At 44.4% G+C, this 72,089-nt stretch overlaps 1 protein-coding gene across 6 annotated transcripts; it reads left to right on the top strand.

The window, feature by feature from the left end:
- The first annotated feature begins 13,157 nt into the window (after window positions 1-13,157).
- iqsec1b (IQ motif and Sec7 domain ArfGEF 1b) lies at window positions 13,158-71,870 on the top strand. Of its 6 annotated transcripts, none has more exons than XM_041946847.1 (14): window positions 13,158-13,183; window positions 52,154-52,433; window positions 55,532-56,793; window positions 57,376-57,537; window positions 59,008-59,130; window positions 60,631-60,797; window positions 61,287-61,426; window positions 62,123-62,152; window positions 62,343-62,468; window positions 62,565-62,664; window positions 63,153-63,314; window positions 63,445-63,621; window positions 65,072-65,121; window positions 67,132-71,870. In XM_041946847.1, exons 3-14 carry the CDS (start codon window positions 55,538-55,540, stop codon window positions 67,663-67,665), a joined length of 3,027 nt encoding a protein of 1,008 aa, XP_041802781.1. In that variant the 5' UTR covers window positions 13,158-13,183; window positions 52,154-52,433; window positions 55,532-55,537; the 3' UTR covers window positions 67,666-71,870. The 6 variants fall into 6 exon arrangements, with proteins under 6 accessions (XP_041802781.1, XP_041802772.1, XP_041802754.1 ...); XM_041946838.1 differs by lacking the exon at window positions 13,158-13,183 and adding an exon at window positions 16,795-16,837; XM_041946820.1 differs by lacking the exon at window positions 13,158-13,183 and adding an exon at window positions 28,383-28,584.
- The last annotated feature ends 219 nt before the right edge of the window (window positions 71,871-72,089 follow it).

Here is a 72,089-nt window from a genome sequence, read left to right as displayed (position 1 = left end):
GATTTGGGTTTGATCCGGTGCTGAAGCAAAAGCTACAAAGTTTGATTTTAGTTTTGAGTGTACAATGATATGAAAAAAGCTTCTCTTTAGGTCAGCCAGTACTGGACTTTTGAGGTCGGTATTTGATTTTGTTCTGTTTTGTTTTTTTACAGAAACGCATGACATTTAACTTTACCAAATGATGATTTATGTATTGCTGCAATTTACTGCACTGCAATTTGTTTTTACGTATCTGCCAAAATCTGCTTATCGACATGCTGATATGATGCACTCAAATGCATAATTTACTGCAATAATTAATGGCATCATTAATTTGAAGAGCATTCTAAACACTGTCTGCCGCTGATATTTATCATCGACGTCTCAGACGGGCTTATGTGAGGTGAAGCACGCTGGCAAGTGTGACCCCACCTCTGCTGAAGTGTTTCCTCACCAGAGCCTTTAGGCCAGGAGACCACTAGAGGGAGCACAGCTGCCAGGCTTTATCAGCGTGGCCCTCAGAGCAGATTAATCCTCATCCAGAGGACTGGGAAGCTGCAGTGGTAGATGGAGATAAGAGATTGGACTTTTAGAGGGACAAAACCAGATAATTTAATCATATAATTAATCTATTAATTGTGAAAACAATCAGTAGATTAATCAGTCATGAAAGTAATCCTTGGTTGTTGGTTGGAGCCCAAGTTAAAATGGAGTTTTTGTTGCAGGCAGGCGATGCTGAATTGAGCTGCTGGCTGCTCCTGCGTGAATGCTTTTTCACCTGCCAGTATGTGACGACTCTTCCTTGACCCACAGTGTTAAGATGGGCTAAAAAGAGCTCAGGTATCACCTGAAGCTTTGTAGTGAGCTTCAGCCTTCAGGTCTTGAGGGAAAGATCAATCCTCTGGGCAGAGCCCGAGCTGGGGCTGATACTGAGGGAGATAGCCATCAATCAGTGTCTAATGTGAGCCATGTGAGGACATAATGTACAAGACCTCCTCCGCTTTCCACTCATCACTCCTGCTCAGACCTCAGCTGGCTCCCCGTGGCCTCACAATGGCTGCAATTACACAGGCTAAGGTCCCCCGGGTGGCGGCGGGCTCATGGGGGCTGTTAAGGTTGAGCGTCGATGCCGCGGGCCATCTTTATTGGTTCCCTGAGCTCGAAATGTAGAGGTGATGATAAGACATGCGCTGGCAGTTTATCACTGGCTGCCATCTTTGTAGGGAATTAACGCAGCATCCAGCACAGCAGGTGAGGAGGGAACACACCCCGCATCCGACAGGAAACACCGTCTGATGCAGGAGAGCGAGGCCTTTAATGAACTCTGAGCAGAGCAGGTCAGGGTGAGGTGCCCTGATGTGTCTCCCACACTCATACTCTCCCTGCCATGCCTGTAAAGCCTTGCCTCGGGTCCAGAGGGAGCAAGGCGTCAAACTCTTATCTTGATCGCATCATGCAAATTTGTGACTCCCTCTCGACTCACCAGCAAGCTGTTTCTTCAGCGCCTGCCTGAGACCTGAATCTGCTGAGAAAATGTAGGTCACATGGTAAACTGTTAAATTTCCATGAGGATAAACAAGATAATGGGATCTGTTCTGCCAACTGAATCAGCAGAACAGTGTGGCTGCTGGCGGAGGTTTGTTGCTTCAGCTAGTTTTCTCGAGGAAATACAAACCACTGTATTTTTCCAATAATCACTTCCCGCTTGAGAGGGAAGGAAACTACAAACACAACCAACATGTAAGTGCATGATGTATGGGAAGAATAACATTACGTCTGCTACGTCCTTATTTTCTGTCCCTGGATGAAATTGGAAAAGGCTCAAATGTGAGGGAACCTTTTATGATCAAAGTAAACGGAACAAATAATTCCAGCTTTCTGACATTTCCTTGAAGTAAGCTCCTCCCTAACATTGACATCTCTACAAATGTGCCCTCTCGAGGGAACTCTCTCAAACTGCTCTCAAACCACCATTTCATTGGCCCAGCAGGGGTTTGAATAAAATGTTGGTGCGTGACTAGTGTTTGGGCCTCATGTGGTTGTGTGTGGTTGTCAGGTTCAACTAAAGCTGGAGTGCTTTCTGTTTTGCATACATACAACAGGTCCTTGAGTGTGCAGTTTACATCAGTCCCATGGCTCAATCATTCTGTTTGTCGTGTTTGATTAGACGCAAAATAGCTTTGGATGCGCTTCAGTTTGTAGCGAGATGGTAGCAGCAGGATGGACCGTCAGTCTTTTCCTCGTGCTGTAGAGGTTTAGCATATCTGGACTCCAGCAAGAGCAGCGATGCTTGGGTAAAAAAATACAAAACAAAACGCTTCAACAAAGACCACCTCAAACTTAACTGCTTCGTCCTCTCAGCGCTTTTCCTGCTGTGTGAACTGAACTTTCAAGCTGTGCTTCTTCTCTGTGGTTTGTCCTCTTTGGAGGCGTCAGTGATACAGAGGAGGTTGAAGGGACAAGGCCCTGCCAGCTCCTGGCAGCACCTGGAGTTGATCAAAATCTGACTTTTGTTTGCCCGACCAAAGTTTGCACATCATATCACAGACCATATTTTGTTCTTTTATTGGACCCATGACTTTTCCCGCGCCTCAACCAAATGCTTTAGTTGTTTAATCCTGCCATGCACATACATTTTAGACAGAAATCATTTTGAGAATATTATGTCATGGAACACAATCTGGGATTTTGCGAAATTGATAGGGTTGACCTTGGACACTGTGTATCCTCAGACCCCTTAATTTCTGATAAGAAAAGCACGAGAAGACATCGAGCAGCTTCCTGTTCGCACCTCGACCACATAACCTGTTCTGTACTACAGAGACCTGGACAGAGGACAGACCACTCACACACAGAAGATCGTGAATACTGCAAAATTCAAGTTATTTGAAAAGCTGTAAGAGGCTCATGCTCCTTACCCAAAATGCCATAGTTGTTGCTGCAGCCTGAAATTCCTAAATCTCAGCAAAAGAGGTGGTGAGTGCAATGGTATCATAAGCAAACAACCATAACAAACACAATTTGTTAGAAAGACCCAGACTCAGGTTGACGAAAACATGAATTTCCCTTCAGCTCGACACAGATTGGCCACATTGCACTGCCCACTGAACATGTTTTATGTCTTTATTGCAACGTGAATAGTACAGTCACAGTGCTGGTTGTTGGTTTGTGGTTACCAGTCGTACCATCGGGTGTGTTGATTCCCACACCACCACATTACAGCCAAGCTCAGCTGGAGTGGAGGGTCTGTCCCTCCTCAGGTCCCAAATGGATTCTGCAGCTATTACCATAACGTTTTCCTCCAGCTCATTTAGCTCCAGCCCACAGCTGGGTGCAGGAAGCGCTGCACCTGCTACAACCAACAAAACCGCTCTCTCCATCCTTGACTCCTGTAGCTTGATGGCTATTTGAAGATGTCAGTCTGTAGGATGTCAGGTCAAAAATCAGGGATTTTATCTTTGTCTGTCTGTGATCATTTCTGATTTGGGACTGTCTTTGTCTGCCCTGGGTAAAGGGGTGATCAGGCATGGAAGACGTCTCACTCGAGCTGCATGCAGGCCTCAGCCTCTAGACTATCACATGATCGATGGTCTACCATTTGGCTCCACCTTATGCTCAATAATGTGCCCCCCACAGTAGGATGCCCCCGGGCCCCCAGACTTTCACCAACACAAAGGACAGTGTTTTCACTGATCCTCGATAAGGCGAGAGGAACATGTGTGGCCAGGTCATAACCTGCCCTCCTGAGACACTAAATGAATGAAAAGGAAATGGCTTTAGCTGCACCCTCTTTAGCTGCTGTGAAAATACAAACAGCACATTTACAACATTACATCTCAGCAATCAGTGTTGAGAGAGCTCACCCATTTTAAAGGGACACTTATTTTACCTACCAACTTTAGTTTACTGTCAGAGAGCAAGTTGTATCATTCAGCCTGTGAGAACCAATAGCTGATTAAACCCATGATTTAATAAAAACTGGAACACACAACACGGTGAAAGTGGAATTTCGGCCAGGAAACCAACTACAAAGCTGGCAAGAGATATGCAGTGTGGTGGCTCGCCATCAGCCCGGTGTAACTGGCTTTCCTGGTTCTTTGCGGTCCCTGGTTGGTCCTTCATTGGCATGCTGGTCAGAAGGAGGTCGAAACATGAGAATTTGATGGGGAGTCTTAAAAGTAAAATTGATTCCATGGGGAAACGCTTGTGGCTTTTACTTTGGTTTTTTTATTATTTATTTATTTATTAATTGTTGGAGCAGCTGAAGAAAAGTTAACCTGCTGTCTGAGCCAGACTAAATTTGACTTACACGTTTTGTAAGTCAGTTTTGATTATAACCTTCATTTTAATGCCATTTGATGACTATATTTTCAACATGCATACATATAGCCAGTTCTACAGCAGATCACTGACAGATTTCTTGGCAAAAGCACATGAAAACTCAAATCCTTTCTATACATTACAATTATTTGCAGGTTAATAAGAAGCAAATGCAGGCGGCTTGTCTTTCATCTTAATTTAGATTAAAATTATATCTGCCCGAGCTGCTGTGATTTTGATGGTTCTGTTTCAGTCTTTCTCTTGTTAATCCCTCAACTTTATGGAAGTGAAGCACTAAATCACTGCACAGCCCCTTAACTTTCCCAGCGAGCTATGCAGTCTGTATTCATTAATTGAAGGATCCCATTCTAGTGTTGTGTTGACTTTAATTACTGGAGCACTATATTGCCTTAGATTCATTAGTCTAGGCCTTCCATCAGCTGCTCCAGCCATATCACATATAGAATGAGATGCTGGTCTGCAGCATCATCGCACATCGTGTTCTGTTCAATTCTGTAAACTTTCCTCTGCTGTTTTTATGATTCACTGCCTTTTACAAAATGCTGTCTGTTCTCACTTCAAAGCTGCGTGCCAGGCTGAATAATTGCCGTATCGCTTCACACAGCTCCCCGCCCGGCCTGCTCCGTGGCACCGCGAGCTGACGGAGCCAGAGCTGAAAGCTGTAGCAGTGCTGGTATCGCGTCCAGACTCTGTTTCAACATCTCTGCCAGGTTGTTACTGACAGCTGAATCATCATGGTGGAGAGCGACGACACCCATCCAGCTGTGACTTCTGTATTAAACAGAGAGTGACCATGGCACTCTGTTGTGGTAGGGTTTGCTTCACACTGATCTGAACATATCAGCTGAATGGACTTTTTTGATATCACCCACTCCACATAAGAATTCTATTGTTGTTTTGCCAACTATTCTAGATCCTGAGGTTTAGTTTCTTTTCTTTTTTTCATGTAAAACCTGTGGAAAAGCTACAGGATACTCAAACGCTCTGATTTGTTGCACAGATTCGTACTTTGGGGGACATGTGTAGTTATAAAGTATTGATGACCTGTGTGTTCTATATTCATCATTAATTCATTCATGCATCTGTACTTGTCTGTTCCGCTTTATGCAGGATTGTGTGTATAAGTTTCACGATGAGTGTCTGTTGTGCATGGTTTTTCCTTCATCCCAGGCATCAAACTAAAATGTGAATTCATTCAATGATTTAAACATGAAGAGGACTTCTGAATAGAAATGTTTTGCAAGTGGTTGCTCTGCACCAAATTTCAGATAACAGACCCTGACCCTGAGCTCTCGTCTTCAACCAATCAGCAAGAGTCACATCAAGGGTCCATCAGTGTCTTTTATTGCTGTGTTTAGTGTTGTCTTGGCAACCAGCCTAGGCTTTATGTGCACGTGTGTGTGTGTGAGGCTGGCCCTCATGGGTGCCGGCTTCGCCCCTCTGTGCACCATGTGCCGCTGCTGATTAGCTCGTCTCTGAGCAGCCCGGGCTGGCAGGAGCTGTGCAGCATCTGATAAAGCCTAATTGATACGGCCACCGAGGGAGGCCTTTGTGTGCTTTGTTGGCCCGGCGAGGCGCAGCAGAGTCAGACCTTGTCAGTGTGGCTGCTCAGACAATAGGAGCAGCTGTAACTCAACTCTGAGGAGCAGCGATGATGGAGACAGGAACCTCCTCTGCTATTGACTGACTGGGACAGAGTGAGCGTGGAGAGAAGGGGTAGGAAGGAGCTTTTGTACGACGGTTGTGTTGGGACAAACCTTTTGCCCACCAGCTCCAGGAGAAGCCATGGTGTCCAGTGGCTGACATCTCTATCAGGACACTAGAAGCTTATACCTGGACATACAGGGAGGGCAGGACAGGAGAGGACTGCTTAACAAAGGGAGCAGAGGGATGCAGGTTCAGCCCCCTCCATGTGGCCCAGATACACACAGGCAGATGCCGAGATGGGACTGTACCATGTGGGGTGTCAGTGTTGTTGCCACACAGCCTAAACGGTGCAGGATTGGCTTTGTTCTTCTGAATGTAATCTGTTCTCTTTAAACAAGATTTTTTTCTATGGACTCCGTGCACAGTAACGTTTTTAATCTACAGCACTGTAACTGGCTGACAAAATGTTGAAGTTCAAAGCTTTTTGTTTGGATTACTGGCAGTTCCTCTGTCTCCAGCCTCTGCACGGTTTCTACAAAAGGTAAGGTGCTGTGTGCAGTGTGTAGTGTCTTAATTGTAAAGCTGTCCTTGAATTGTTCTGTGGTAACAATGTAACCAGCACAGCCTTCCTCTGCTCTCTCTGTCGTAAAGTGTCATGTTTGATTCAGACATGGATGATAGACAGTCACTACGTTCCAGCCCCCGTAGCTGTGAAGCTCCTGCATTGAGAGGGGCTGAAATGGGGCACGAGGCCCACATGTCAGCGAGGTCAATTGGTCTGAATGGAAGCTCTATTGTTGTGGTTTGCCCCTGACAAGCTCCAGTGCAGCATTCAGTCCATTGTGTGTGTGGTCCCACTCATAGTTATTGGCTCGGCAGCATGAGGCGACACGTGCTCTGTTGTCCACGGCTCCCATCAGTGTTGTTCATCCGGCACTGGAGCGTCCGCAGTCTGTGTTCGGCTCGACATCTGATCATGTGATACATGCGTGCGTGTGCAAGGGGACGTGTTTGTAACAATACAGTGACGATTACCTGCAGTTTAAAGAGGCACTTCACAGAGTTCACAGTCAGTTCAGTCAACATGGGAAGTGCCGCTCAGCCGCATCATGTCATGATTAAGCAAAAGATGCGACTGAGCTGCATTATGGGAAGTATAGGAGCCAGCTCTTTTGGAGCTTGCACAGTGAAACCAAAAGTATTATTGTTTTGTTGCCGAAACCTAAATGAAGTGCGACCAACATTAACCACACGTTTTTTATTGTTTTTGGCAGTCTTTATTTTGAAAGTGTAACCCAACCAGAGCCCTGCACGTTGAAAAATGCAGCTACAAGGATACCAGATGTATTAAAAAGTCTTGACAAAGCGCCCACATGTGACGAGTGAGAATGTGTTGACAAGAGTTAACTGAAGCATTAACACACGGCCATGTGATGAGAACATACAAATGCTTTTTTTTATTCCACCATATCTTTAAACTTACAAAACAGATGATTAGGATATCATTAATTTCCTGCGTCAACTTAAACTACAACTATGTTCACTGAAGCCTGTTAAGCCATTGTTGGTCAAGAGCTGTGGGACACAAAATGGTCCATTACGTCAACTGAAAGCCATTTATTAGAGTTTTCTGTAAAAAGCATTCAAATTGGTTTCACAGTGTAGGACGGTGCAGCCAAAATAAGTCATACTCAGCTTGAAAGCTAATTTTAGCAGGTTTTCCTGGCCTCTGTTTTGTCTCATTTTCTCTGTGTAATGAGAAAGACACCCGTGGGGTCATTTGAAGTGAGCAAACTTGGTCTGGTTCACAGAGTGGTAATCAAAAAGAGGAGTATGCGACGTGGAGAGGAGCATCTCCGAGCGTGAACTGTCACACACCACAAGGCCATATTTATTCATGAGTCCACCCATCCCCCACCCTCTTCACCACGCAGCCGTGTCTCTGGGGGGTGAAAAAAACCCACCCCCCACAACACGATTTAATGCTTATGTGTTTTCCATTCTAATACCAGTCAGCGATTGGATGGTGAAGACCCATTTCATTAAGCGTGAGGATGAGACAGACAGTGGAACTGGAAGGTGTATATTTGCTGGGGGGCTCTGAGTTGTTTTGGGAGCCAGACGGTAATCAGCTTCAGTTCTCTGCTTGGTCAGGATGAGGTTGTACACAAAGGACAGACCTGCTCTTAGTGGTGTTGAGTGGCACTGTAGTGGCATGGCTCTAGAGATGGAAATGTTCTCTCCATCGAAAGAGCTTAACAAATAACTAATTGGTTGCCATGAAATTTTGTGCAGACATTCGTGATACCAAGAGGATTAATCCTACAAACTCAGGTGGTCCTGACATTTCCTCTATTGCCACAAGCAGTTTGACATTCATGGCTTGTACTGAAATATCTCAAGCATTTGATGGATTACGACCACATTTTATAGAAGTGTCCATGGTGCCGAGGTGATATCCCACTCACTCTGACCATCACCGCCACCATGAGGTCCATGTTTGTGGTTTTTAACATGACATTTCTTGACAATGGGATAGACTGCCATGAAAGTTTGCAGGGAGAAAATAGGATGTCTGTAAAGTTTGCAGTGTAACTATGGTGATATATCGATCACATGACAGATCAAAGAATTGCATGTAAGGAAACCAGAATTAGCCTCAGGCACCACCCTGACAGGCAAGAAGCTGAAAACACTAAGTGAGTAACGTATGGTGTGCTCACAAGATGTGAAACATTACCTTCCTAAGATCAGCATGGTTTCATTGTCTTTGTAAGCATGTTAGCATGCTGCGGTAAGCATTTAGCTCAAAGCTCCCCTGTGACCGAGTACTGTACAACCATACAGAGCAGCTCCGTGGCTGTAGACTCTTTTTTGTTTCATCATAGGCACTTCAGGCCAACTTCATTTTCATTTGAGCTTCCTCATATAAAAAAAAAAAACATGCAGCTTTGCCTAATGCAGTTTTGACTTACATTATCCCACTGTGTTAAACCTCCTGCTTCATTTCCACCGTTAATAACTACTCAACTTTATTTAGACTTTTTTCATATTTTTGGCTGCATGAATAAAGCACAAATCATGCTTTAAATATTCCTAATTATATTTTGTAAGCAGCTTAACTTGTACGTATAAGCATGAAACCAAGAAATGGCAGTAGAAAATAACTCAGCACAAGAAATGAAGCAGTCAAGAGGATTTCTGACAACCTTCGGTACCCACATGATATAAGTCTGAGTGCAGACATTTTTGTGACATAAAGTTTGGCTTTACACCTGTGGTATTTAACCATGCAGCTTTTAGAATCTGTCCAGGTTTAAGAGTAGAGGTGAATGGGAATGGCTGTTCATTGGAAGTACCCTCTACTGAAGCAGTAAGTACCTGTGGTAGCTGATGATAGTGAGGTCTCATCCACAGGCACGATGAGTCAATTTAGTAGAAAGGATGTTGCTGTGGGATGATTTTAAATGTCATCTCTCAATGCCGAAATCAGCACAAATAACATTCCATTCACCTGCATTACATCGGGGTAGAGGCACACTTACAAGAAACCGTCTCCAAATCCAAGCCAATTAGGCCAGATCAGTCGTATCTTAATGATGCTAGATGCTAGATAGAAGGCTAGATACCGCCAGAGGTAAGAGACAGTGTCTTGCTTTATTTGTAATTTTGGTGATCTGACCCTGTAATGGCTTTATGGGTTTTCTGTAGTAACACATCTCCGTTTTCCTTGCGACTCCAGTAGATCAATGACCCCATCGGTAATCTGTCACCCCCCACTGTTTGTCTGCTAATGGATTTACCTGTGTGGTACCAGCTGGGGCAGACAGTAACTGCCATTGTGTTGATGAGGCGTGAGGAGAACCTGTGATTGTGCCGTACGTAAGCCTGGAGTTAAGGCAGCGAGTTGAAAAACTCTTTGATAGAGCTCTACCCTCTCTGCTGTTGTGGGTCACTGGCCCACATCAAACTGTCCAAACACGACAGTTCATCAGTGCCGAAGACACCACCCCACCTCCACCTCCACACGCCTTCATCATTCACACCCACTTACTCCATTCTGCCTCGCATTTCCTTCTCATCCACTTTTCCCCGGGTAGACGTGACCTGAGCCCCTCAGTGTACCGCCAGATCTAACTCTCGACAGAATAATTGCACATAAAAGTGGCTTCTTATGCATTTCAATTCCCCGCACAAAGATCTGGGTTTTGTCCTTTTTCCCCAAAGGATTCATCTGATTACAGTGTTTTTATCTGAAGTTAACAGACAGAGCCGTGGCCTTTAATATTCCACACTCATTGTGGACCGGAGGGAGCGGTCTCCGCTGAGGACCAAATTCAGGACATCAAAAGGCTTTCTAAAGGCATGAAGCAGGTCCCTGGTCTTTCTCTGCCTGGTCCCAGTGGTCCTTACAAATGCAGATGAATCTCATCTAAATCTCGAGAGGCTTTCAGGCTTCACACCAGCTCACCCAAATAATGAGAATGACCAAATATATATATATATTTTTTTTTTTTCTTTACTCACTGCTCAAATAAGCTGGAATATAATGTACAGTAGTATCTTGCTGTATTGAGTTGTTTAATGTGAAATGCTTCGTTAAAAGGACTCTGGCACCTTTAATGGAGTGATAATTGCATTCGTTCACCGGCCAAGCCAAGAGCAGGCCTGTGAATGTGTTGCTCCTCAGAGCACACACTGACACTGAGCGCTGCCATATTCTGCCAGCAGCTCGTTCACACCGACCGCTGCAGGGTGCTCAGCCATGCCAGCCCGTTCTCCGCTACCCAGTCGCAGATATGCCTTGTAGCGGTCAGTTTGATATCAGCCGCTCCCTCTGTGATTTTCTTCATGCCGTGAAATGGAATCATCAAAGTCTGAAGCCCCTGTCAAATCGATCTGCTGCGTGAATGTGTACAGGCGTGGCAGTGCAACTCAGAGCTGCAGTCACTGTAAATCAGAGCATGTGTCAGTGCAGAGTGATACTGATGCTCCCTTTGCTGATTACTTTGTATTAAGCAGTAATAGTATCTGCTATATCTCACTCTCTCTTTTTTCCTCACAGTACGTGGGATATTCAGAGAAGGGACAAACAGACACTTCAGCTCTCTGATATTTCACCACATTCCTGACTGTAATCTTCCTATCTGCTAATAGCTGACCCTGCCATGAGAGTGGGAGTCAGGGAGACAGACAGGCAGACGAATGGAGAGACTGACACAGAGAGAAATGTTTAGCAGCTGCTCAGAGGAAGGCCACAGAGGCCAACAGGGAGTGAAAATACTTGACTATTCTTAAACGTCTAAAATAACAAAGGCAGACTTCTCACATGGTCACCGTAGGGATTTGCATTACTATGTGTCAGCATATCCTTTACGTGCAGCTAAAGTTTGTTTGGAGAACTCCCTATGTCCAAATACTACCACTTGATTAGGACTGAGGAAGCAGTGTTCCTGAAGGCAACATGGACATGCACACTGACCACAAAACCAAACACAAATATACTGTAGATGTTACACTGTACGTTAATTAACTGACTAATGTGAACCAGCTGAGAATAAAATGTCATGTGTTACCGTAGTTAGGCCAGTGGTGAAAGGCTTACTCAAGTCTGTGCAGTTATTCGTAATTTATTAGAAAATTTGTGCTACTTTTTAATCCTATTCCATCACATTTCAAAGGGAAATATTGGTCTTTTCCTTCACGACAGTTATTGACAGCAGTAGTTACTATTTACTTTGCAAATTCAGATTTGAACGACAAAACAGTGACATGCAAATGAACAAAACATTGTGACAAATTAAACTACCTAGTCATGAATGAAGTTGTTAAAATTACCCCCACTTTGAAAAGCTTCAGCATTAAAATTTGCTCGTAATATTTCAATAATATAGCACCCATTAAAAATCACCTTCCTTCTGTATAATGAGTACTGTTACTTTTGACCATTCTGGTAAGTATGTTTTGCTGATGACACTTTTACATAAGGAACGTTTTGAACGCCAGACTAGTAGCTAAGTTTATTTACATCATGTTAATGTTACATGAAGGATTTGAGTACTTCTTCCATAACTTTAGGAAAACTGCAAACTGCAGATCTCTGCTGGCTAAATTGGCTGCAAGAAAGACAAATAATCACCAAACTGTTAATATTTCTAATAACAATAATTCTTATGTTTTTGCTGGGCCAAAACTTAAATAGCTTGACCCATTGTAGCCATTATAATAGATAATAAGAATAGTAGATTGATATCCACTTGATGATGTGTAACATTTGTTTCCATGTGAACACAGCTCCCGTTAATATTAACAGTTGCTGTGTTGAACAAAGAGCATCATTCAGCTCTTTGGTCTCATCTTTTGACTTCAGTGTACTCATCTCAATCTACCATCCTCATTCTGATTCGGCGTGGCTGCGTGGTGTGTGCAGTGATGGTGAACAGTGGCTGGGATCAAGCAGACATCTGTGGTTTCTGCTGATCTGGAGTCAGAGCACATAGTGCAAATGAAGACTGCTCCACGGAGTCACACTCTGACTGGCCACACCATCAAGCCTCTCCTGCGCCGTCGCAGGGCTCCTCTGCTCCTTTCACTTAACTCATAGCAGATGATCTGCAGACTGCACAGCTGTTCACATCCAGCACTTACCACAGCCTGCTTCACTCGCTTTTCTTTTCCACACACATCACATATTTCACGTCTCCCAAGCTAACTGAGCTTTGAATTTTACATTCCACTCTGCTGACTCAGCAGAATGACTTAAACCCTCTGCCTGTGATGTTTTAGTCTCCTCTACTCTGTTTTGAAACGGTTGATAAGTGACGCGTCAGAGATGGTCCTAGCAACGTGTCCAAAACCTACTGCACCCATTCAGCAGCGACGGGAGGTGTTGCACCTCCCCTGGGTCAGATACCATCTGTTGAGAGTTTGTGGGGAAAAGCTGAGACCTGACACTACAGGAGTGGTACAGTGAGAACAAATAATAGTCAGCCTTCCGTGCAGAGCCACAGAGATGGTGCAGGGGAAGTGCGAGGCAGCAGGAGGTGATAGGCTTCTGAGGAAGGGGCAGCAGCCGGCTGGTGGAATGCGAACATGTGCTAGTGTTACACACTGAAGCAAGGAGGGATATTTCTCCGTCTGGTCCACTTAGCAGTTGGCCTTACTTGGTAATACAGGATAAGTCTCTGCTCTGCTCTCCCCAGACAGGAACAGAATGGTGTGTCTACTTTTACAAAGGCTGAGTAAAAGCAAGCAAAAGGGGAACTGAAAAGGAGTGACAGAAGTAACCCAACCTCCAGGAGGGAGAATTAGTCATTTTTCCTGAGGAGCAAGAAAAGACTAGTACATGTGTTGTGGTCAAGTGAAGAGAGAGGGAAGGAGTGGCATGGGTGGATGCTGGTAGGAGGACTGCTGCTTCTCTCTCATGCAGGCAGTTTTCAGCTCAGAGTTACCTCAAAACATCTGGGTCTTTTTCACCTCTGAGCCTCTCATCAGAGAACACAACCAGTCCAAATCTCAAGTTTCCAGCCTGACGATGTCAGGAGCATGTGGAGTCTAATGTGGAAGTACTGCATTTCAGTGCGGACGATAAGGTAGGAGGATCCTGTTGCAGAGCTCCAAAGCATGGCGGTGCACTGCTGGGGAAGTCATCAGGCTTGTCCTGGTCCGTGTGCTGGGGGAATACTCGCTCCGTTTTTCATATGTTTGGACACCTGTACGAGATCTGGAGCTGGAACATGAAATACTTGCAAAATCATCAGGCTGTACAATTTGCTATCAGGGTTCATTTTTAAGTGACTGTTTAAAAAATGTTAATTTATAAATTTGGAAAAGTAGTGAAAACTTTTTACTTATGTTTTAGACAGCTGTGACATTAATGAATCGGTCGAGATCAAACCTAAAAAGTTGTGTCATTCAGTTTTGAATGCAGCTGTATCTGTCAGTTATTTTTTAATCAATAGTTAAGTCTATATGTGAAGAACGCCCATCACAACTTCTCAGAGCCCACGATGTCTTCAGACTGCATTTTCTGTGCAACAGACAGTCTAAAAACCCAAACTTTTCAACTTACAATAACATAAAACCGAGAAAAGTTTCACATCGCCACATTTGGGAAGCCGGATCCAGCAAATGTCTGGCATGTTTGCTTGATAAATGACCCGACATAAGACCGCTCGTCATCAGTCTCAGTCATCGTCATCTTTTCCAGTTGTGACCAGCTCTACCAAATACTCATTTTTTTAGTTTTGTTGAATTTTAGAGTTCTGAGGAAGTAAAATTATTCAGTAATTTGCAAGAAAAGTAAAAAAAAGAGGCATAACTTTGTGAAGCAGTCATGATTGTTTTCTGACTTAAACCATTCATTGATTATTAACATATTTGTATATTCCATTGAATTTGCTTCTGATCAACTATTGAGAGTGAACCAGTTGTTTAAATATTTAAGCACTAAGCCTACTGTACTTGTTTCTTGCTGCACTTCTTATTTCCATGTGGCGTTCAATAACAAGCTGTTCTGTCTGTAAAGCTGAGAACAGCGTGCCAGTTGAAACAGGCCGTGAGAGATGCTGTCGGGGACGGGTTAAAGCATTAATGGTTCCACACAGTGATTTCACCACAGCAAGGCTAAAATTAGTGGCCGTTGTGGCGAGAGCAGCCTGACTCAGCAGTAGCCAATCACCATTCATAAACTCCTATGGTCTGTAATTCCAGTCTCCGTGGGTAGGCCAGCCACAGCTTGGAGTTCATGCTTTAGTCCAGAAATGTTCCTTCCTCTCGGTGAGTCCAGTCGTTTTATTGAATTACTGATCCCTGTCTGCTGCAGCTCACGCACGCCGGCTTGTGTAACTTGGCCATCAGACATTTTCCGTCTCTGCTGATTTCTCATGAACGCCACAGTTACATGGTTTTTCCTCTTGGCTTGGAGTCCCTTCTGTCTGCTCTGCTAAAATTACCACATAGTCACTGACACATGCACAGGACCTCGAGGCTGAAGTCCAATGTGTGGCGATTCTAAATAGCTAGTAAATCATCCTCGTCCATATTTACGGTTTAGTGTCCTTATAGTGTCACTGTCCACAATTTTTGTCTCCATATGTTTGTAACAATGGCAGCAGAAATACTTAAAGCTGCAGCTAGTAAGCAGTTAGCAGCATGTTCTTGTCTACCTGACAAATATAAGCGCAGCGGTCACTCTCCTGTTTTGATCTTCACCAGCTCTGAAAAACAATATCTGGCTCTTCAGCTGCTAAATGCTGCACTGTGTTCACTGGCTCATCGCTAGCTTTGTCTGTCCTCTGATCGGTGCTTGGCACAAAGTGCATTTCTCTGAGCTCTCTTGCTGGTTGGAAATGAGGTAGAGAGGAGCTTGCAAGCTGAAAAACCAAAACAATGAGCTAAAAGTCATCAGCGAGGCAGCGTGCTGTCTGTAGGAAGATGATGCACCAATTCTTTATCCCACCCACGAAGCTCTGATTGGTCAACTTTCTCCAGATCTGTGTGAATGGCTGAACACATGGAGATGTGGATGGTGATTCAGAGGGCTGTTTTGCTGAGGTTTGATCAGATGTGACTGACAGCGGGGTCTCTCTGGCAACATAAGCAAACAATCCAAAACCTGGCACTAGATTCAGGTTGTGAGAGGAGCACAGATTAAAAACCCAAATTCATACATCTGTCATGTGAATTAATGTGAAGTGTTTTCATTTTGTTTAAAAGTGTCTCGCTCCTGTTGGACTCATCTCACAGGCTGCACTGGAGGCAACTCCGGGAATCAGGGCTGTTCTCTGTCTGCTGTACACACCTAAGGCCTTTCACAGTGTTATTGTTGAGACTGACAGATTGACCCTTTGATAGCACTCCTCTCTGAGCGAGGGAGGACGGCAGTGTCGTCTGCCAGCAGTGCATTCCTGAAGACGGGAGTCATCCCTCCATAACTCTCCTCTTCTCACATGCAGGTCTCGCTCTCCTCTGACCCTGCCTCTCTGTTTTTTCTCCCAGCTAATGCTTGACTACATACCAACCCTGTCTGTGTGCGTGTGTGTGTGTGTGTGTGTGTGTGTGTGTGCAGTCCCCCCCCCCCCCGCTATTCACTATCTGCAGGGAATTTTGAACCTGCTTTGCTGGAGCTGTTTTGTAATAAATTCTCATTAAAGAGCCTGGCTTTACAGCTGAGGCTGCTCTGTTTGAACACTGTATTTTTTCAAAGGCTCTGTGCATGCAGGCCCTTTAAAAAGGTTTGCCAGTGAAACAGTAGAGGCCGGGGAACCTGATATGGCTGTTTCTACAGCAAGCCAAAGGAGCACAGCGTATTATTTATTTAACTCAGGGACTCAGACAGGAGTTGAAGCCGCCAGTTCGAGGTGACCTACGTGACTGTTAGTCTGCATCCTGTGCTGCTGGCCTCCCCGAGGAGAGGAAGTACAGTATCTCTGCTGAACTCGACAGCAGCCAGTCTGGTGTCTCAGCGACCGTCCCACCCCACACAGCTTCCTGGTATGCGAGCAAACGCAGCAGAACAGGGCTGGCGGTCAGTCTCGGAGCACATGAAGCAGGGCTGACCTGGCCTTTCAATAAGGCTGCACTTTAAAGGTAAAGTCATTCAGCTCAGCTCTCCGGCGGGGAGTGGAATTATAGGGCCCGTGCGCCTTGTGTAAACAGAACAGAGCAGTCAGTCAGCTGTCGGCCGGCGCTCTCTGACAGCACCTCCCTCTGCACTGTAGCTGGTTAAGAGCGGCAGCAGTATCTCAGGAGGAGCCTCCTGCTCTGCCGCTCGGCTGTAGCACACCTGAGGCACACAGTCAGGAGGCGGAGAGGTTCTCAAACGCAGCACGGAGGCAAACAGCAGCGAGGGGAGAGCCGAAGACATATGGTGAGTGTGGGGCTCGTTCACTAGTGGTCAGCTGGACAGGTTACGCAAGGAAAGACGGATATTATTAGACCTTTACTGGCTCCTGCTCCAAAACCACGCGAGTGGAAAGTGCAGGCTGTGTTCTCTCATGCTGTATGCTGGGACATCTATCACCAAGCCTGGCATCTGTATTCAGCTGATTACAAGGTCACTTTATTTCAGTCGCTGTTCCTCAGCACTTCCGGCCTTTAGTATGTAATGAATTCTTTTCATCGTGATTAGGCTTGTCAGATGTGGCCTCTTTATGTAGAAATGAATTTACCTTGACTATGCGTCTCTGCAGTGATGGACATAGCAGGTCAGGCTATGTTACAGAGGAGTTTCATATGCTCTCAGAGAGTCTGTCTGTCAGTGTCTCATCTAGCTTCGTCTGCCGTTGTGTGACGTTCTCTTACTTTTGGAGAATTTGAACACCAAGAGGATACTGTAAGCTGTGCAGAAGGTAATGCTTCTTGTTTGTTGTTTGACTCTGTGCCAGTATTGTAATTAGCTGTTATAAATATTTGAGCGTTGCAGTGTCTTATTTCCACCTGTAATTCGAGTTCTCTTTCCCAGACTCTCAGTAGGTTTGTAGTGTGTTTATTTGTGTTTAATTTACAGTAAATTTGAGTAAACATGAATCGCATTCTGACACGCTGTAATTATCCAGCTTTTATTTCAGCAGTATCAGGAGATCAAGCCATAATGTTCCAGTTAGACAGAAATATCATCTCCGTTTTCTGCTCACAATACATGCTTGGATGGAATTGTAATGGATTTAAATTGCCATAATGATGAATAAATGTCACCGTAATAACTTAGATGTCATTGTAGCTCAGGCAACTGCTGCACTCCTGAGTCCTTTTTAATCACTGTCAGGTGCTATAATTGGCCCAGTCCTAGCATCAGTGGTGACCCGTGGCTCGGTCAATAATGACCGGACAGTGGCTGGGGCGGGCAGGGACGCGGCCGCCATCTGGGGTCCTCCGCCGCCTTTCGCGCATTTCAATGAGGCTGAGCTCATCCAACATTAATGGCCACAGCGGGCCTCAGCGCCGATCGCTCTGTCTCGGCCAGCTAGGCTCTGACCCCGGGCTGTCAGTGGTCCAGGGGGTACCTTCGGCCCGGCCCCGGCTGCCTTGTGAGGCGCGCTGAGGCCTGACTTCACCCTTACTCTGATAACAGCAATGTGCCACCTGCTAATGGCACTCTGACGGATTAGAGACACAGCAGTGCTCTCACAGGATCCTGCAACCACTTAAAATCTAAGCTATTGGCCATATTCACAATGACCTTTCCCTTCCAAAGTGTTCTCCCAGTATGGCATCAGAAAGTCTATTATTTTCTCCTCAGGAAGAGTTCCACCTCCACCTTTGTAAATTCAGAAAGGATTGCTAAATTCCACCTAACAGCTGGAGGTTGCGCAGAACAGATTGTGGCTGTGTGTATGCATAACTACCCCAAGACACGTGTGGATTTGCACTGAAATGCAGCGTGAATGAGGGTTTAATCATTATGTCAGCACAGAACAGAGCATGCTCCACTGCCCACATCTGGCTGGTCATATATTTAATTCCTAAAAGCATCACTATTTGACCCAAATTATTGCCCCAACCAAAGGCAAGGCCAGTGGAGGGTTTGGTGAGGAAAACACAAGATGGTGTTTTTCTCATAAAATGATTTAGAAAGAATCTGTGTTTAATTTAAAGCAAGAAAACAAAGCCATAAATCTCATTACAAGTTTACTAAACACAACTGCATCAAATTCATTTGGAGGACTATTGTTTTTCATTACTTTAATGACAAAAATCAAATGAAAATGCTTTAGAATGACTAATATAAGGAAGATTTGTTTGCCTGTTACTCAAGACCAGCTCAGTTGATATCACAACACTGCTGTTAATAATGTGTAGCCCCTTAGCTAATCAATGAGGGGCTAATGGTTCCTGAAACACCTCCTGCTACTCACCCACGCCCTTTGGCCAAGCATTCTGGGAAGATCTCCATCGTTGGCAGGCTCTACTCTGGGTTTCTGTCTTCACTGTTTAATTGTGGCAGCCAGCAGCTGCAGCATGTAGCCAGAAGATGAACATTACTGTTCCCACTGCTGGAGGAAATACATGTTGTTGGGGGTGATTTGGATTTCAGAACAAAGGATGACAAGGCTGCAGGGACCGGCCCTCAATACGTCTGTGGACCAGTCACCAAGTTAAACTCCTGTATAGCTGACTGCATCTGGCCAATAAATTCTAATTATTATTTGTACAGGTCTGTGAAAAGCTCTTTAATAAGGTATCAGCACAGTAATTATAGTTCTCTATTTGCCAACAAGTTATTGCCCCCTTTGGCCCCTCTTTTCTGGTTCTCCTCCTACTGTCCCACCCTCCTGAGGTGGACCAGCCTTCCACTCCTCTCCCCAGCTTTCATTATCTTCCTCTCCCCCTTGCCTTCTCCTCCTTCTCCTCTTTTATTAGGCTGAATTCTGCAATCAATTAGTACGAGAGAAGGCTCAATCAATCCCTGCTCATTTGCAATTCCTCCCTGTTAAACACTTTCCTTTATTACCAATGTCATAATTAATGCAGAGGAGATTGAGAAGACGGGAGGGAGGAGGAGGGAAGAGGGAGAGGACTTGGAAGAGGGAGGATGGAGTTGGCACAGATGCATTTCTCTCTCTGTGTGTGTTTGTGTGTGTGTGTGTGTGTGTGTGTGTGTTAGTTATCATGTATTTGCTCCCTGCCTTTATCATGGTCTGCTCATCCAGACTGCAGTGATAGAGGCTTTGCAGTCATGTATGACAGTCACCATTTCCAGTGAATAAGCTGTTGTGCAAAATCTTAACTCTACATGTAGTTGGAGCACAGTAAGTTCAGATGCTGCTAACCCTCCTCCAAAGACTAGCTGTCCATCAGGTCAGTGCAAGTCGCTTGAAGGCATCACACACTGTTTTGCATGATGATAGATTTTAACTTGTGTTCCTCACATTCGTGGAGTGAAGGGCAGTACTGTGTTTATGACAAGCGGCAAGCAAAACTGGCAGGGCGATGTGGCTGAAATCAATATCAGTATACAAATTTAAATATTTTTTCAGCGCTGTTCTATCTCAATGTAGCAAAATGATTGTCTAAACTAAATGTTCAGAGCAATGAAACTGTGTTGCGCTGCTACGTATGACAAACAGCTTCAAAAAGTAAAACAAAAACCTCACAAACTCCAGTTCATTTTTGATACAACAATTAGCTTATAATGATTATATAGCAGATATAAAATGCTATGCAGACCGCAGTGCAGGTAACTGAACCAGGTTAGTTAATGACTTTAGTCGTTTATATTGTCATGTGACTTCTTCCTTGCCAGCTTACAAGCTGACTTTGTGTATGGTCTGTGGTGGATGAGAAAGGAAACACAGCAACAGTGTCTTGTGAATTCACTGACACAGCTACTCATAGATTAGAAACAGAAACTTTCCAACCGCTGAGCCACTGTTACTTGAAGCTGCATTAGCCTAATTTGATTTGTTGTCCACAACAAACTGTAAGCACAACACTGACATGTCAGCATGTTATAAATTTGTTTTAGTACAAAACTGCCTGTTTGCACATCCAGCAGCCGTGGTAACCTTCTGAAGGTAAGTCCAGTGTTCACCGCCCTTTTAGCTCTGTTTTGGTCTCCACCAGCTACTGACACCAGCTGTTTAGCAACTAAACGCTCCACCATGCTCACCAGGGAGTTGATGGGGGCTGTGAGGCTGAACCAGAACAGGAAAGTTGCAGGCAGTAAAACCCAAACAACCAACTGAAAGATGCCATAGAGCTCAGAGCTGAGCCGAGCTGCAGAGTGTGAGGATGACTCTCCGTGGGTTCATCGTTCGTCACTACGAGCAGCTCCTGTCACGTCGGACACAGCCATCAGACCCATAGTTCATTTTCAAAATAAAGGGTAGGAGCAGCCTTCAGTGAAAGGACCTCCAATATGGCTCCAAAGAGGCCAGGTTGCAGCTGTTACTTTCGCATCCACAGTCTGCCGAAAGCAGAGGTTCGCTGGAGATCGCCCCTCACTCACTGACTTCCCGTCCTCTTGAAAGGATTCAAATCATGCCAGCGAGGAAGAAGGGCTCATAAGCGGGGTAGTAGATGTGAGTACACAGCTGTGTGGAAGCATGTTTTATGAGCGGTAGGATGAGATGGCAGTGTGATCGGGGGGCAGGTGGTAGACCACTGGTAATTACCGGGCAGCGCTGCTGCACAGTCAGTGGTCCCCACACACCAATCTGTCTTCTTCTGGCCCCAATGAAAAGCCTTTTAACATCTGATTAGCTTTTAATGCCACTCTGCGGGCGTGGCTCGGATATGAGAGACGGGGAGAACGGGCCTGTATGCAGATAGTTAGTTGTTTGTGATGGAGGAGCCCTGCGATCCAGGTCTGGGAAATTGCGCTGGAGGACTGTAATGTTTTCATCGGTGTGTGTTTGCATGTCTATATGAGCTGGTTTGTGGTGTGCCTTTCCTTCTTGCCTCCATTCCACCCCACAGATGTGTCTGTTTGATGGATGGTGCAGATGAAGTATTTGATAACACAGGAGACACGAGGCCTATTAGAAATTCATAGCAGACTATCCACACAATTGAGACGATAATGGACGTCAGGGACATAACGGCTGTCGTTGGCATTCTCCAGCAGCTCCTGTGATATATTTTGCTTTATTTTAGCATGACTTTAGCCTGCTCACAGAACAATTCCTCAAAGAGCTGCTAACAATCACATTGTTGTGTTTCTTCTTCATGCCAGCAGCTTTCATCTGATCCCCTCTATCAAGTCACAACGACGAGAGCTGCTCAGTCGAGCTGAGCTCTCATACTGTATCAGCACGAGTTCCCTTTGAAGAAAGACTTTCTCCATCAAAACATTGCTTTGCCTTTTTTTCCCGCGGAATCCTAGCTTTGCAGTTTCTCACAGTTTTTTCACTGTTTGACAAGAAAGTTATCATAAGTGTCAGTGAGCCTTTCATGGTGTTTTTCACCCGAGACAACACATTTGAAAGATGTTTTGCAATGACTAATGCCTTGAAAGTCTAGACGTATTCTTCGTGAAGTGGTCAAAAGCTATCTGGTGTTGCATGCCATAAGGTTGTCTAATATCTGACTGTAGGAGCTTATCGTTTTGTCAAGTCCTTGAGGAAGCCATGTTGAATGTTTTCGGAGTAGACTGTTCAGTGATGCTCAGCTTTATCTGCGCTGAAGTCTGACATACGCCGGGTGAAATGTGTTGTAAATAAACGCCAGCTGTCACGGTCGGCTACGCTTGGTTCTGTATGTTTGTTAAGCCGTTTCAGAGAGCGCAGATAGGCTGAACAGAAAACTGGCAGGTGAGTGGAAGGAAATTCTTGCTTATTACAAGTTGGGTTTCATGTTTATAGTTTGGTTAAAATTCTGCATCACAAAACAAATGCTGAGGTCTGGAAACACAGCAGCTCCAGGTTTGTGCCACAGAGAACAGAAAAGAATCGAATCTTCTATCGAAGATATTTCTCGAATCTTTTCAAACAAAATAACACATTTATATCCTGCTTATCATTGTACAACTAAGCAAGGAGATGTCACGTCCAGCTACCTGTTCAGAAAATGAGGATCATTTTCCAGCTTGCAGCAGATGGAGTATTTTGTCCTCCACAGGACAGTCTTTGATGATTCTGGAAATACCTGCAGATTTGCAGATTCATGTCCCAAATCCCCAAGGTGACGTGTTTTATCTGACCAACAATCCAAGATGTTTAATATTTAGATATTTAACATATTTAACACAATATCACATAAGACACTAGGGCACGTTTGGCCATTTTGTTTGAAAAATGACTTGGGTATTAATCGATTGTCAAAATAGTTGCTGATTAATTTTCTCTCGATTTACTGATCATAAACGACTGATCGTTTCAGCCCTATATCTTTAAGTTAAACAACTCCCTGGGTTTTCGCGAGCTCATTATCTCCCAGAAAAAGAGATGCTCAGCTCTGTGACTCGAACATAATGATGGTAGATGGAGTGAGTCTAGTAACACGGAAACATCGGTACTGTAAAGTGAAAAATACAAGCAGCCAAATGATCAGACAGGTGTTCAACAAACCAACAGTGCAGCCACACTGTTAAACCTTTTTATATGGATGTGAAACAGAAATGTTGGTAATTGAACAGGAAAACTAAACAACTACGGCAAATAGTGCAGGTCAAAGTTGAGCCAGTAAGTCAGTTTGTTTTCTCCTCCAAATGTGATAACTCCAGACAACGCTATTATCACTGATAGGAAAGATGGCAGAACTCTGTAATAAGACCCAGGTTGTAATAAACTGGATTTATCCTTCAAGTGAGGCATCATGTCTGCTCCATGAGGTGACACTCAGCAGCAAGACAGCAGGATGTGGCCAACATTTCTCTGCACAAGACGGCAAACACTCATTAAATCCAGCTCTGCCTGTGCACACAAACATCTGCCGTCTGTTGCCGTGGTGAGTCAGTGGACCTTATCCAGAACCTACTGTAATCATCCACCGCTGCATCTCTCAAAGTAGGCGCCGTGGCGTGCCAGCTCTTTGTACCCCATGCTTCAGCGCTCGCCATGCCAGCCGTCCCTGATAGGGGCTGAGCTCTGAATCCAGCACAGAGCCCGCTGTTAGCACACATATGAGAGAGCATATGCTTCAGTGTTTTGACAAAAGCCCTGGCGGAGCAGAGACGGAGCTCTCGTCCTCTCCCTGCAGAGGCTGATATCAGAGACTTTAGGAGGGCAGGATTTCACCTCGGATTGTGGCTGCTGTGGAGCTGCTGCCTGAGTCTGTGCAGGGCACGCAGAGGTGTTCTTCCATGGAAGCGAGGTTTTATTTCTATCAGTGTCAGAGTGATTACATCAACCTGCTGTGTGTGGAGCATCTCCTGATGCTCAAACACACCTTCCTCTGAGATTTGCAAAGCCGCTATCAGCCAGCTTTCCCGCTTTCTGCTTTCTGCTTTGCATGAAAAGCCTTGATTGAATTAGTGGATCCAGGAGGACGATGAGATGTCCTGGATGAACGCTGTTTTTAGAACAGCGGTTACACATTACATCTGGACACCTTGGTGTTGTGACAGGCTGTCAGGAGATGCAGTTGAAAGCTGCTCTGGCTCTCTCACTCCGGCGCTTTCTCTTAGTGGCGTTGAAGGCGATGGTACTGACGTGGTGTCAGAAGTAGTGCCAACACAACACCAAGGCTCTGGGCTGGGAGCTGCTCTAATGAGCTCCCCTGAGTGGTTAGCAGGCTGATGGAGACGGCCCATCCTCTCTCCTCCCCCTCGCTCAGCGTGCCCGGCTCTAATTGGTGGGAGAAGAAAGAGAGACTTCAGAGTTACAGGAGACAATGCATTGGTCAAACCAGAGGAAAAAAAAAAATCTATGTCTGCCACATCTGAATGCAAGCCTCTTCACCCCAATTATAATTTCTTGCATAGGCCCGAGGATTACATCAACCAGTATGTCCTAAGCCCGAGGAGAAGGACATGTGTGAAGTGAGAGGTGTCAGGTGTTCTCTTTGGAAGATGTAAGAGTCAGATGTGCCAAATATCTGCTGGTTTTTCACCTAATTTTGATCATAGTGCTGGCTCTGAATGTCAGCGTGCGCTTCATGCTCCTCAGCTCCAAAGAGCCTGAAGACTGGAATAATGATGCCCTCTACTGGTCAGATACCATGATAGCCAGAAACAAATACAACTCCACTTCTTTACACCGCATAGTTTTTCTTCTTTCTTTCAGTAGTGTGTGTGCGTGTGCGTGTGCGTGTGTGTGTGTGTGACTGAGTTGGCCACTCACATACAAAGCATGTGACAGGCATGTTTTAAGACATATGAAATGATTTGCAAAAAAAAAGTGAATTATTTAATTTAAAAAGATAAAATGTGTCTTACTTAACTGGAAGGAGCATATTCTGATGATTGATGATTGGTTTAAAAGCATAAAGAGGTGCAGGTGTTGTTATTAGTGAAGTTCTTCCTTCGGTTTTGTGTTACAGGAAGTTGTCTCGCTCTAGTTTGAAACAGTATACAGCTGTGTCTTATGATCCCATAAGGGATGCACTAATGAGATGCACTTTATCATTCCAGCAGATCTCGTGCTTCACTAGTGCATGCATGCACTCATGTTCCCAAACAAGATTACAGTTAATAAAAGGACCACAAACTAAACACCAGACAGTTGTCCTGGAGCTTTTAGGGCGCGGAGGAGTTGTCTGCTTTGTGTGATTGTTAGTCCGGCCTTGATCTGTTCAAACGTTCAGTCTATTACATCTACCACCTCTCAAGGCTGTAGCTCTATTATGTAATTCTTATATCTGCCCAAGTAATTATGAATCCTTTTGTACCATGTAGTTGTGTTCCTCATATTCAAACCAGTTGTTAGATCACCTCAGTTTTTCAGATCCAGTATGTCTGATTCTGAAAGTTATTCTTCAGTTTCTAAAATGAAGTAAAAAAAAAAAAAGTTATTACATGTTTATAAGACTTTTAGATTAATGTTTTTCCTGACACAATTTATCCAGGTCAGTCTTACAGTAACAAACGTAGGTTTCTTCAACCAGACAAGAAAACTTTAAAACTATATGTGGATGCTTTTTTATTTACATACATTTAGCAAATAACATTCTGGGAAGTTGAATGAGGCCTGAATCTCTGAATTTTTAACCAATAACCTCAACAATTACATTTAGTGTCACTGATAAAGAACTACAGAAGAACTAAGAGATGTGGCTGCATTTATAACTCTAACTAAGAATCAAAAATAAAATGAAATAGAATAAAGAATGCAAGACACACTACTTGTTGCTTTCTTACAGCATATAGCGTCCATATGTGTCCACAGAGCCTCCTCTCAGGCTGCACACAGCCCTACCAGACTCCACCAGGGCAGCCTGTGTGAGGCCTGACAGCCATTACCCAGGGTTCCAAAAATCATCCAATCAAACTGCAACTGTGATAGGGGGACAAACGACCCCCACCCACAGTGGAAATTCTGCCCTCGCAGTGATGTATTGCTTTTGACACACTGAGCTTTATGAAATTGCTTCTTTACTGCGCCCAACTTTTGAATTGTCGCTCCCTTTCTCTCTAAAATACACTCCAGGTTTCAGTCATTCACTATTTCTCTCAGACCTACACCACCAGGCTCTGAAAGAAGACTCTTTCCTCACCTGAGTGCACAAAGCTCCAGTCCCTTTCCTTCTAAAGTCAAAGTTGCTTTACAACTGTACAACACAAAAGGAGCTTCTTTCTCACGCAGTGACTTTTTAACCACAGTCTGATATATCGATTAGATGTTTGAAGTGTCATGCGAGCGTGCTGTGTATCTTAGGCTGATATGAGTCTGCCTCATCTCAGAAAGTGTAAGGGACAGAAAAATGTGCTGTCATGAGGAATGGTAAGCATTTTACTGAAAAGATTTTTTTTTGTATCCTCAATAAAAAAGAGAAGTGCAAAGGTTTGGAAATGCCTCTCTGGTGAAAGTCCTAACCATCACTTTAAAGCCAGAGGGAGGCATTTTATTCTTCTCTCCCTGCTTTAATTCCTTCCCACCATTTAAAAGTTTCGTTACAGTTTTGTTTAATTTAAGGGCCAAAAGTCTCCCATAACTTCCCTCTGGCCCTCCGGTCAGCCTGTGTGTGTCCACACAGCGGTAACACCTCACACACTGCTTCATGTTGCAGTGTGTGAAACAGTGCTGCTGATCCCTGTGATGTCACAAGCTGTCCTGCTTTCAGAGGCTTATGGAGAAAAGGTAACAAGCAGCTTAATCCTCATTAGTATCATTACATTATGACGTGCCTTCATCTTTCTCTGTCTTCGGCCCTCCCTCACTCCACCTTGTTTTTCTGCCTTTCTCTGCCCCTCACTTACCAGTGGAAGCCAGACAACCTGCTGGGTATTGAATTTGCAAGAGAGATGCAGGTGAGCAGAGACAAGGTGATGCATAAGTGGTAGAGGAAATGGCAGAGCCTCTCTTGAGGAGTTTTCCTCACTGTATACTTGTGCAGCCAGAAGTGGTGCAACCACAGAAAGCACCATCCAGATGCTCTCGAGCAGCGGGCTTCACCCCCGATCAGTCCAGTGAGGCCAGCAGTGGCTGCAGGGCTCAAACCGACTGTTGCTGAAAGCGTCCTCAGATAAATACATGTTTAAAACAGATAGCAGAGCTGTTATCATCATCAGGCAGCTTTTCCGTTCCATCACACTTTCCTGTTTTTGAAACATGCGGCCTTCATATCAGTTATCACCAGGTGTTTGTCAGGTTGCATCTGAGTATTAGTCCCTCTTCAAAACACAGAGATGTTTTACATGGTGAACTGGTGGATCACCATTCTGGTCAAATGCAAACAATAGGGCTGCCACAGCATTTAAATGTGAAGTAAATTGCTAGTCTTATGAGCACTTCAACTCATACTACTTCATTACACAGTTGTAAACTATCTAGTGGGACTCAGGAGGAGCTATCATTTGGTCTGAGACTTGCAGACTACACAATTCTTTGACAAGGCAAATCTGCACCCATTGTTTTTCATGTAAAGCCACAAACCTGTGCCTGTTTGCACATCATCACAGGTTGACATGTGTAATTTTCTCGGATATGCCACTGTCCCATTTCCTCGCATCGTGCAACTCAACAACTTCTTCTTTTTGTATGACATACGCAGAGTGTGCTACAGGTGTCAGCTGTGTGCTTCACAACAGAAAGCCCTTACAATCAGAAGGTATGGACCCAGGCAGCAAAGGTCTAATGAAACATACTATCAAGTTGTATTATGAATGATGTAGGAACCAGTGTTTTTGAGTCTTGACTAAAATTCAGCATATTTTGATCTCTGCTACTTCAGTTTTGAGCGTTCTTTGTGAAACCTGTCCCTTGTGAGTCCCCGCAAATGGAAGAGTAATATTTAATCACTCAAATACCTCTGTAGAACACGATATTGGAAGCCGTCACCACTCTCTCAAATTGAATGACGGGTCCTTCAAGATCGGGACGAACACCAGAAAATGAAGAAAGCTGAGCTTTTTGTGTGAATGCTGTTAAAATGTCATCAAATGAGCAAATGTCATCCACCGATGAAGCCCATGAGTTGTGGCTGAAAGCGCGGGAAACTTTCAGTCAGTCGACCTCAAACTATTGCTTCCACAATCAATAATGAATGTTTAAACTCAGCTCAACATATATGTATATATATAAACTATAATTATCACATGTTTGCAGAAAGCAAAACGGCCCGAACCTGCGCGTAGTTATTTTTGTGCCCACTGTCGAGAAAAAGACTTTCACCGCTGATATAAACAGCTTGCTAAGAAGGGATCATTTTCACAGCACGGGGACTGGGGAGGAAAGCTTTAAACCTCAGCGACGGTTTTAAAGCCACAGCTGAACTTGAGCTAAACGGGGACGCCACCTGTCAGAAGGAGCCATTAGTGGGAAATCCCATTACCAGTAATCCTATAGGCCCAGTGGTAAGAACACAGCAACGAGTCGCCACTCTCTCCCTTTGTCTCTGTTTGCTCCTCCTGGCGCTGCCAACAGCCGTGCTAACGCATCAGTCGTCGTGGCGACAGGCCCGTGAGTGCCAGGGTTAGAAGGGGGCACGACCCCTGGCAAACTTCCTCCCAGGTGGATAGAGAGGCTCGCTCAGGATATTAATGCCGCTCCATGCCAGCTGCAGTTTACAGTCGCAACAGTAAGTCTCATCCTCGAAGAATGCCTGCTTGGTTGGCTGGTCTGCCTGCTTGGTCGGCTCAGCTTCCCTGTATTGTCGGATTCTGGGGGGGGGGGGGTTCTTAAGCTTGTTTTGACTGTTTAAACAATGCATAAGATCACGACATGACATTTTTTAGCAAAGAGAAAGCTTAGACCTTCATGTCAATGCTGTGCTGTTGTGTTGTCGCAGGGTCGGCTACGTACACTTTAAAATCATTGAAACCTCAATGCTTGTTTGGTGTGACCGATGTGTGTCTGTAGCCCTGAGTATCAAAACATCACCTTTGTGTAATAAATAAGTGGACACTGGAGCGCTGCAGTGTGTGAGCTACTTATTCAGTTATTTCCTTACTTTTATGACCCTGTTTGGTTTGGATGAGTGTGCATGCTCCTGTTTGTACGTCCCAAACGTTGCCATTGAATGTCTGCTCAGATTTATAATCAGTTTGCTTATATTTCATAAGTTTTATTTGGCTTCTTGGGTTTAGACAGCATTCAGCATTTGTTAACTTTACCCTGAAGCCTTCATGGAAGCATGACTAACAGTCTAAAGCCGTAGCAGCTCTGTGAGGCACAGCTGTGAATTGAGCTAAATGCTAACATCAGCATGGTAACATGCTTACACTGACAATGCTAATATGCTAATATTTATTGGGTATAGTAGAATATTTACCAATTTGCATTTTGACCTGAGGAGTTGCTTCAATTGATCCTGGTGGGAACGTGAATGTGTGTTTCACGGCAATCCGTTCAATCGTTTTTAAGACATTTCACTAAAAAGTAGACATGTCAACCTCATGGTGGCGCTAGAGGAAAAGGCAGAGGGCTTTGTCTGTCTGTCTGAAACCTTATAGCACTTGTTGAGATATTTCTGTCTGGACCAAAGTGGTGGACCTACACACAGACATTGTTTCTGCCTCTCAAAGTGATGCAGTACCTGGAGTATCATTCTTCTGTTTGGTGCCAAAATTCAGGTATCACTTTGACAATTTAAAAAAAAAAAAAAAAAATCTAATTAAACCCAGCCTCTCTAAGACCGAGCGTTTCATGGGAGCTAAATCTACCACATTTGTCACTATTGGAAGAAAAGAAAAGCAGAAAATAAAGCTTTTGCCAGAACCGTGATTGATTTTTGTCCCATTCTCTGTTCCCTCAATGGGCACCACTGTCGAGACGGTTAGTTCTCGTCCCTCCTAAGACATCATAACTTCATCTAACTTTGTTTATTTTTTCAGTCAGCTGTCTTATTGGCAGTCATATGAAAAATGACAGTCACCACCGTTTGTGCTTAAATCTTGGCTCTCTGAAAGTCAGCAGCGTCAGCCTGCTGTTATCTGATGGCTGAGCCTTTTGAGGAGGACGACGAGCAGAAAGTAAACCTTTTCTCAGAAGCCTGATTGATTTTTGCCTGCGCTGCTGCTTGTGCCTCACCCTCCTAATTTACCCTCCTTTTTATTTTCCACTTCACTGCCATAACCGTCTGTGAATTTTACCTGCAATCAAACTCAAAGCAGCTCATCTCATTAATTACCGCACCTTCGCCATGGGAGGACGAAGCCAGCCGGTGAAATGACTGAATTAAAAACCTGCGCGCTCCTGGGTTTCAGTGACGGCGTTGTGTCTCTTGCCGTAAAGGACTCGGCGCAGAAACAAACCTTGACCTTGCAGCACTGCCAGCAGAGGCGAGGACTCGCCGGGCTGCATCAGGCTGGACACACAACTCCACCGAGAGGGGAGGGGAGGCGGAGAGAGAGGGGAGGGGCCGAGAGAGTCGTGTGGAGAGGGGAGGGGGGGGGGCTCAGAGCACAGGAGGCAAAGAGGGAGAGGGTGGAGAGGGCCCGAGCTGTCTCTCTCTGAAGCTGGAGGTGAATGTGTAAGGATGGTCCCTCGCTTCCGTCCTGCCAGTGTCGACTGTGTCCCGGGCTGCTCACTGTCTCTCTCTGCCGGTAGGGCTGCTGCTTTCACTTCTCGTCTTTCTGCGCTTTTATTTTTATTTTCTAATGTCATCTACCTACATTTTTGGCACGTGTGTGTGTGTGAGAGAGGTGAGAGCAGGAGAGGAGAGTGCTGCGGGCTGCATCTACTCTGTTTACACCCGCCGCCCAGGCAGGTGTCTGGCAGAGATGACTGCAGCAGCTGCACTGGCATGTCCCCCACCACCGGCCCCCCCCAACCCATTCCCTCTCCCCATCTCTCTCCTGTAGTCTGATGTCATGGCAGCTGATGTTTGTGCTGGAGGACACCCACAGCTCGCTGCAAACTGGGGCTGAAGGGACATTTCAACTTCTCAGACAGTGCCTGGACTGTTGTTGTTGTCCTTCCCGTCTCCCGCTGTATCCTCCGAGCAGCTTTACGGGGGTCGGGGTTATTGATTGTTGCTGGTTTTTTGTTGTTGTTGTATTTTTGCTGTATCCTGGTTCCTTGTGCTCTTTTGCTGAGCACTAGGCGCCTGTGTGATGAATCCCTATTGATCCTTTAAACGGATCCAGGAATAGTTCATTACATCAGGCTGCTCTCTGCTGACCTAGACAAAACTCCACTTACAAAGTGGACGGGCTCCTGTGCCATACCTCCCATTACTGCAAATGAGACGAAGGGTCACTAGCAGTCCCTCCTCCACCGTACAACGTTTCTCTTCATCGTGCATATCTTAATACACTTTAACAGGTTTTAGCAAAGTACACATGAATTCATCAATAATGAGTTTGGGGCTCTGGCCTGCGGTGCAGGATTATGTGTGACTTGTGTGATCTTGGCGGATATAATTCCATCTCTGAGGCCAGATCTGTTTTTTCGGTTCTTGGTTTATATCCTCAGGGGCAGGATTTTCAGGTTGGGTAGATTATGCAGCATTAAGCTGCTTGGTATCAGATCATTCTACAATGATGAAATCCTCTGTGGTTATGAATTAAAATGGGCTGAGCCGCTGTTGTTGTTGTTTTATGCGCACGAGAATTGACGTGTAGTTTACCGAATGCACCTTTTTGATGATTTTCACAGCTGTCAGGGAAGAGGAAATTTGTTTTCTTGTGCAACATTAACCAAAACATTTCCTGCCCGCTTTGAGTCTCCGACTCGGCCGTCCTCAGCAAAACAAAACTGATGATGCAAAAAGTGTTCAGAGAGGATAACACATCCAAATCTCTGCTGGAGGAGCTTTTTTCCACCATTGAAGTGCACTGAAGCATTTAGGCTGTTTTAATGCAAAATACATCAGCATGTGTTAAATAAATCATGGGCCCATCAGAGGAGTTTTCAGGAGCAGCGTTCAGAGCAGGCGCGAGGGAGCCAGGAAGCTGTGACAAGCGTCTGATGAGTCATCTCGCGCTCCGTTTCAAAGGCGTCAGGTGAAGCTCAGCCAGCCGGACAGAGGCGCGCTGCTGCCCCGTCATACATTATCAAACCAAGGAGGCTCCACTCCAGGACCGCCAGTCTGATTGGAGTTTGCTGAGGTTGAACAGAAATCTAAGACATCGATGACTCATCGATACTACTGCATGACATTTGTTTCATCTCATCATCATTGTGCTTGGAGAGGTGAATTTTATGTGGCTCAGAGAATGAGCAAGCAGGCTGTTAGAGTGATATTGCAGATGCATAGGCAGATAATCCAGCTCTCGGATTTGTTTGAGAGAACTCACTGAAGATGAGCATCTGTACAGGCTGTACGTTTTGCCATGCTAAACTTTGAAAGCATGAGGAATGGCTGCTATCAGATGAATACAGCTACCAAACAGTATACCCCATCTGTACCACAGCTTTTCTTATTGACCAAAACAAATTGCACTCAACAAAGCGGATGTGAACGTTGCTATGTCGCCTGTATAGGACAGTCCTGCTCACACACACTCACACACACAGTCCTCCGCCTCTCTCTGCCCAGTCATATGATGTCCGGTTCAGCCAATGTGAGATGTGGATTACACGCTGTGTATGCATGCCCAGTTTTGGCCCACTGGGTCTCTGGGATTGGTGTCAACAGGTTGCCATAAGGCCCAGTAACATGTGGCAGGGAAAAGCTGCAGGGGATTATTCTGCTGGTGCTCGCCCTGTCTCTTCCGATTATTATCACAGTTACTGTCAGCAGACATAACAGGCGTTCTGGAGATGCTGTACATTGTGAACGCGGGTGTGCCATATTGTTTTAGTTTCACTGTAACAACAAGCCTGCAGTTACAAGTGAACTGAAGCTCCTACAAGTCTACAGCACGAGAATATTCCACATTATTACAAGCTCTGGATGTTGCAAATGCTATGCTAGAAGATTGAGCTGCTAGTTTCCCCTCACTCTAACCCTTACTGTAATTGTGGGGCAACTTAACAGAGGAATGATTTAAAATTCACCTTTTGAACGGTTTGAAAGTGTAATTTGGGTCTATAGAGAAGAAGAAACATTCAGTCAGCATAACATCACTGTAGCATGCCCGGTTGAGGTTAACTGCCCTGCTGAATGATGATGGAAAAAAAAAATCATTCACTCATGCAGATGTGTTTCATACCCATGTGCACCGAAGCATAGATAAGCCTTGTTTTTGTAACTGGGATTGGCATCTTCAAATTGGATTCATCTAAATCAATGCACAGTTGCCCAACCTTATGGTTTATGGGTTCACTTGTGCACAAAACAACAAGGGCTGTACAGGAAAAGCCAACCATCTGATCAACAGGTACTTGAGCTGAGGTGGCCTAAAGGCGGATTAAGGCACTGACTGAATTGCAACATTCACTTGGGACCTTTGTTGCATATCCTCCCCATCTCGCTCCCCTCACCAAGGAAAAGAAATAGCTGCCTGAGTTGGGTTATATTTTCTCACAGTTTAACAGTGAAATATCACCTGTGCTTTCTGTGGGTCTCTCTAACAACACAAGTATGAAATATATCAGAGGTGTGGAGCATATGGTACTAGAATCAAGTTGGAGTTGTGTGTTTTTCCTCTTCTGGCTGAGGCCCTGTGTTTGTAGCCAGGTGGTCCATGGTGATCGTGGCTATGGCTGCTGGTTTTTCCATGTGTTCCCACAGAAGAAAAACACTTCCAGAGGATGTAAATGCGATCAGCTTCCGAGCACTGGAATGTGAGGAAAGATGAAGGAGCACAGGGTGAGCCTCTGGACACCAGAGAGGCTCATTAGAGCTGTATGGATTTCATGATGGGCAAAGAACTGCCTCTCTCCAGACTCATTTCTGCCATTTCTCAAACGGATCAGAGTTTGATCTGACATCCACAGCAGACTGGAGTCAGACTGGTAAATAATTCCTGCAATATGTTTCACACTGCACATCCAGTGGGTGGGTTTACAACACCGGACCAGCCCAAGTTGCTAACTGCAGATAAGAGCATAAATGAGCTTGCTGTGCCATCACCACCTGCGTGGTACCTGAAGAGTTTGAACAACAATACTTACACTAAAAGTGATGTCTTTATTATTTCAATAGTTAATGGATTTTATTTCTTAAGGGTGGGATTTTATTAAATGTAGGGGTACCAAACTACAGCTTTAACATGGATTTCCTTTTGAACATGATGTAGTTATGATGACCAGAGGTTTTCAAACTGGGGGATACGGGACACTTGAAGCAGGGGCTGAACACAAAGCTCATGGAGGCAGTTATAGTGCTTTTTGTCTGGCTTTTGTCGGAGGCTGAAATTGTGCGACAATTTCAAGAACTGCTTTTTTGAATTCCTCATGTGTTTGAATTCCTTGAAACGATGCATGAGAAATGGAAATGGCCGCAGTCCAGTCACATTTCGTTCTGCTAACAGTCTCTCTTCATGGCAACAACGTTGTGTAACCTCAGGGAAGGGAAGGGAGGCGAAGTAGGGAGGAGTGGCCCTACCTGGCAATTACATTAACACGACAGGCCCTATCAGGCTCGACGGTTGGCAGATTATCAGGATTCATCCCCTCAGGACACAAGAACTCCTGTAACTCCTCTGTAGAAAAACATGATTGTCTTGGGAGATTTCCCTGTGTTGGACTGGCTGAGACAAGGGTTGGGTGATCTACCAATTTGCATCATGCATTTTTTGTTTGTTTGTGTGTTTGTTTGCTTTTGATGGTGACAGTTGTATTGCCACATTAGCCAAATTCAACAGGCTAACCGGCCAAGTAAACAGAAAAACAACATAAAAATGGCAAAAGTTACAGGTTCTAAGTTTGAAGTTGGTATTGATCCATCCTTGAGCTTCAGTTTTGAAGTGAATCCTGCTTTTTATCAGCCCTCAAAGCAGTTCCAAGTAAAATAATGATATAAATAAAAGAGCTTTCTAGTTGTTGCTGTGGAGACATGTCCATCGAGTCAATCCACTGGGTCTGTGCTTCCTCTAATGGAGATCTTTGTGCTGGTTCTTGCAGCCAACAACAGAGAAACTGGTGTGGATTACTCATAATGTTACCTTCCACACCTTCATGTCACCAGAGTTATAGTGATGAAGATGGCAGTTATAGTCGGTACAGTTCCATGAGTATGTGTGTAACGCTCTACCCGCGTGTCTCACAGCCACAGTAAAGCACATTATTTGTAATAAAGTAAAACATTTGTCATGGTAATGACAATATTGTAGTACAGCACAATACAATATTGCAATACAAATTGTATTGTGCTGTACCAGGGGCATGTGGGGCTCACCTTGCAAAAACATTGTTGACAAATGGTTAAAATGGAAACCCTCAGAAGTAGTTTCTGGGAAATAATGCCTTGAATGGAGTGCAGAAATGCTCCTTGCTGTCCTCTTTGATATACTGTTCACATTCTCAACCTTAAAACAATTACCAATCCTTCCTCTCCACAAGAGCCATTTTTTTTTTTTTTTTTTTTAGCTGGGGGAAATAACTTCTGCTGAGTTTCCAAATCATATTTCACTGGAATGGAAAGTTGCTGAGATTTTAGTGTTCTTCCTAGACATAAATGAAACTGATCCTTCCAACCGTGCTGAGGCTGTATATTAGAGGTCCTTCAGGGTTACTTCCCACACTGACACACGAATGGAACAGGAAAAAAACGCTGAATTTAAAGATGAGGCACATACTGTACATATTCTGTCATCCATGAAGTAATGATGAGAGTCATTTTCAGGCAAATGAATGGAAGTATTTAGCTCCCTTTTCTTGGAAACGCAGCAGGCACACCTTTCACACCCTGCTGCATGAGATAATTTACTATTCTTCCTTGGTACCGTTTAGTTTGTATCACACCAGCATGACTTGCGTGTTTGAACACCACCCTGCTTGTCGGCGCAGATTTGTCGTGTTTTGGAGGTTTAACGGAGGCATCTTTTAAAAGGGCACGAACATCTAGACAGGAGTGCAACAAGATGACACAAGTTGTCTTCACAGTGGACTGTGGTGGGGTAGATATGTGGAGGAAGTACTGGTTCAAAAGGTTAGCAAAGGTCACATCTGAAGAGGAAGAGTTCAAGGGAAGGAAAATGGATCTCTAGGGGCAGGAAGAGTCATCCAGAGGTCTCTTCATCACAAGGTCTAAGCGCTAAGGATATATTAAGACAAGCATTTTCAGTGGCCCCTACTTTGCCAAGTCTGAGAACAGATCAGACAGATTCCTCTTAAATCTTCCTGTTCAGCATGTGCTGTCTTGAATGTCCTTAGAAGAACTAACATTGTGTATGTCTCAGCTACCCTGACTGGCAGTGTATATGTTGGTATGCATGAAGTTCACTTTGGACCCGTTTGTGCTCCCCATAAAAATGAATATTGACACTCTGCCAGATGGGATTCACAATTTGTCTAATTACAAATGCTACATGGACCTACAGGACAGAATACACTTGACAGCGTAGATCGGAAATGCAAATTCAGGGTTTACTGGCTTAGCAACAATTTGTCGCCAAGCATGATTTAAGGCAGCCCTTTCTAAGCCCACATCAGCAAGTTTATATGAAGTAAAATATGCAGATTGATTTAAACATATGGTAGAGATCTCTTTTTGAAGCATTATGGATTATACTCAATGGAGGCAAAGAGTGGGAGTCATATGATCGGACTGCAGGATCAGATTTATGTGGAGATTGTGTGATGGCTTGTCAACTGTTTGCTGATAATCCCTCAGGGAGGAAGCTCGAGGGATGCTGTGCAGCAAGAATGAAATCTTCTTACACTCTAAAAATTCATTTTTGACCATTTGAAGGGCAGCGGAACAAGCTAAAACCACATATTTGACATGCTACTTTAGCATTTCATGGCTAACATGTGAACAAACGAGTGCATTTTTACCCATCCAGCGGGCATGAAGCAACATTTACATTAACCTGGTAAATGTATGTCCAATATTCAGTCTCTGTTTGGTCTCCACCAACTCCTGAGAAAAGTATCTCTCTTAAGATGCTATACGTGCGACTTTCTCCACTAGCCGGTTGCTGAAGTTGTCTGCTAGCCGTTTTGTGCTGTGCAAATAGTAGTGGAAACGAGCCGTACAGCAAATGTGCTGTAACAGAAACCAAAAAGAGAAAAAGGTGTCTTAAAAGCTGCCCAGCTGAGGGGAGCTGCAGCCAGGCGAGCACCACCTTTCACACTGCACACACTGCTGGCCTTTGACAGATTAATATTAAAAAATATAAATAATAGTGGGGAAAAAACAAAAAAAAAAAAGCAGTTTTCATTAGTGGAGCTTTAAGTAATGTAAGGTGGTAGCACAGATCAGGCTAGTAACCTGCAGGTGATAGAACTTTAGTGGCTCATTCTGTTCGTTATTGATGTTGAAGTATTTCTCATTAGATTTAAAAAAGGAAAAGTCTATTCAGCCTGTCAGACAATTCACGTCTCTCATACGGTCATTACTCACTGACTCGTGAACACTGGGCTTATTCACTATCTAACTATATCTCAGTGGGAGTGTCCCACAGTGAACTACTTCCCTATTTCTTTCAGTTCACCCAGGGTGCCAGTTGACAGGGCGAGAGGGGACGTTCAGGTGTCGTGAGCTGCACTTTTCCACCGAAAAGTAGAAAATAAAATCGAGAAGTATTTGGTGTCAGGTGAACGACAGTAAAACTGATGTGATGGCGGGAGGAGATAATTACAGGAGAAAAACATGCAGCGTAGAGTTTCAGTTTTAGGAGGGTGCCATGGAAGCCAAAAATAATCCCCAATCAGCCAGTGTAATCAAGTGTGTCACACCAGGCTGCCACTCCCTTCCCCTGACAGGCAGACACACATAGCCGGCACAACGCCGTCACACAACCTTTCTTCCATTTCAGCCTCACAGCTCTCCTTGGCAGAGGTGAAAAATCCAGCAGGAGGGCAGGGGGACATGCAGGAAAGAGAAAGGCAGCCTTTATTGCAGATGCCAACGTCAACAGCGGCCAGAGCCAGCGAGTAGACAGAGGTGCTGCTTGTCCTTCAATAGCCTCAGTGTGTATTCTACGCCACAGAAAAAGGGACGAGACAGGAGCTGGCAGAGGAGAGCCAGGCAGGGTGGTGCCTACTCGCCACACTTACCAGACCCACATCCATCCTCTGGAAATCCATCAGTGTGAAAGAGAGGATTTCTGCTCTCACTGCCTGTTTGGACATCTTTGTGGAGTGAAAACTTCACAGCTTCAGTCAGCGTGTGCTAGGTTGAGACAGGCCTGCAGTCAGCTCACTTTGCTTGAACTTCTGTACAATGAAGGTAGGTTCATGCTCTCAGACTCACTGTAATCATCCTGTGGGTTGTTTTTTTTTTTTTTTTTTTCTTAAACCTCTTGTGTTACTTCCCGTCAGTGGTGTACTGCAGATGTAGGCACTGTGTTTCATAGAGAAACAGTTTTCTTTAGGTTGTAACACAGAATGACATTTAATTTTGTGTTAGTCATGCTTCCATTTCTTCTCATATCCTGTCTATGACATTTTGGGGACTATCCTGTTAGGCCTGAACCAGATGGGCTCTGCTCTTTCTCTTGTGGTAGATAATAGATGACCCACCCCCCCCTTCGTTTTTCAGTCCTGTGCCTCACAGCAGATGATGTACAGCTGCTCCTCCTGAGCTCCCCTTTTGTTTCCCTCGCTTGGACGAAATGCCCTTGAAAGCAGCAGGGGCAGCAGACGGATCCATAGCCTGTCATGACCGCTCAGCTTGGATCTCAGAGTGCATAATTTTGCCCTGATGGTCCTGCTCGGAGACAGGACAGCAGAGGGTACTGCCCATCAGTCACTTTGGCAGCAGCACGGCCCACTCGGTGCCAGTGATGAGCAATGGATGGCGGGGAAGGGACGTAAGGCGGGCGGAGAGGAAAAGGAGGAGGTGGGGAGGACTTGTGTAGTTACGCACCAAATTCAGCCTTCGTCAGTTTCTCCCTTTCCCCGGTCAGTCCATTAGACATTGATATGCTGTTGGTGTAGGCAGGCTTTTGTCATCACAAAAAGTGGAATTTAAGAGATAATTCTGTGTCTTTGTGGGACTTAAATTTAATATTGACTTGTATAAATGTTCATTGGTTTCACCAAATGCGTTTTGTGAACTGAAATTTAATTTCCCCTCTAGAGGGTGTAAATGTGCAGACTGTAACAGCAACAAGAGGAAGAAAAAAGTTGGAACAGAGGATCACAGTTTCTGCAGAAGTGTGTGGAATGAAAACTTGGCAGCATCAAAGTTCTCCACTCCACCTGGAATTAAATCCCATTTAGCCCAGGCAGTGTGACGCACCTGGTGCCAGGAGCAAATGATTCCACATACAGACCAAAGACAGACACATTACCCACGTATGGAGCTTTTCTGTAGTCGCTAATTGCTGCTCCAACCACCTCGGCCTCTCAGCATGTCATTCTGATATGCAGTAGTTGAATTTGTATGCCACGTTGTTTTGCTAGAGCAGAATTTCAGTTGTAAGCTGAAAATTCGGGGATGATCACACCGAGCCTGCTCGTGGCAGATGGCATCAAATAATCACAGTGATCCAACGATGAAAATGTAACTTGAAAGACTGCACCATTGTTGTCAATGAGGAATGAGACCAAAATCAATGTAACTCTGAAAATGACCACAGAGGTTTCCAAGGTTTTATTGGCATAAAGGGGCAGAGGTTGAAATTCGAACTTGTGGAAAGTTTAGTGGAATAAAAGGACAGGAAAGGACGCTCAGCGTGGACTCACAGTCAGTTTTTGTCCATTTGATAACAGCCACTTTTAACATAACATCACTTTCTGATGTAAGAATTCCAAATGAAACATGGTAAATGATGATAAACACACAGTCAATCAATCAGCTGGTTTAACTCAAAGATAAATAATGAATATGATTTGATTGTTAATGTTAATGACTTAGTTCAAAAGCTGGCTTCATGCAAGGAACCAGAGAGGAAGTGAAAACTCTACCACTAGTGATGCAGTGGTATTTTTAGTCTTCATGTCATGAACTGTGTGTTCCTCTCTGGTGCAGAAACCTGTCCTCTTTGACTTTAACTGGCCTCATCTTTTCCGCTCTCCTCTGTGTTTTTGGGTTTTGTCTTCTCCTCCTTCACACATAGCCGGTGTCCAGCCATTCTCAGACACAGTCTGAGCACGCTCAGCCGGGCTGCTCCTCCCGGAATAGCAAAATGTTTATGAATACTAATGAAGCAGCAGCTTGTCCACCAGTGCGCCGGGTCTACGTCACTGCGAGGCTCTCATCTGTTTTCAGTGCAAACTAAACATGTCAGGATCTGTTGTGTCCTGTGAGGCAGAGGCACGTCTCGACTGCACATGATGGGGTTGATGACTTGTTTGTGAATGTGAGCTTCTGCTTCATTGAATGCTATCTGGTGCTATGTGGCATGCTAAAATCTGATCATTGTGTTTTCTTATGGACAAAGTCTCTGTTAGTTGGACTTCCTGAGTGGGCTGATGATGCAGTGTCACACCCTGTATCTATGGAGGACATCTGAAAAATGCTTCCTTTCTTGACTCATCAGATAACATCAGCGAGCTCAGATTGTCTCCACAGCACTCAGACCTGACTATAACAAACATTGAAGATAGGACCTGATGATAAAAGCTCAACCCTGCTGTGGAGCACAAACAGAAAAGTTCAGGCCAGCACCATTTAAGGATTTATACTTGGGGATGGCACTGATTGATTTATTTTCTCTATCTGAGATTAAATCTGACTGGATTACTGGATAAATCTGCTTCATTGCAATTTGGGCCTTTTTTGTCATTTGGCCACCATCCCTATCAGTAATAATAATATTGTACTCACAAAGTTAACTGCTGAGATATGAGCTATATATAGGCTATTTGTGAATTCTTAAGTGGTCTTAAAGGCTTGAACCCTGCGAGTGATCATCACTGTTTACACCTCGGATTTCTGGATGAACTTTGACCTACCGTTCTCACCGTAGCTGTGGACACAGTTTTCCTGTGTAATGCGTTCTACCTTGTGGTTCAGATAATCTGGCTGACCTGTTAGCTCGTTTACTGTCTGGTCCTCTGCCTGATCATGTCTCTTGCCCCACCAGACTTTGCTGTATGATATCATACCTGCTAGAAATGATTGACAAAATTATGAAAATAAGAGCCAAGTGTAATAACTGAAACTATCCCTCTCAGCCTCAGTCAGAGGTTGTTTGGTGTCTCACTACAATGCCGTGGCTTAATGGTGTCGGTTTGGCACCAGAGTCTGTCGGCAGCTCAGGAACAGGATGGAGGAAGAGTTACAGCAGGAGGATTAGCAGAGATAAAGTGAATAACTGCACTGTGGTCAGAGGGGCTACCAGAGCAGAGCATAAACACTGAACAGATCCAATGCCATATGGTCAACAACATAACATCAACTGTGTTTTCATCTGCCAGCTCCTGACTCTGCTGCTTGCTGTGTGTGTGTGCGTGCATGTGACTGCACTTAATGTTTGCACAAACGTATAGATGCTTGCATGTGATTGGTATTTGTCCTAAAGAAAGCGATGTGTCCTCCATGTATTCCACACTGGACAGGAGCAGCATGCATGTGCATCATGGCAGCCAGTGGTTAGTTGAATTAATCCTCCCTCCCTCTTGTTTCTCTCTCTCTCTCTCTCTCTGGTGGAGAGGCTTGAGGCTGAGAGGGCAGGGCCTCTGAAGCCCACACGTGGGTGGGTTCTGAGCCCAGGGATTACAGGGTTGAAGTTGAGCCAAACAGCTTTACAGCGGACAGCCTGAGACGCGGTCAGCCTGCTGGGCCGGGCCTGGGCCACGCTCACGTCGGGGTGTGGGCGATGCAGCTGGAGGCCGGCCGAGCGTGAGGGCCGTCCTTGCTCGTATCTTTGTTTTCATGTCAAAATGAACTTATTCCCCTGTGAGTGTAAACAGGACACGGTGCTTACACAGGAGATAATTATAGAGGTGCTGACATGTCGTTGTGTGTGTGTGCCCTACGCACTTGTGAAAACATGCTACAGTCTTTGCTCCGAGTTGGTGAAGGGTAATGGAAAACAGCATTTATGACTGCACTGCATGTTGTTTAAATAATGTGCCTGTTTGTGTACATTCAGTTCTGCCTCATAATTAAGGTGAAGTGGATTGTAAAAAGAATCAGGTCGAATATAATCTCATTTTTCAAGCTACAACAAACACTTTAAAACCAACCCCCGAAATCATAATTGCTGCCTGAATGTTTCATGTTTCGTTTTGTTTTTTCAGTCCAGAAAAAAATTGCATTCTGCATCTCATTTATGGTTAGATTAAGGCTACTAAAACACTTCTGTTAACATCTCTGTTACACATTAAAAAGACACAAACTGTCTTGTGCAAATCAGACATGTCCAACATTCAACCAAGGCCACATCTTTTCCTGTTCACCATGCTTTAATTACTACAAGCAGATATTGTAGGAAAAGCAAATCGAATTAGTTGTTAGTGGCGGTCTTGCCAATCCATTCAGTACAAAAAAACAAAACTTAGTTCAGGTGCCATTACATTTCCCTCAAAACACATTTGCTGATTATCAGCATATAAACATCATGTGGGAGACAGGGTTGCTAACTCAAAGCATGTGTACACCTGTCATTTTGTATGGAACTCAACTGTCAATCAGCCGGCTCAGGTGGAATAGATTACTCTGTGAATGGAGCATATGTGAGGTATATGATGTTTGGCGTCCAGGCTCTGACCTCGCCGCCCCGCACAGCGAAGCACCGAGCTCAGCGCAGCAGGGACTGGAAAGTGATGATACTAAACTTCCCCGAGAGGGACGTAGAGTCAGAGCCTACAGGTGGATGATGGGGCGGAGGTGGTGCTTTTGAAATGCTGTATGAGCAGCAGCAGCAGACTTTCTCATAAATGGTCATAAAATAATGAAAAATAGCAGTCAGCAGTGCACAGAACCCCAGGTGACGTCTTCAATGTGCTGGCTCAGATGACTAAAGAGATTTAATTTACAATCACATAAAATCCGTCCACACGTTCATTAAGCTGAAGTTGTTTCACAATTTTGCTTAATGAATGACTGTTTCAGTGCTACAGCACAGATTAAAAACTGATTGCATCCTGTCATGTGGAGGAAACTATCAGCGCAGCTCCGTGTGCAGCCTTTATAACTGCAGCCTGTAGGAAATGTCTCTGTGCGGTGAATCTCAGTGAACTCCTTGTGTTTCTAAGCGGCGCTGCTGTTGTTTTCAGCCACAGTCGTAGCATCTGGGGAGGTGGACGTGCAGACACATTTGTCTCCAGCTACCCCACTCACGCAGGCCGGTCAATTTACTTACCAAGCGGAGCAGAAAATGCAGTGTCTGTCAATGGCTCTATTTTTGTCTTTGCTGGATGAGGACCAGTCTCATGCAATTTGAGACATGTATCACTGCTGTGGGAGTGGTGCGTTGTCACCCTGAATGTGGGAGGTGGAGATTTTGACATCATAGATGGAGGTAGAGGGCTGTGTGTGGAGAGTGGGGACTTCACCGGTGGTTATAGTTGGAGCGGAGCTGTGACACCCTCTGTCCAGCTGGCTGAGGAGCTGCAACTGATGTAGGGATTAATGGAAGGACGACAGTTCCTGCTGTTTCCACTTTAGAGTCTAGACAGAGTGAGACAGGTGTGTCTGTAACACAAGCCCTTAAAAAAGCTGTCCGGTGTTGAGTTGTCTCTCTGCAAACTCACTGTGAAAGCACTCGGTCAGAGTTACTCAGATACTCTAGAAGGACCAGCTGTTTTATGGATTCCTCAGTGGCTTTTTAAGTGTGATAGATAGATAATAAACACACGAGGAAGGAAGTAACAGTCAGTGCAGTGACATGGACACAAGTAATCTGACTATAAAAGAAAGGCTGTATTGAACTAAATGTGTCACGTCAATATCTTAACGATCTCATTTGAATTAAGGCGGTATTGAGAGCGTACATAAATCAAGTAATCGTTTTAGTTATTCGTGTCATGTACAGCCCCGTCTGGTCTCTTCAGGTGTTCTCATTCTACTCACGCATCTCAAAGGTCAGGAGGGGAGCCTGACGCAAAGTCGAATGTTTGAAAAACTAGCAGCATAGTTCGCAGTGGTGCAATAATAGGCTTGCTTTGGATTTTTTGGCGAATGAAAGTAAACAGTTATTGCAGATAAAACACAAGGCATTGCCATCAGAGTCTCTGTATGTAAATCCATTGCCCTGGAAAAGCATAAGCATCTCATAATCTACCCAGGGGGCACTGCTGCAGATGTTTGCTCGTACATGGTAAGACTGTAGCAGCTCAACCAATTAGGAAAATAAAAGCTACGGTGAGTTCTTGTTGTCGCTGTTGGGGAGAGGCAACCAGCGGACCCTGCACAGAGGCACTGAGCGGACGGATAAACTGTCAAGAAATTCCAGCACATAATTCTCCCTAAAACCACAAATTATTGTTACATTTCGGTTTAGATGAAAAAACTACATACGACATATTGATTAGTGAACTTCAGAGGCGTTGGTAGGTGTATTTTTGAGTTTTGGACACAGCCAGTTAGCTAAGCTAAGCTAATCGCCTCCAGGCTCCTGCTCTGTACTTATTGCACAAACATGAGGGGGGGATCAATCATCTCATCTAACTCTGCAAGAAATCAAAGAAGCTTATTTTCCAAAATGTTGACCTATTCCTTCAATTTAAAGAACTGTACATTGCAATGCACGTTCATGTACTGAAAGCAAAGGCAAAAGGTACCTTTTTCAGCATGAATACTTGGCCTCATGATCAAAAATCTCTGGTCATTGCAGTTAAAACAGTTCTCCACTGGTTAATTTGCCATTTTGCAGCCACTAAAGCGCCAGTTTCAACTTTGATGTTTTCAATGTAAAGGGACAATTGCAGTTGAGTCTGTGAATCATTTCAAGTCAGTCACAGAGGCCTGGTATGTTGACGAGTGGCTCCCCTTTAGCATGTGGCACAGATTCAAACTCATCTGTGAGGTAAAAATACACCTCTTCTCTCCTAACTACTGTACAGTCTGGCTGCTCACTGTCAAGATAGAGATGAGAGGGACAAAAATAACCCAACGGCTGATCAAAGGCAGCTGTCTGGAGCTACCCCTGTCTGCATTCAAACAGATGCACTGGGTGTTACACTTTTACCTTAAGCTTCATGGCCATGATTAACACTAAAGGTCACCAATAGGCTTAGATAGTACTGGACTGGGCTCAATGTTTAAATTAGTGTCTACTTAAACCTAAACTCACGTTTGATTCAGCCAGGGATTGAGACTTTGTAGAAATTTCAGGTCAAACTCAGGTTTGTGCATCACTTGGGCTCATTTTGGTTTCACCAAAGATGTATTTGCTTCACCAGAGGTTACAGTGCAGAATCACACTTTGAGGACCTTACAATCAAGGCGGATCTCTACCCAAAGCGCCGCTATTAGCGGTGTTATCTCAGTACTTTATGCTGCATGGTTGCCTTGGTTCGATAACATCTTTGCTCCACTTGATACACGCCCATTGTTTGGGTAATGATGTCATTATACGGAAATGGATAGGCCCCTCACTGCTCACTTTTTGGGCCAAAGCAGGGGAATAGGAGTGGGGGAAATCACCCTAAACATCAGCATAGGGATGGGAGAGGCTGTGAGTCAAACATTCCCTATTAGTTTGGTTGTTTGTATAAAGGACAGCTCAGCGGGTTGACTGGCCAAGCAGCTGTTGCTTGTTCTAAAGTGTCTGTTGGAAGACTGGTAGTGATAGTATCATTTTAAATACTCTTTTTAGCCCTTTGATCAGCAGTTAAGGTAGGGATTATCAGACACTGTATATGTGTGTGGACAGTTGCACCATCCCCCCGCCACAGTCATAACAGCTAAAATGGTATATCCAGGGGTTTCCCCAGATTCTTTTGCTAATAATAAAGCCTGTCTGATGCTGTCACCACCAGAGCTTGCTCAGTCTCTCTTCCATTAGTACTTCTTACTTGCTGCCCCTTCCTGTTTAAGACCCTCCTCATCTGTGGGGCACCAGTGCTCCCGCTGCCACACGACCCAGTTTCCTCTGGAGGAATTCCCTCCCTCTTCCTGCGAACGCCCCTCCTTGCAAGGCTCTGAAGGAAGGCCAGAGCTGGAGAGGTGTCCGAGAGTGAGGCTGTGCGGTTGGGCTGCAAAGCTACATTTAACCAAGGGATGGAGTAACAGAGGGCAGGGTGGTGATGGGCCTGGTGTAGAGATCAGAGAGCAACATGTGGTGTCTGCAGTGTGCCTCTGACAGGACTCAGTCCTTACTGGAGCTGGAATCAGACAGCTGGTAAGCCTAATGTTGAGTGTGTGTGTGTGCGCTGGTGCAGCTCGTAGAGGTCGATGCTTTTAAAGGTTGTTTGACATGAACTTACTCTCTGATTTGGCTCTGAACTTGTCTTTTGATGCAGGTTGTACATTTTGCTAATGGTCGCTCCTTCATTCAGTGACGGCTGCCAGACTGAACTGAGATCAACTGAGAAAGCATTTATTAAAGTCCAACAAAACTGCGGCTACTCTTTATTGGATGGATTGCCTTTAATGTCACAGATATTGTGCCAGAGTAGAGCTGCTGATGAAATCCACAAAGAGCAAACATTGTGTAAACACAGTGGGCTTCATTTGAGATGCAGCAAAGGTTTGTGCTTCGCTGATGAGCCAGCAGTTGATTTTCCTGCTGCCTGCCAAGCAAGTGAATGCAGCTGAGTCATATTTTACTGTTCCTCCTCCAGTGCCCTCTAACTCTAGCTAATTCTAAGAGTTACTCACTAATCAAAAAAATGCAACGTCGCTGTGAATGCATAGCAAAACAAACAAAAAAAAAACCAGAAGAGGCAGGTTGTGTGCGTATGAGTGGCAGGTGGGTCTAATTAGTTCATCACTGTGGAGTGACACAGTGAGAAGAGGTTTCACCTGAAGAAGCCACTCAGCGGTACAATGGAGGCGTCTCCATGGGGTGGTGTTGACACCAGAGCTGTCCTCACATTACCTGCCCCCTCCATTGCACTCACCCATCCATACCACAAACACATCATTAAAATTCTATCAGCCTGCGGTTATGGGATGCTGTTGTAATTTGTGGCTGTTTGAATGAAATAATGACCTAAGAGAGATGGTTAGGTGCACACTTTTTCATGTGGGTGTAATCTGGATAAAAATCTGATGCCAGAAAGATTGGGAGTTTGTAAAACATATCACGCACCTTTTTTGAATGCAGTCTCAAAATGGCAAGGAGAGGTGACCACCAAGTCTGCACGTCAAAGTTTATATCCCTGTCACAGGGGCTGTAATGTGTTCTGTGACTCTGGAGGAGCTTCGTCAAGTCAAGATATTTACTCAAGGGACATCACTCAAGTAATCTCAGCTTGGGCTGGGAAACTATGTTTTAATGGAAAGCCTGTCACACAAATCATAGTTGTGGAGTTTGGATGAAGTGGACATTCAGTGGACGTTCTCGCTGTGTCACTGTGCCTCCATACTCCCCCAGTGGCCGGTAATCCTGTTGGTGAGTGTACATGGCCTCCTCCAGTCCTCCAGTTGGCTGAAATTGTGGCACTCTGGACCCCTCTGTTAGGTTGAGTGAGTGTGAAGGCAAACATGATGCTGGACTCATGTCTGGCGTGTTAATGGTAGTCCCACCGAGGATACCTGCAGCGCGACTTTTGTTTTCTGCTTGGATTTTCACACATCAATGTTTTCAGAGCCACATGGATGCATCGCCACAGTCTCAGAATTAAGACATAAATATGATTCCAAATATAAGTCACAAAAAATTATGTATTATACCTAAAAGTACAAGGTCTGTAAGTATAAAATATTGCATTTTTAGGGTGCTTCATTAAGAAAAAGCCTGTCAGATGACACTGACATAAGATGCTCTTGAATGGAGGCCTGGCTGCTGTTGTACAGAAGCAGTACAGAGTAGATTTGGATTTGTTGCTTTTATTTGGGCGGATGAAGTTATCCAGTGTCTGTAACCAACCACTGTGACCCTAACAGAATACCAGGATGTTCATTAGCGATGATGGGATGTACTTCACCACTAGTGTCACTTCAGACTCATTTGGATTGATAAAATGGGAATGTTTATGTGCAACCATCTTGCCCTGATGCTGCAAGTGACTAGGAAAATGGTTATTGCCATTTTTTTTCTTAAATGACACGTCTTTGTCTTGAAACCCTGAAACAAGTGAAGCTACATTGTCAATAAGTGGAATCTGTTTGAAGGACCTTGAAATATAAGGCTTTGATCTGTGCTGAGATTAAAAGATGAGCCTTATGGAAGATAGATCTCTCAAAAGCCCATCTGACACTAATTTTGATTTTCTCCGATAAAGGTCCATCATTGCCTGTGTCGTCACAAAGGAAACTGCAGTGGAAGCCTTTGCAGTATGCTGCTGTGATACTGCGACGAGTCAAAATGAAACAGAAACCTGTTGTCCTCTGATACTGGAGTGTGTTGGAACAGACACTACCTGACTGTGATGTTGTGTGTTTAGAAGTCCAACAGGCTTGAAACTTCAGGCCAGTGCATCATGTATTGTGTGGAGTAAGCGTAAAGAGAATTAGCAATGATAAAGGGCCCTTTAACCACCTGGGTCTTATTTTGGCAGTGTCACATTTAAAAGATGCCATTTCATTACATTAAACGAGGGCAAACAGGTTGTCCGTCCATATGAGGATGACTCCCAGTTTGCTCTAAATGAGGCTCTGTCTGTCTTGACATGTTCTAGCTTTGGACTGTAATTCATCTCCACTGCCCTTTTTATCCAGTGTGCCTTTGCTTTAAAATTGGATATTTTGAGGGGGGGTATTAATTTTAATGAGGTTGGATGAATGCTTGGCACAGTCTCTCTGACCAAAGTCATCCCTCTCTCCCCCTCTGCCTCTGCCCCCAGTGGAGGGGAACTAGATCGGTAATGCTTTGGCTGCCGGGTGGATTCAAATTCTGTGCTGAGGGAAGAAGAGTGACTCCAGACATATTGAAGTTTAAAGTGTGTTTTATATTTTGCAACGAAGGGTCATCCTCATCCAACATTCCCTGTTTGGTGACCCTGTTTGTGCTCGTTGTTTGTGCTTTTTAAACACACTGCATGCGTCTTCATTGTGTAACTGAAAGCAGAACGTCTTGTTCAGTAACTCTAATGCGACTAAACCAGCTGAGTGAAGACATAAACATGCCTTGAGTGCTCACATGCTTTCAGTCCGAGTTCCTAGAGGCGTCTGCCTCCTCTCGCTTCGAGCCGAGCGCCACATTTCAAGCATGCTAAGCCTCTCCTCCATCTAAACAAATGGCTATTTCCAATTAGACATTCTCTGCTTGAGCAGACGTACTGCGGCCCACCCTTCAGTCTAATTAAAAGACCCTCTCTGTCTGATTAGATTTGTTCTTTTTGGAATTAAAAATGTGTTGAGGAGGAGAATGAAGATCCAGAGAGGGCTTTTATAATGAGCATCGAGTGTCCAGCTTGGAGTGAGAGGACTAATAAGAGACGTTATCCCATGACAGAGGACCCTCAGCCTACCTCACTGCGACTTGGCTGAAGGGCGGCAATAAATAACAAAAGACACAAGGTTGTTTCTCATGGCCTTGCTAATAAGTCATATGAGGGGATCATTGTCAGTGCCTTCTTCCAAATCTGAAATGATTGTGACAAAAATAATTCATTTTACCGATCTACCAACACACACTGATACCTTTAGGCACAAAAACTACCGGAGTGAGCTTGGGAAAAGGTTGCAATCGTCTTTTTCACTAAGAAAGGTTGACTTTGAGCTGGAATCTGGATGTGTTTGACCGGACTTAATATAAAGACGGGAAGCAGCTAGCCTGTCTCTCTCAAAAGTTCAGAAATCTGCCTGATTATGTCAGCTAGGTTCTCCTCATTCGCCAAAAAATGTGAAGTGAAATGTGGCATCTGAGCTGTGCATGAATGATACAGACTGGATGTGATCATGTGTGGTACTGTGTTGACACAGGCTAATAACAGACATCATTCATTACCACTCATTTCACCTGTATTTACTGCTCTGAGCCTCCTCTGGACATCAAATCTCTTTCCTGTGAAAGCTTTTATTCTGGCCTTTACTATCTAACCTTGACACACTCTCCCACAGAGATTTGAGGTATCTGACAAGGTTATGCAGTGATAGATGCCTCTAGATGGGCGTCCTCGTTCTGAGCCTTTCCACTTCATCCATCAGTGTTTGACAAACAAGATGAAACGATATTGATCATATTTTGCACAAAAAAAAAGTTGCTTTAAAGTAGAGCTCACATTTCCACTATAGACTGTAACCGGCGGGGTGAAGCTCAGGAGATCAGCAGTCGTTTTTTAAAGTCCGGGCCCGTAGCTACATTATAATGTCAGCTGGCTTTGTTTGATGAATTAGAGACATTTTTCTCTCTCAGACTGATTGACTGGGCTGTTGATACAAGGTCAGATGGTACACAGGTAATAGGCCTGAATTTGTTTGCTTCCCTCTGATAGAGGCATCATGAGCTACTGCTGTGTGCAACTGATCACTGACAGCCCCGTCGCAGAGAAAGTACCCTTTATATACAACTTTACAACAACAAGTGTGTTTCTGAGACAAACATAGGACCTTTAAACATAGTGAGGAAATGTTGTTACTAACATAGTCCTAGCAACTACAGCATTCTGCAACTTCTTATGTCGTTTGGACACTGACAGCAGTGAGTCAGAGAAAGATTATGGCCTGTTTTAATACAGAAAAAGACTTAAGATTTTTAACCAAAATCAGGATCTTTCCCAAACCTAGACCAAAGTGCTTTTGTTGGTCAAACCTAACCACAGCCCTGCATTAAGATGTCACAGTCCTTCACTTTGCGGTACAATAAAACGTGTTGTTTAATTGCCTCAAACAAGCGTTGTCTCTGAACACAATCCAGGCAGCGATTATGTTGTCACTGCATCGTCATTACGAATGCAAATTAGTTGTCTGTCAACATAATTTCTAGCAGGCAGGATCGTCAGTGAAGGAAGTACAGTATGTTTTATTCGCACTCACCATGAACCACCTGCAAGGCCCAGTTCAGTGCCCACTTCTCGAGTTAGACGTTGGTTGGACACAGCTCTTTGTCTCTGTGTGATTTTATCTAATAGTCTGTCATTACGTCTGCGGAGCTGCATGAATAACGCCCACGGGTCTTCTGGTTGCAAAGCATTAATTGTGGAAGTAATCTGAGCAGTTTATGAAATGATTCGCAACAATCACTGGGATGTTGTCACTTTGTGCGCTCAAAATGTATTCACTGTAGTTTAGGACATGCTCAGATGCAGGTCTTGTTCTCTCATCAGCAATCACTCTTTGCTGAGATGACTGCTGATGCATTTAATTAAAACGTATGAAATGCTTTTTTATATCGTTGTCCAGCTCTGTCTCTCTATAAAGAAAAAAGCATAACTTCTCTGTCTCTTGTGAGGGTCGGCTTCTTATTTCACATATTCAGGAAGCTCAGATTAGGTTGCTGTTTTTCATTCCAGTAAAAACAGCATTGATTCCTCAAAGTAGTAGTTATTGAGCTGTGTCCAGGCTGCAAAGCAGAGTGCATTTAGCCCTCTCAGGTAATCACAACAGTCTAAGAGGTGTGGAGGAAATGAACAGATCTGTGGTTGACATTTAACCGCTGCAGTGGCACGGCCAGTCATTGCTCAACACCGCAGAGCTTTATCCAGTCATCTGTCCAGGCTGGTGTTGGCGCTGCTGCGAGACAAAGATCCTTATTGAGCTTAATATTAACAGCACTGCTTCAAATGCTTTAATCACTCTGGACTTTGTCTCTTTGACAAAGACTTTGATTTGTAGATAACAAGATTGAGCTTCTGATAATGTCATAGGGATATCAGTGTTTGTTGTGGTTTATGTTTGTTCTTTGCTATCCATAATTTATTTATAGGCATTTAATTTCCTCTAATAAAGATTCAGTGGTACAGACTTAAAGTTGCTTCGGATGACTTGAGGTATTTTCTGCACTGGGAAGGGAGTGTGCAGAGAGACAGGCAGCACTCTGCAGACTGCTGCTATAAATTCTCTCGCTCATATTTATACCCTGGCAGCAGTATCAAAGTTCACTTTTTCTGTCACATGCTCCTTCCTGAAACACAGCACAGTGCAAGCTCTCAGGAAAATGACTTAGCAAACTAACCCAGTGTGCTCTGTGTGTGTGTGTGTGTGTTGGCAGTGTGGAAGGTGATGCTCCAGGCAGCGAGGTGGGCGCCTCTGTGGACCCCAGCAGCGGCTACAGTTGCGTCCCAGTGACCCGCAGCGGCGGGCTCGGTCCCGACCACCTGGACAGCCAGCTCTACGGACACATCTTCCTGCCCGGCCACCCGCGGCCCCGTCGCCCCAAGCTCCAGCACTCCCAGTCCATCCTCCGCAAGCAGGCAGAAGAGGAGGCCATCAAGCGCTCCCGCTCGCTGTCCGAGAGCTATGAGCTCTCATCAGACCTACAGGACAAGCAGGTGCGGGGGGGGGGGGCATTCACAATGACAGGGACAGCTTCCATCTGTAGACACTTAATACACGGATAAGCTGTATAATTGAAATGATACAGCAATATTAATAAGAACAATAGATTATCTATCATAATTTTATGTAATTTTTATATATTATATTTTTCCCATCTCTTATCTTATTGTTTTGGGTTTCCAGCTGTACTGTTTTGGTTCAGTCTCAGTGCAACAGGCAGCTTTGTGTCTGCTGGATGTGTAAGTAGGAAGCTATTTGTTAGTATGTTGGCCCTAACAGCTTATAACATAACATACCACTGATGTGTTTGAACAGTAGGATCATATCCCTACAACATAATCCCACTGAAGGTTGATAAAGGATCACATTGATGTATCAAAGTTGAAGTATCCCCCAGCCATAATATGTGTGGTTTGCTTTGTCACATGTTCAAAACATGTTCCTACCATGCAACGTACTTGGCCTGCATAGATGGACAGGAACATAGCTCCACAAAATCCAGTAGTAACTAATGCAAGAGGAGCTACCCAAACCAAGATACCACAATACAAATACACATGTTTGATCTCCATCTTTCCAACTGTGTTGTTTGCTTCCATGAAATGTGCAAAAGATCTTCACTCGATGCCACTAATAGGGCTGCAAATGCATTGAAGACATTCAAATCTAATGTGCAAAACAAGCAAATCACAGCCAGCAGCAGATCAGTAGTAGGAACTATATTCTGTAGTGTCATACCAGTAAGCATGTCCTGACAAATGATCAAACAGCAAGCAAAAGCCTCACATGTGAGGTCATTCTGATTGCAGATCTTATCTCAAGTGTGCATAAAACAGTCACAGTGTTTCCTGATTCCAGAGTAACGTGATCCTTTCTTGATTGGATGTCTTGGTTTCAGGAGTTTTTCTCTTCTGTTGACTGCACATCCTGTTTAAATCTAGTGGATACTTGTTAATGATGAAATCAGTTGCGTTATTCAGTGTGTCTACAGCCTGCTGGGCTTGCTGTGAATAAACCCTTTGTGATTTTAACTGAACTGACATCCATTCAGTTTTATCAGAGTTATGGGACTGACCTACAGCTACGCCACAAATGCTTCTTGCTTTTTTCTGCCCAGTTATATATTTGTGTCATATATAAGCTGCAAAATAAAGGTCCTCACAGGCCTAATAATTTGGACCGGGTTCAAAAAAGGACCCATGCTCTATTTGTTTATTTTACATATCGACACACACACCTGAGACCCGCAGCAACAAAATTGGGACCCTACTACAAACTGAGTGGACCCATGAAGACCTCCAGTGCAAGGTCACAATACAATAACTGCTGGATAACGCCATAACGAATCAAAACATGACAAATTTCCCTTCTGAATTATACATTAGAAATACATGAAAACAAACTCCAACTGTAATACGAGATATGAATTACATTGTCATCTTATTATTTTCTGAATATTATTATATTATATGTTATATTGTTATATATTATAATTGTTGTTAGTCTGAAGCCTTTCACAGGAGTCAAATAAAAGTTCTATCACAGTCGTCTGGTTTGGCCTTGTTGCCATATCAGCTGCAGCTGTGTGGAAAGGCCTCTGGTCCTCTTATTAAGCAGTGAAAGTCGTAGCCTGTTGGACTGAGACTCGTGGTGTAGTCCACGTTCCTGGTGGCAAATTTGAGTCAACTTGTCTCCTTGGTCCTCACATGGTGCAGGCAAACATGATTAGTGTCATTCTACTCCACCAGTCCACAGGTGGAAAACTGGGTCAGTGTGTAACAAGCACAAAGCTGAGAGAGTGGGGTGCACCATCCTAATTATACTGTAGGTATATCACTTTAGTCTAATGATCTCATTTCAGTTTAGTGCACACAATGTAAAATACGCCTGACTGATCCCTTTCAAGTGTACTAAGTTTCATCCCTGTTGTCATGAAAGCTGCACCCACCATTAATCAGTTTATATTTCAGTACATCTTTTCTAGTAAATCTTTACTACGTCTTCATTTTTTGTCTCTTTATGGTCATTTTTATCTAACTGCACTGTAGCCCCAAACCATAATCATATTTTCCCTCTAAATCTTGTTTGTGGTTGTTCTTCCAAGAGCAATTCGTCATCATTATTTGGGCCATTACCAGTTTATCGGCCAAACTGGGTTTCCATCACAATTCGACATTATCCATCTTCTCTCGGGGTCAATTTTAGTCTAATGCTTTAAATTCCAGCCATTTTTAAATGCCATCACCACTCTTCGTGAGTTATTTAAGCCATGACAAAAGCAGATAAGACAGCAGCATCATTCTTCTTTCTGTCTAAGCCATGTTTCAAACGTAACAGTCTTACTTTTGCAGCCAGATGAAAACAGCTTTTGTCCCACATTAAATTTTGTGGACCGAGAGTTATTTTAAGTGGCACACCTGCTGAAATCTATCTTTTGTGTCACAAACACTCACCATATATAGCTTGAAAAACCCTCTTTGAAGCTCTGAAGCTCTGCCAGAAGCATATTCAGTCATACTTTGGTGAAACTATGATGACTATGAGTATGGATGGAAAGCAGCGAAGTTACTTATTCCTCAAGTTTCCATGGATGTTTTCTCCTATAAAAAAAAAATACCTTGATGACTTTTTTTTTTTTAAACGTGACCAAATACTCAAGGTTTACTAACTGAGCCATCTCGATGACAATTTAGCAAACTCCATGTGTTGATAAAGACTGTGACATAAGGTTGAGACTTCTAGAAGGTCTAGTAGTGCGTTGAGCTTTGATTATTTTGTCACACTACTATTATGAAGGTCAGGAATGAACTTTCTCACTTGTTTTACAGCCACCTTTGTAAGCATAATAAAGAGATTCTTCTTCTGAGTCAAGTATCACTTAAACTTGTGTCCTAAAAGATACCAAAAACATTCCTTTCAGAACACTGTATGCCTTCTCGATCCCTGTTTTCACCTGGGATCAGTATTACGAGTTGTCCCATTACAAACAGAAGGTTGGATGGCTGTAAGGCCGCAGCTAAGGGACTGTTTATACTTTTCCCAGTTGTTTTCAGATGCATTTATGACACCAGCTTTTCTTCTGTTCCTGCAGGTGGAGATGCTAGAGCGTAAATATGGTGGGCGTTTCATAACCCGGCATGCAGCCCGCACCATCCAGACAGCCTTCCGCCAGTACCAGATGAACAAGAACTTTGAGCGTCTTAGAAGTTCTATGTCTGAGAACCGTATGTCCAGACGAATCGTCCTATCCAATATGAGAATGCAGTTTTCCTTCGAAGGACCTGAAAAAGTCCACAGCTCCTATTTCGAGGGAAAACAAGTCTCGCTAACAGATGACGGGACCAAAATCGGAGCACTGGTGCAGTCAGAGCATGGTGGGGAAATGGGCATGCAGGCCAAGACTCCCACGACACAGAGCGACTTCACAGACGCTATCACAGAGCTAGAAGATGCCTTCTCCAGGCAGGTCAAATCTCTAGCTGAGTCCATAGACGATGCTCTAAACTGTCGCAGTCTGCATGGTGACGACAACCAGCAGGAGCCAGGGAGAGGCCACCAGGACATGGACCGGGAGGTCAGCTGCCAGGTGAAACCTTCCCACAGTGCTTCAGAGCACCGCAAGCTGGACGAGATGACCGCGTCTTACAGCGATGTCACCCTTTACATCGATGAAGAAGAACTGTCACCGCCACTGCCCCTGTCTCAATCTGTAGACAGGCCCTCCAGCACAGAATCAGATTTGCGTCAGCGTTCCCTCAATTCTTCCCAGGACTACTGGTCACTGGCTCACAAAGACGAGAAAGGTGACACGGACACCAGCTGCCGCAGTACGCCATCTCTGGAGTGCCAAGAGCAGCGCTTGCGCGTGGACCACCTACCCTTACTGACCATTGAACCTCCGAGTGACAGTTCAGTGGAGCTGAGCGATCGCTCTGACCGCAGCTCTTTGAAGAGACAGAACGCATATGACCGGAGCCTCAGCAACCAGCAGAGCAGCCCCAAACACATCAGCCATAGCCTGCCACCCCGAGGGCCTTCCAGGGAAGAGGACGCCACCCGCCATCGACCACGACAGCTAGAGGCCCACCTGGCCATCAACGGCACCGCAAATCGGCAGAGCAAGTCGGAGTCCGATTTCTCCGATGGTGATAATGACAGCATCAACAGCACGTCCAACTCCAATGACACCATAAACTGCAGCTCTGAGTCCTCGTCCAGGGACAGCCTGAGGGAGCAGACGCTCAGCAAGCAGACCTACCACAAAGAGACTCGCAACAGCTGGGACTCACCCGCATTCAGCAATGACATCATTCGCAAGAGGCACTATCGCATTGGCCTAAACCTCTTCAACAAGTACGTAGACATCACTGCATCAGATCCTTTAGCAAGCCGCACACACAGATCCAGACACAATCCGATACATGCTGCTTACCCAATGAGGGACAGAAGAGGTTCTGTAAGTTAGATCCAGTGTCTGACTGTTTTTTATTGAAGAACCCAACATGAAACTCACGATAAATATGTAATGATGTTGCTTGAAACACAACTGTCTGTCTGCTCTGCTTAAAGTGCAAATGAGTCTGGGGCTCATTCTGCTCCACTTCATGCACAGCAATTCATCTGAGATTGTGTGACTCCATTTAATCATAGATGACTTTGGATTTGGTTTCATTCACAGTCAGCCATTAAGTTCCTTTTAATCATTTGTGATCAACACCGCAGAGAACAGTAGCTCCCTCCTCCCCACTCTGGGCCATCATCCCGTTCCACCACCTCCCTCCCTGCCTCCCTAAATCCTGTCCCTCATCTGACACACATTAGGCCAGGGCAGAAGTGCAGTGGGATAATCACAGATTTGGATTGTGTCCTCCCTCACGCCTTCCCCCTTCCCCTCTCTCTGTCTCTCTCTCTCTCTACCTTCTCCTGTGTCTCCAGGAAACCAGAAAAAGGCATCCAGTATCTGATAGAGCGAAACTTTGTTCCAGACACTCCAGTGGGTGTGGCCCACTTCCTGCTCCAGAGGAAAGGCTTGAGTAGGCAGATGATTGGCGAGTTCCTGGGTAACAGACAGAAACAGTTCAACCGAGATGTCCTCGAGTGAGTTTGTAGCAAGTAATATCTGTGTAACCTTTTTTTTTTGTCTCAACCCTGAAAACATGAAGTCTCTCCAAAGCGGGCTTTTAATTTGACTTGCCAACCGTGCCTGTGCACAGAATTTTATTTTACCTGCCTTCCAGGTACATAAACCATCATTTAGGTGCAAATAGGGTTGGCAGTTTGCAGTCTACACTCATTCAAATAGCCTTTTAGTTTCCGAGTGCTAAATAATGACTCAAGTTACACCCAGGAAGTAAGCAGAAATAGAATCCAGTCAGGAAATTCCTGTGATGCTCAGATAAACATACAGACCCCATTTATATTCGTCAGTCCCTTTTATAGAGAAGGGAAGCGTTAAAGATCATATTTTCCAGTATAGATTCTTTGCATCATTCAAATAGCGCCTCTACTTTATACTTATACTCTAAAGTGGACAGACTTATCTGAAACACACTGGAAGCACAGCAGCTCTATCTGAGCCCATTGAGATTCAGTGGAGGATAAGGCCAGAAAAGGGCCGTCAGTGTCAGTTTGACAGGCAAATCTAAAGGGCTCCTTGAGAAAATGTCTATAAATCCTGACATGCAAGGTATCAGGGCTCAGTCACAATCCTCACCTCAGCTGAGGAAAACGTTCTCCCTTTATTTAAATAGAAGTGTCAGTATCACAGTGGAAAACTTACCATTGAACCTGCAATTCCTGCATTAAAACCTGCAATAATCAATACTTTTAAATGAACAGCAGGCAAATGACAGTGTGTACTTAAAGAAGTTGCTTCCTGTGACCCACCCACAGAATCGTATCACCCAGCTAAAAAGCCGTTGAACCCGCTGTAGAGTATTTGCTCAACACCAGACCACAGACAGACAACTATTTGCTAACTCATTAGCATTAACAAGGTGATAATATGTCAGATATTTGTGTGATGTGGAGCCAAAAAATGATAAGCGCTGCTTTTAGTAAAAGTAAATGTGTTTGCAGTGGAATGTACTCAAGTATAAAAAGTTTAATTAGGCTACTGATAGCGACTTGCAGCTGGATGTCTATCTATAGGAATTACATTTTTAAACAAGGAAGCAAAGAAAAAAGGGAAAAAATGCAGAAAGTATGTTTGTAGAAAATTAACTGAATCTTTTCAGTTAATTTCCACAAAGTACATCATCAAGATGAAACAAGGCTGTGTTTCTGGAAAAAATATTGATTTTGGAGATGTTCTGCCTGATAGCAGCAGCCATATTTATGTCATATTTATGAATGTGAAAATGATCAAGGAGCTGTAATTGTGGAACAATAGCTGCAGTTGATGAATGTAGTCCCACAAATTACAGACAGTTACACATTACTGAATCTAATGCAGCTTTCTTGAACAAACAAGTTATTCCTGTTTGAAAGGATTGTATGTATTTTCCTATATAATTGTATTTTATGTAGTGTATTTCCCACTTTGCTTAATCGTATGTTTTCCACCAGCTGCGTGGTTGATGAAATGGACTTCTCAGCGATGGAGCTGGACGAAGCACTCAGGAAATTCCAGGCACACATCAGAGTGCAGGGAGAAGCTCAGAAGGTTGAGCGGCTAATAGAGGCCTACAGGTAAGAAACTCCTCGCCGGGGTTTTATCTCCAGCTCAGGCTCACTGATGGCTGGATCATGACAGTAATCACCTCAAGTCATGTAGTTTTTCCACAACAAGGAGGAGCAAATGGAGGTTTTCGGAATTAGGGTCTTGCATCAACTTAGACTAACTGAGGATTATGTAACAGGGTGATCGTTACCAGGTTCATTGCCAGGTCTAGTATTTTCCACCAACACAGCGTGTATGAATAATGGATGCACATGCAACAACACCATTACCCTCTAAAACAAGTGACACCAAAAAGTCACCGTCTTCCTTTAACACTCTGAGGCAAAGGAGGAGCAGTACAAAGCCATGCTGAACGCAGACACTGTTCCACCAGGTCTTTGCAAAAAATAATTTAGAGAAAATTAGTTCAAAAAGTTGAGGAAAACCTCCCTCAGGGCTGCTGATGGATGTTATTTGCCCCCTCATTTATTTACTCCGAACCTGTGGTAGAAAGGTGCTCCATGCCCACGGAGAATTAGCTTCGATCAGCACGGAGCAAGGACATTTCAGCCTCAGTAAACACCACAGCCACTGTTGCATTGGGGAGATAATGATAACAGATCATCTGGCACTTGCCTGCAGCACAGTCCAGATATGATCATGAATTCACTTTATGGTGGCTCAGAAAGCCGTTAAAGGGCCTGTCTGATGGCTGCAGGCTGTATTGACAGTCTTCAGTGGTACTGGCTCATTGTGCTTTTGACTTGAGGCTATGAAGCATTATTTAACTGTATATGACCGCAGCTCAGATGGTAGCGAGCTCAATGTCTGTATTGATATTGATATTCCTGCCCATAAGAGGAAGTAACAGGGAACATTAAGGTATTTTGACTTTGTCCTTGATCTCCACAATGACAAACTATCTGTCTCCTGTGTTCTGTTGGATCTAATGTTAGTGCTGTGTCCAAGTACTTTACAGTAATATTCCTCACTTTTAATGGAATAAAGTAGAACCGATAATGACAAAAGGGCATAGTTTTTAACTGTTTTTTACAAAAGGATATCATCATTTTTTGGACATATTAGTGGAAAAATGCCTTTTAGTGGGCGTTTCTTATGACATCAGTTGAGTGACAAGAGAGAGCCAGCTTTGTTAGGAGGACTTCCGCAGTGTACGATGGACTGAAATACATATCAGTACAGGGCATTACTTCATTCCATTCAAAAAGCCACACATCTGTTAGTCTTTCGAGAAAACCCACTGTGATGTGTCAATGAAGCCTGACAGCCTAGCTTGATGACTAGCATCATCATCCACTAGCTGTTTCATCAGTCAATCAGTACCAGCATTGTTCATCTGTACCAATAACATAGGGGACAGCAGAACAATAATAGATTAAGATGACTCTTGTTGGAGATTACATTTTAAAAGAAACACAGAGGAAATATATATCAATTTCTCAGCAAGCACAATTTCAGTTCAGTTTAATTCGACTCTAAATTTTCCGTGTTCAATATCCTCCTCACAGCCAACGATACTGCATCTGCAACCCCGGTGTGGTGCGACAGTTCAGGAACCCAGACACCATCTTCATCCTGGCCTTTGCCATCATCCTCCTCAACACAGACATGTACAGCCCCAACGTCAAGCCCGAGAGGAAGATGAAGCTGGAGGACTTTGTTAAGAACCTTCGAGGTACTTTGTTCTCCCGTCCTGCACCCCGTCCACCTTATGTATTAATATTCTGCTCAAATTGGGTTTTGTGCATGCACTGTGCCTTGATTAATGGCTGTGTCAATAATATATTTGTGTGTGTGTGTGTGTGTGTGTGTGTGTGTGTGTGTGTGTGTGTGTGTGTAAGTCATGGTCAAGAAAGCCCTGCTGTTGAGGCAAAGCACTTTTTAGTTGCCCTCAACAGATTTTGAGGGTATTAGAGGGGGCTTTGTGGCATGGCTAACTCATTTCTCTGCCTATTGGAGTGTCAGTAATTAAAGTACAGTATTGAGTGGAGGATAAATACTCGTCCTCAGAGAGCTCTGAAGGACATTTCTGTCTGTACTGTGAGAAATATGTGCAGTGCAGCGGTATGCAAGTCAATTCACGGGTTCATCAGCTCTCGTAAATCTGTGAATTAATCATTAATCCTTCTCTTTTGCTCTCTCTTTGCCTCTCATCCTCTGACAGGAGTGGATGATGGGGAGGACATCCCCAGAGAGATGCTGGTAGGGATATATGAGCGGATTCGCAAGCGAGAGCTCAAGACTAATGAAGACCATGTGTCCCAGGTTCAGAAAGTGGAAAAACTCATTGTTGGAAAAAAGCCGGTGAGTTTGAGTTTGCCCTTGAGCTGCTGCACATCGACTGTGACCACTTTTATCTTCCGCCTCCATTCAAGAGCTGAATCTAGCAGGAGCATGCAGAACCACATTACCCAATGTACCTCTGAGCTGTCGCAGAGCACTCGCTTATTCATGACCAACATCCTCTAAAAATGAACAGAAATGAAGGAGCATTCTTTACTTTCTTCGCTGTGTGACTCATCGATTCTTCATGGCCAGAGACCCTCACACTGAATGACTGTAATATGTCTTTTGGCCTAAGTGAAGTGCCGTCTGACAAGCCCTGTATTAATAAATGAGACAAACAGGCTCACACCCAATGATCGTGAAAAGCATTCATTTGAAACCCCTTCCCTTCCGTCCACTGATGTCCTTTTCATCAAACTAACTCCACTTTAGTGGCACAAATCAGCAGAAGTCCAAGGCACCTCGACGATGTCACGATCATAAAGGTCAACACAAGCCGGCAACACAACATATTAAAAGAGTAATGTGAGCGATACATAAATGTTTGCTCTGTGATCCATGAAACTAGTTCTCGTGATTTTATATTTGGCCCGTATTTCTTTTCGCACATTACTTGGAATGTCTTTCCTTTGATGTATAGTGAAATTGAAAGTTTCCGTATGTGTTCACTGAGCCCTGTGAAATAACTCTGGTGCGTATCTCTCACTCACACAGATCGGCTCGTTACACCATGGTCTGGGCTGTGTAAGTATTACTCTTTCTGTCATCTGCATCGTATGGTTGAGTGGAAATATTTGTGAAATACCCAGAGTCTTTATGGAACAGATGTAAACACTGTGGAATTCATAAACTTATATTTTTGCCAGTCTACCTTGAAAGCCTCAGTGAGGCAACGAGAGACCAACTCAGAAATGATGCTGTGCTGTGTGTGCAGGTACTATCCCTTCCCCACAGGAGACTGGTCTGTTACTGCAGACTTTTTGAAGTGCCCGACCCCAACAAACCACAAAAGTTGGGCCTGCACCAAAGGGAGATCTTCCTGTTTAATGACCTGCTGGTGGTACGGTAGACATTATTCTTCCAGCACATTGAGAACACACTTGGGCATTCCGCTGAAAGAGTCTAAACCACAGTATATGCTCTCCTTTTTTCATAGGTTACTAAAATTTTCCAAAAGAAGAAGAACTCTGTGACGTACAGCTTTCGGCAGTCCTTCTCACTTTATGGCATGCAAGTGCTGCTCTTCGAGAATCAGTGTAAGTGCCGTGGAGACTTTAGTGTTAGCTCTTTGTAAAGGCATCAGTGTGCTTCAAACAAACTAGCTTGTGCAAGAACACATCTAAAGGCTGAGGAGTTCATGACTGTATGGAGTGGCAGGGTGAAAACCCTGTCGTCATGGAGAGGGACCCTACTTGATCATTTGTACATTACACTTCTGAGACAGTCTCTCCTCAAATGAGCTGGCAGTTTTGCTGTCATTTGTAAAAAGAAAGTTTGAGAGAGAGATCCTGATCCGCACATCAATCCCTGCAGGAAGTGGGCGTGGTTGTCAGACAGGCGCCCTCGCCTGGTGTCTGAAGAGAGAGGGGGTTTCAGACAGTGTTTGATGATCCAACAAGCATTTTGTTTCAAGCGTACTGACACCTTAATGGTAGCAGAAGTGCTGTCTGTTATGGAAGCAGCCTATTTCTGTGGACGCCCTCAGTGACCTGCGCGTTTAAGTGTTGATATCGCCACTCTTCAGATTATCCCAATGGAGTCCGTCTGACCTCGGCCATTCCCGGAGCTGACATCAAAGTCCTCATCAACTTCAATGCGCCCAATCCTCAGGACCGCAAAAAGTTCACTGACGATTTGCGAGAATCTATTGCTGAAGTCCAAGAGATGGAGAAGTATCGGATAGAATGTCAGTAAAAGTTAAAGGTTTTTCTTTAGATACCTGTGCCTGGCAAATATCCATCTTATGTTAGTCAAATAAAACATTTAAAAAAAGAGTCTGGATTTCTGTTAACACTGCATGTGTGTCTCCTCCACAGCTGAGCTAGAAAAACAGAAGGGAGTGGTGAGGCCCAGCATGTCCCAGACTTCAGGGTTAAAGAAGGAAACAGGCAACGGCAACCTGAGCCGAGCAAGCCTCGACGACAGCTACGCCATCGGCGAAGGTTTGAAGAGGAGCGCCCTCAGCAGCTCCTTACGTGACCTCTCGGATGCAGGTAAAATCGGGGGTTGCCATTGTAACGTGCTATCCCACGTCTTATCCCTCTCCTAGACAAAGTAGGGTTTATACCCAGGCTTGATGCTGGCATGATGCTCTTCACTCCTTTTGGGTGTTAACTGAATTGGAAACTTGGGAGAAGTGGAGTTCCTGTTCCTGTGCAGTTTGGTTTGGCAGCTTGCTGCAGCCGACCTGCCAATGCAGAGTCTGTCAGTGAACACAACCCCTGAGCCATGAAGCCGCGCACGCAAGGAGATAGAGATGGGTGTGTTTGCAAATGGGCCCAGGTGTAATTTACTAGAGGCTATCAACTAATAATCCTGTGTCACTGGCGGGGGAGGAGGCAGCGCTATGTAGGTCACTGTGATCAATTTGAGCATCTTAGCGGTAAGAGGAATTAATGTTGTGTGGTTGATTCAGGCGGGGTGCAGAGAGTCGCCTCCACGCTGCAGGGCTGCTCTGCACAAACACACTCAGAGAGCTCAACAACGGGTTCAGACTGGCAAAGAAACATCGGTGAATGAATTTAGATGCTTGCTTTTGATGCGTTTTGGGTCTTTATAGAGCCTGATCAGAGCTGGATTTTGAAGGCCTCTGTTTCCTTTAGGAGCTGTTTGTGCATCACTCAGTTAAAGTTACATTTACAAGATCTGAGGTTTATTTTGGTTTACTTAAAAGTGACTCATATTAATACCGCTTCCTCTACCCATAATGAGAACTCTACTCCTCACAGGTTTACAAGTATACATGGGGCCAGCTTGCCAGTTATGGGGAGTATTACTCAGCCCCTCTGTGGCTCCGGAGAACCCTGATGATGTCATCAGGGTAGTCTCAGTCTTGTCTCGGAGACTTTAAATTTAAAAAAAAAAAAATCCTCTATTAGAAACTGGAGGCATGGAGTTTGAAAGATGTGGACACTTACCAGACAGGGAGGGTCAAATAAAGAAGCATCATTGGTTGCATTATGGGAAATGTAGGATCCACTGTTTTTAGATTGTGACACATAATCCGGACTAAAATTCAGGATAGCCTCTGCTGCTTCGATATTGACCGTTCTTTTTTAATGTGTCTCTTGTGAGTCTTGTAACTTAAAGGATGTGCTAAAGTATTTTACTCCAGCCAGATTGCAAATCTCTACTGATGGAAAGTCTCCTGCCAGCTGTGCTTCATGTTGCAGTATAGACACGTTGAGAAATCTTAATCTTAAATTACCCAAGAGCCTAACCTTGTTGTGGAGTTGTAGCAGTGACTTGCTTCCTCCCTTTGCTTTAGTCCTTCTTCTCCTCCCTTTGCCATAGTGACAGTCTGCTGCTAGCTAGTCATGTGCCACTTTCATCACCTTAGGGTGTTAGCACCCCCCCACCCCACCATATTGGACAGAAGGGATATGTGCACCTTCACGTGTTTGCCAGGCGTGTCTAATCTGTCATGTTACATGTCCTGGGCAGGCAAGCGTGGGAGACGCAGCAGTGCAGGATCACTAGACAGCAATATGGAAGTAAGTAGGATGCAGTGGATGCTGAGCTGTCCTCTGACTTCATGTTGTTCGCTCCGAACACACAAGTGTCTGTTTTTTGTTTCTTTGTAGTTTGAGTTTTTTCTGTTTTGGTGGTGTTTCGTCGTGCACTGTGCATGCACTGGGCTGAACCGGAATGATCCGCTGTGGCTGACACATGTTAACCCCCGATGCACACAGCATGAGATGACTAATACACTGACTGACACTGACTCACGTTAGGGCTGCTTTGTGTTCATGTTACACTCTCACCTTTGAGTCATCCTCTTTTGTGTAGTGGAGTCGTAGATTTTTAGCTGTCGCCTGAATTTTGTCCTTTTTTTTGTTTGCTGGAAGTGAACCTGGCTGTGCTTTGTCAGTTCCAGCCACTGCATGTCGCACAGTTTGAAGTGACCGACTCGCACGGCTTCCTTTCATTGACCCCTGACCTTGACAAGACGTTCCTCCCCTTTCCTTTTTTATTGTTATACTTAGCCAGCGGTGTACTGCAGTGAACAGAGGCACAGATGTTACACTATTAATATACTGCACACTCCCACAAGCCAGACAGTGTGAGTGACCCGGGCCATTTGTTTGTGGCTATCTGGGTTAGCTTGATCTAATTGTTGGTGACTTCAGTTCTTCAAAAATCCTTAAGATTGGTATAGTAACCACAGTTAATGAAGTCAGCTGTTAGCCACATATGAAGAATGGGGCACAGGTCCCTGTGTCCTCTGCTTTTGAGACTGCTTTGTGTGTCAGTATTCAGTATATAAAATGAAACTCAGTGTTTCTGCCAACAGCACCCACACAAAGTGCAAAGATGAACAACCTGCACTCTGTATTGACAGTTTCTCATTGAACCTTTTAGCACCCACTGGTCCACCCTTGAAACACTGACACTACTAGAACTGTCACAGACAGCTTGTGCTATGATAAGCTGCATGAATTGCATGAATACAGAATGCATCGATAGATTTTCTCTAATCTTTTCGGTCATTGTGGCCTTTTAAAAAAGGAATACCCTGTTGTTAAAATAATCCACGTACGTCAGAGAATACAATTAAAAACATGCCGTTCTCCTATTGTCAAAGCAGTCTGATAATCCGACAGTACCATCAACCCTTTTCTGAGCAAGTCACTGCAGGAGTCAGGCTCTGATCAGTTCATTCAAACACTGGATCTACCGATGAATAGTTTAGTTTGCATGTTTTGCATGGCTCTGACAGATCTGCTTCATTTCTTTTACGTCACAAACCACAATGAGTGCTTTTGAGGTCATGTTTAGATCGTTCTGTATGTATCTGGTTATTCTGTGTTGTTTTGCCCTCATAAAAAGCTGCCTAAATTTGTGTTTGTCCTGCTGAGTGGGAGTGCATAAACATCAGTTAACTCAGTAGTGCACTCACAGTGAACCTAAACTTCACAGCACTGCATACAAATGTGTGTGCTGTATACAGGCTGTGGTTTCAGATTGTTCTATAATGTGAGGGCACATGAAAATTAGAGAGGATACCGTAACCTTGGAAACCAGATATAAGAGTGGCAGGAGCTCAAAGCAGCATCAGCAGTCAGAGCGAGAGTCTGAAGACTTACAGAAGAAGCAGTTCATGACAGTGCAGACAGCACAGGCTCCGACGAGCTCAGCAAACTGAGCCCCCGAAACCATTTAGAGAGAGCCGACCGTGAGACGTTAGCATGGATAGACAAACAAAGGCAGTGAACCGGAAAAGGAAATGGAGAAGCTTTTCCACAAGGCAGCACAGGCAATCGTGTGAGATTTGAGATCAGCTGTAGCTGGTCGTGGAGTCGGTGCTGCTGTGCGAGGAATTTGACAAGCACGCTGCAGAAGCCAAAGCAACAGGGATCATGTGCTTTTCTTTCCACAAATAAGCCTTTTGATCCTTAAAAACGCAATGAAATTTGAATCCGCAGCAAGTATACCTTGACTCTTGTTCTGTTCCTGCTGGACTCGCTGTGTCTCTGTTGTGATCTGTGTCCTCTCTCTTGCAGGGGTCCATCATTAGCAGTCCTCACATGCGGCGGAGAACCCCCTCCAACCGAGACTGCCCTTCCCGCCACAGCGGCCAGTCCCTGCCCAACTCCTCTTCGCTGCTCGGATCTTTGTTTGGCACCAGGCGGATCAAGTCCCCCAGCCCCACCCCGCAGCCCCTGCACCCCACCCTCATCTCCCACACCCCTCACCCCGCCAACCTGCACCACACCGCCCGGGTGGAGACGGACACGCCGGTCCCCATGCATCACGCCCAGTTCTGCCACATGACCCAGAACCCCCCGCCTTACCACCACCACCACCACTATCACCCGCCAGCCCACTTGCAGCACCCTCCACACCAGTACCACCCGCCCCCTTCTCACGGCCAGCAGCAGCCCTACCCGCCTCACCCGCAGCACGGCCACGGGAGCCACCCGCCACTCTCCTCCCACCCGGCTCATGGCTCCCACCACCACGGCCCGCCGTCAGCACCCCCCCAGGCAACCAGCAGCACCAAGCCCAAGCACAGCGGTATCAGTACGGTGGTCTGAGGTGCACAGGGGCTCTCCGAGCTCCCTGACTGAACTCTGATTTTATTCCGAGGCTCGCGCTGACGTGACGGTCGCACTGTGCATCGTTAGTCTGGGGATGTGAAGCCAGACGAGATCCTGTGCCTCCTTCAGCATCTTTTGTCACTGGGGCAGTTTATTCAATATAAACACGTTTCTTTTCTGGTTGCTCCTTTCGTTTCATTTCAGGTCATAAGTCGTGTTTGCCTGCTTCAAGAGCAACAGAAAGCAACACAAAAGCATGCACAAAGACCACAACTACTGTTTCTCCTCAGTAAAGTAAAGGAACATGATCAAATATCCTGCTTACTAGTATTTTACACACAAAGTGAATAGTAATCTTGACTTTAATGCCTACAAAGTGATTTTATCTAGTGTGAGGGTGGTTTGGCTGAACAGACAGACAGACAGACAGACGGTCATCCTCAGCAGTAGCTGTACGAGTATTTAATGTAGCGGTAGCTCACAGTGCACTGTGATATCTCTTTTAGCAGTGATTAATGTGCCAATTATTGAATCATTTACTAATTTAGTCACAAAAATGCTTTATGTATATTGTGCATAGTATTTTGTAAAATAATATCAACTGTTATTATTCTAATTATTATTATTACAGAACAAATGGCATCAATTAAAACTTCTCAGTATTCTACTCGCACATAGGTGGCATAGTTTCACTGTTAGGAAAACAATCAAAGATTTTAATAGTTAGGGAATTCAGTAAGCTGGAACACTACTGTATGTGGTTGCCTTTGAGTTAGAACTGTGTGAAGACTGTTGAAGGCTGGTGCAGACGTGCACCCGGCCTGCACACAGTCTCATCCGCCGCACTTGTCTTTGGTTCGGGGTCGTCTCTCCTGCTCTGGAAAAAGGAAGCCACAGCGAGCTGCTGAGCAAACAGATTCATCTGAATGTCCGCCCTTCAGTACTGGCTGCTTGTCCGACATCATTTTATTTTTTTATCTATTTTTTTAGAGTCCGATAAACTATATAAAATGCTCTATATGTTGTACTGCAGCCTGGCGGGGTTCTTCAAGTCCGTTCTGCAGGAGGAGGAGGAGGTTTTTGGTGTTTTTTCATTGGAAACTGAAGGAGTCTGTGCGAACTGTGCAGCGGGGAAACAGCAACATGACTGTTTCAGTGTCTCTCCTGACGTGGAGGCTCTCAGCTGGCTGAGTGTGCCCTGTCCCTCTTTGGTTTCATTGTGCGTCTCCGGAGCAGCGAGCACGTCGTGCAGTGCTGTGTGCTCCCTCCATCGGACTTTTCCTCGGAGCCGCACGGACGCCACAGTACAAAAATCAATAATTATCATTTTGTGATGGTGATAGTACTCTTTGCTTCACTCACCACAAATGTCAGTTTTATATCAATCGTCTTTCTGACATATTATGGGATGGCTGGTTGTACCTCCCAGCCATCCTGTGCACAGCATCTGTGGTGTGTGCAGAGCGGAGGCAGGGGGCTGGTGTGCTGGAGCATATTTTCTGTTGAAAGTGATAGACACAGCACTTGTTCTACTTAGTTAATATCAATGGCTGAAGTTAGTCTGTATCCACTTAAAGACTATGAGATTGATTGTGTGTGTTTTTTTACTTGTCTGTGCAATATGTATTTACTTTTTGTGTAAGAGCAAATCTGGTGGTTGTTCCATTATGTTAGCTCTGTCAGTTTTGTCTTTTTTCCCCAACGTCCTTTGTCATTTCTTCCTCAATGTTTCGGTGAAGTACAAGTATCCACATGGGTTTGGAGGGACTGGACCTTCCACACTGATAAAGAATGTCAAAGAAAATAATTGCATGTAACAATGTATTTCGAGGCTATTTTCTAGCTATTGTGTATTCCCAGACTATATCAGTGTTACAGTTGACAGTTGTTAAAAATGAATGGTAGAATAGTTTTGACTTCTTCAATTACAGCTAACTGAAGTCAGCTATGTATTTGTGTCACTCCAGAGGATAACCAAATCTGTATCTTTTCCTGATCCACATACAGTAGTTTACTGGATCTTTAGTGTACAACAGTAGTTAAAGCTGGATGTTATCACAGCCGTGAGAGGAAAGATAGAGCAGGCGTGATGAAAGGTGTACTCTGTCATCTGGAAATCAGATTGATTGGACAGACAGCCATGAGTGTAATGAATGGAACTCTTTTATCTTCATATTTATCATCTGTCTCTGCCAGTGGCTCACACTTGTCGAGTGTCCAGTACATCAATATTCTTAGATACCTCTTTCCTAAAGGTTCAAGTTTTCAAGGTACCGCTTTCCAATATGGCACCCTTCATTAAGGCTTTAAAGGGCTGATTAATAAACGTAATTATCTAATAACTTTATAGATTGTTAATAAGTAATTTCTTAATGTTTTATACATTTTAATAAGCCATTCATAAGAACAAATTTTGGGTTGCCATGTTCTGAAAAAATCCCAGAGGCTGGTGTTTATCCTCTGCCAATGTTAGTCATATTTGCTGTCGATCAGAAGACCAGCTTGTTTTTGGCTGCGAAACCCAAATGATCATAGCAGGGCAGTGGAGAGGTCTGCAAACTAAAAAACATACGTGTAAACACTGTACGATCTAAAATAAACCAAAAAATCAGCTTTGTAAATGTTTGATGAGGAAGATAATGTACTGAACATGCTTGTCCGACCTCGTGAATACTCAGAATGCATTTTGGTGAGACATACTGAATGTAAACATCCAACTAAATGAGTATAAAGACAAAGCAGCTGCTATGCTTTGCAGGGTTTCCATTGAACAACACACAAAATGTCTTCACGTTTATGAAATAAAACATTAAGAGCACAGCTGCTGTTTCTTACAGCAAATGCCATATATGTATTGACACTGGCGTTTCTGACAAGACCTCACTGGAGGAGGATAAACCTGCCAGACACATTTTTCACAACCTGGCAACCCAAATATTCCTCTTACCAATTGCTTGTTAGCTACAACCTGCAAAGCCTCTAAAAAAGATGCGTATTAGACAGTGGTACCATATTTAAAATGTCGGTCTTGATTCAAAATGTATTTTGCAGGCTTTAAGTACTGTAGGCTACTCTAAAATCTAATATTTGTCTCCGATCTGTCAAACATACAGCATTTACAGCATTTAATTGAGCGTACTTTAGGTTCTAGTCAGAAAAGTGCCAATATAGCATGGTCATTACATTTTACATCAGTACCAAATAAGTAGGGACCAAACTGAATCGACCCACCACAAAACCACAGTTGACTAATCACTACTTCTGTCCTCAGACCCACAGTAAGTCTGATTACTAATTCAATGTTATGGAACAACGGTGCAGACACCAGCCAAGAAGAAACCAAGCTTTGTTGAACACTGAATATTAAACATGTGCTTTCAGTCACAACCCTCCACTTCCTTCAGACGACCGATCTGTCGTGAAACCTCTCCAGATTCCGTGTGAGGTGCTTTGTTGCATGCCATTGATGCCTACCGCTTTCTTTTTTCTTGTCTTTTCTTTTTCTTTTTTCTTTTTTAAGTGTTCTATTGAGCAGCGGGCTTGACTAAACACTCAATGTAGCTTTGATTTGTCCGACTGATGCTTGTTTACATTTAGATGATTTCTGGCCTGCTAGTGTGTCTTTTCATTGAAAGTTGTGTCATTCTCCTCCGGCATGCATTTCACCTCTGTTTCCACTGTACAGTCTAAAGACATGGCAGTATACTGCTGAGTGTAAATAGCAAATCCATCTGGGAAAATCTAATGTAGCTTGATATAGAGGGTCTGAAATGGAGGAAACATTTTAAGGGTGGGTAGTAAAGAATAAGAAAACATATGTAAATAGTCTGTAAATTATTATTATTATTATTATTATTATTATTACTACTCAATGTCTGCAGTTACATTAAAGCTGCATTCCTGCTCCCCTCTGATACTTACATAATCATTAACTGCTTCTCTCTGCCTCCGACAGGACTGAATTATCATAGGATCTAGAGATGAACAGCCAACTGTTACACAGTTAACACTGCTTCTGACTTATTTCCTGAGACGCTCCTGTACTCTCACACTCACAGCCCACTTTTGAAGTTAAAGGGAAGGGAGGAGTGCTCTTATTTTATTATGCATTCTGTTTCTAAGTAGACAAACCCCATTGATGTAAAACTAGTACTGTGACGATGTTGAGAACGCAAAATAAAGCGATATACTGTAAAACCTGAGCTGCTATTCTGCAATTTCTTGGTCTCAGCTGAACTCTTGGGTGCCTCTAGGAACATCAGTTTCTATAGGCTCTCCTATCTGAATGTGGTGCAAGGGTCCTTAGGACCACACTCACTGATGGTTTTTATTAGTGGCCCTCGAATCCAACAGGCTGTCTATAAGTGAAGTTACCTGAAAAAGGTAAGTGGTTCTAGAGTCCTCGAACTGTGTTTATTGCG

This window comes from Chelmon rostratus, chromosome 2 (genome assembly GCF_017976325.1).
Source record: "Chelmon rostratus isolate fCheRos1 chromosome 2, fCheRos1.pri, whole genome shotgun sequence".
Taxonomy (NCBI): domain Eukaryota; kingdom Metazoa; phylum Chordata; class Actinopteri; order Chaetodontiformes; family Chaetodontidae; genus Chelmon; species Chelmon rostratus.
This window is presented reverse-complemented; position numbering and strand designations above follow the sequence as displayed.

What these genes read in the sequence shown, in the direction of transcription:
- iqsec1b (XM_041946812.1), top strand. Translation starts at nt 30,474, where the DNA reads ATGTGTAAGGATGGTCCCTCGCTTCCGTCCTGCCAGTGTCGACTGTGT. An exon ending in TTCAACCGAGATGTCCTCGA is followed by an intron (nt 57,538 to 59,007) that starts GTGAGTTTGTAG and finishes GTTTTCCACCAG; the next exon opens with CTGCGTGGTTGATGAAATGG. An exon ending in CACTAGACAGCAATATGGAA is followed by an intron (nt 65,122 to 67,131) that starts GTAAGTAGGATG and finishes TCTCTCTTGCAG; the next exon opens with GGGTCCATCATTAGCAGTCC.